Below are 72089 nucleotides of genomic sequence, written 5' to 3'. Positions count from 1 at the left end.
AATGGATGTCAAAACGACATTCCTTAATGGTGACCTCAATGAAGAGGGATTTAGTGGCTATATCATCTCGAGGGATGGGACTTAAACTCCCTAAAGAGATTCACGATTGATGGTAACCTATCTTAACACTAGTTATTTAACTAGTGTTAGATTCAATAGGTAACAACAAGTCAGTCAAGTGAATATTAGTTGTACTCAAAACAAGTCCCATCTGAGATGTCGAGTACTTGTGAATTAACCAGTCAAGGGTTAAAATCGAAAGGTTTTTTAATAGAATTCAGTCTTGTGAAGACAAGTATTTTTGGTAACAAAATTTGTAAGAATTCTACCTATATGGACCTAGGGGTGGTGCCGCCTCTCATGAGAATTGTGAGTAATCTCAAGAACGTCCATGAATGGAAAGTGCACATGGCCATTAACGGTGCAAAGTGAGACATAGAGGTCCCAAGTGAACATCGTAAATGTGTGTGTGTTATCACCGATTTGTTCTCATGAAAAGAGATTCAATGCCTAGTGCAACCAAATTTTCGACAAATTTTGTGATAATTACACTATAGTAAAGTTCAAGTTGAAAAATACTTTATTTTATGCACCAATGCAATGACTCCTATAAGAGAGAGTTCTTATTTAATCAAGTGGGGGATATGTTATATTTCAAATATAATGATTGATTAAATAAGTGTTACAATAGATAACTATTTAATCTAGTGGGGGAATGTTATATTATTTTATAATATAATGTTTTAGATTAAATAAATGTGACAAAAAGTGTCACATATTGTAACATATAATAGAGAGTTACAGTATTTAGATATATGTGAAATATCCAAATATGTAACATATTGTTAGGAGTGTGTCCTAAAAGCATGTAAAAGGCATTTATTATTTAGATGAATAAATAAATACAATGGTCTATTATTTTTATATTTAGATAATTAAATTATTGTTTGAATAATTTTGTAAATATCAGAAAAAATTCATATTCATTATTGAGGATGTGATCTTGTATTAGTACGAGAGAATTAAGATCACATGAATGAATAAAAATAGTCAACAACAATAAATTAAAGTTAAGGAATTCTTTAATTGGGGTTGTAAGTGCGGTTTGCTGAGTATCATGATGATACAAATAATCTAGATTCATATTATTGATGTGGTAAGACATCTCGGTAAATGTGCTTTATATAATATGATTATATATGACATGGATCGATATGAATAAAAATCTTTATCCAAAAACCACTTAACAATAAAGACTTGCAATTCATATCATAACTGATGATCACTTATAGATCAACCTAAATCCTGAGAACATTCGTTCTTTGTGTGCTGAGAACATTTTGGAAGATCTTGGTGTGAGATCTCAAGGATTTTTGCCATACAAAAAGATAGCAGCAAGGAAGGACCTGAGGTAATTTTCTATTCATATCTTTGATTCAATATATATATATATATATATATGCATGTGAAGAAGTCGATCTAGAAATCTTGTGGGATTAAATTAACAATTTTGATTGTTGTTCCGCTGCGTATAATCTCTGATTTGATCTATAAAAACCAACACATATTTGGTGTTACAAATTCAATCACAAATTTGTAACTTCCAAATATTCCCCTTTATTGTGTAGATTTGTTGTTACACAATATTGAGATGAATTTCTTAAAGCTATATGTGAAATGGCTATTAGAGATATGATTTTAACCTCAATAATGTGTTTTTGGGGTTACAAAATCAATTGGGAGGGTGTTGGAACCGTTTGGAAAAACAACACAAAAATATGTGCTGAAAATGGTCAGTGGCCGCGACCACAGGATGTTGGTGGCCATGGCCTGTGGAACAGAGAGCAGTGGCCGCGGCCACTGATGTTCCTGGTTGCGGCCACAGGTGCATTTTCTGACCAAATATTTTCAGTTTTTTCCAATCTTTTTGAACGACTCCAAAAACCCAAATAACCCCCAAATCTCATTTTAAATTCAATAAACATCAAATTAATCTTGGTAACAACCATGGGGGTTGGTGGAATTTGAAATTCAAAGGGTGTCTCTAAACCCGATAAATAGGAGCCTATTGCTCACTTGTAAGACACAATTTTTTATCTATTAGAGCACTTAGCTAGAAACACCTAGAGGCTTGATTAATCCAGAAAGCATTTCAAAAATCTGTGAGAGATCCCTTTTTTCTTGAGTTAGGGGAAAAAAAGCTTTTGGACAAAGGTTTCAAACCTTATTCAAGTTGATGATCTCCAACACTCTTCACTTTGGTAGTGTGTCTTTTGATTCTTGTTCTTACTTTTTCTTCTATTGCTTTTCTTCTCATCATTCTTGTTCTATTTACTTGTATCTTTGTTTAGAGTTGTAATCTTTATTTCTTTTATTTCAAACACTTTGCTTTATTTGTATCCTTTTGCTTAGAGTTGTATTTCTCTATTCTCTTCTTCTATTTCTTCTATTGTTTATTTGTATTTTCAGTCATAGAGTTGTAACACATTTTAATTAATCATTATTTATTTGTAATATTTTGTCTAGAATTGTATTTTCTTACCAATTTCCATTGAGGCAAATACATTTTTCCTAACATATATATGTATATGATTCTAGCTCGTATTAATATTTATTAAAATGGGTCCATATGCGCACCTTTGTTTTGATCATTTAATACCAAAAATTGGTATCAGAGCAGACTGTGCATATATATTAAATGAGTAATGATATGTGCACCCAAAATATGCACCCAAACATTACACACAGTGACGTGTCACTGCTTTTAAAATAGTGGGTCCTAGTTTTAATAATTGTGATTGGCTAGGCCAAACTGCCACATCACTGTGTGTAATATTTGAGTATATATTTTGGGTGCACATATCATTACTCATATTTAAATACTGTGTGTTTCTTGCATTTGTTATATGTATGTTGATATGTAAATTGAATGGATGAATATGTTTTTTGAATGTATGGTTGAATGATGGATCGTTAATTATATGGTGCTATTGGGTTGTGAATTTTAATTTTCTAGATCTTATGTAAGCCATAAAGTGTTGGAAAAACAATGAGAGTGCATAGAGAATTGGCATGGTGGGTTCAGTTTGTAAACAATAAAAAATTTCTCATATCTCATATAAACAGTTTATATATTCAAGAAAATATCCAGACAAGAACTATTAATATGCAATAACATTAATCATGTAACATGTATATAATTTTACACATACTTATATATATCATATGCACATGTATACAAATATTTAAGAACAGAAATATTTACCTCTTGAAGCCTATCAAGTGTCCTTGAGTCTTTTCGTATATATAACGATCTTCCTATCCAACGCTTTGAGTACTCAAACCACGATCTTCTGGAGAGTTCTCTACACCTCAAGATGTGTGTGAGCACATAGAGAACAAGAGTTTGTAATTTAGAAATCACAAGTTTATTTCAACACATGAGAACTTAGATTATGGCTTGAGAAATGTTAGAATAAAAGAAGAAGATGACAATTTTTGAAACTTTTTCTTAATTACCACTCTCTGTTTCTTTTTATCAGATAATATATATATATATTACCTTATTATTCATAATAATAATAGTAATATAATAATACAATCATAATTGTTTACCGAGTTTTTTAGAAACTAAAAATATGTTATGAAATAAGAGCAGGAAAGAAAGGATAAAAGATGGAAAATCACAGTTTTTACGTGGTTTGGGCGTTAATGACCCTTAGTCCACGAGTCACTAGTATTAGGCTTTAGAGAGTCTTGACAATGGAGTTTTTCTACAAGTTCAGCAGAGTTTTTGCTTACAAGAAAAATTCTGGGATCCCCGCTACCGTGCATAATTGACCCTATTTATAGGCGGTCAAGTAGCTTAGGCCGGACTAATCTAGGCCCAATAGGGATGTAATTACAATTTTTTTGCTAATGGAGTCATAATAGAAAGAATGTAGCGTAATTAGATGTTGTTAATCTCGGCCCATTGAGTCAGCTTAGGCGTGGTCGAGCCTTACAACTGTCCTTTGTTCGTTAGTACGGACTGATCCGCGTGGGCCACTAAAAGGATCCTGGGGACAGGATATGTCAGAGTATTGACAATATTGTTTCTTAAGAACAATGTACGTTTCGTGCATACCCCATTCGGCAGGTTAGTTAGGGAGACCAACCTCCAGATTTCTCAGTAACATGTCAGCATCAAGGAAGACAAGGCTTGCCCTATCCGGACGTATGGTCCGGGTACATTTACAAATACTCGGGATCGTTTACCTAAGGTCTTAGTTCGCTTACCAAGACCTAGGTTCATTTACCAAGGCGGATACCTTGCTGATGATGACATCTTCTCTTGGATCCCACTTGATGGGATTCGTCTCTTGGAGTGAGCCATCCACCATCACCATTTTCATCCTAGAGGATGTAGGTTGAGAGTGGTCAGGGAGACAATTTGGGTCTGCACCTTGGTTCTGGCCCCCTCACTATGTTTATGCTACTTGCCTGTGATCAGGTTTAGTATGGTCTAGGCCGTCGGGGTTTCCTGATACATTGTTCACTGGGCTCAGGTTGGGCCCGGACCTCTTCTGAGGACCCTGGATCCGTTTGGCCTTACAAAGGCTAAAAATATGAATAACAATAATGATGATAGGAATTGATTTAGGTAATATCTAACTTACCAAATTTGAAAAAATCTATTTTAAAATTATTAATTAATTAAATAAATAAAAAAAACAATACTCATACTTTATCAGTACTCTCTTACAGGCATGACATAGTCTCTGGACTGTGTCATGCGTGTGGCAGTATTTCCTTTCAGGAATACTGTATTTTTTCTTATTTTCTTTTATTTATTTAATTAAAATCAATAATTCCCACAAAATATGGTATCATCTTTTTAAGGAAAAAATCACAACCATATTTTAATATTTAAATTTAAAATTCAAAATTCAAATTGATGATCATCATTATCATCATCCTTTTAAAAATCAATAAATCAAAATCTATTTTGACTTATCAATTTTATTTTCTCCCACTTAAATAAAATAATTAATTTCAAAATTTTATTTATTTATATATATATTTCAATATTCTGTATTCAAATAAATAAATATATTTTTGAAAATTTAATAATTAATTCTAAATTAATTATTCAACCTCAATTATCATATAATAATTGTATATTTGACCCGAAGAATAAAATTATTCTCAAATTTCTAAATTATAGTTTTACCATTGTATTAACTCTTACATTGATATGGTGTTGATAGAGCCACCCTGTGAACATATGGACATATAATATCAAGCTTCAATAAATATTATATTATTAATAATTTATGATGCAAAAAACATGGTTCAAATAGTCAATTGCACTCATGCTTTTTTTTATATACATGTGCAACTAACCATTTTGAACTTTAGTTTTCGACATTGTAAAGTATTTAGAAGTTTTTTGAAAACTAGTGGGGTGACTACTATAACTACAATATACATCATCGTATAAAAGAAATTTGGTTATAATATTTTTGTACACACCGAAAACGTGAATGCACATACTCCTAGGGCTAAATTAGCACCCCTACTATAGAATTTCCCAATACTTTAATTTAAATTTGTTTTTTTAATCAACATTTTATTATAAAGTCGCTATTAGTAGCCGCATATCACTTCGCCCCCCTAATACTATAGTTTTTTTTTTTAAATACTACAAAATTGAGTATAGCTATGGCGACTCTCTCAATATCAAAGGCGACAAAGTCGCCCCTAATAGTCGACGTATTAGCGGGGACGTGATAGCGGCGACTTGTCGCTCCTAACACATATCAGCAGTGACTTTTGGGGTTATTTTGTCGCCCCTAAAAATATTATTTGTTGTAGTGTGTTGCACTGATATTCAAACCAACTATATAAAAATAGAATAATGATATGTGCACCAAAAAACATTACACAAATTGACCTGACGCTATTTTTTTAAATAGTTAGTTCTACTTGATAAAAAATTGATTAGTTAAATGAAACTGTTAAGTCCGTCGCTAATATTTTGGTAGATAATTTTGGTTATGATTTCATAATTCATACTAATAACTCAAGATTCTTTTTCTATTCGACTTGGAAGGGCATTTGTTGCGATGATTTTGTAGTACAAAGTTCCTTACGGTACTAAACCAATAAAAATGTACTAATTAACGTAACGTACTATATAATATTTTGGTAAAATTTGGTTTATGTGAGTAATACTACTAGTATATTTAATGTAATCCAACTATTTAATTTAAAATATTATATATTATTCTACTTTTCAAGGCAGTACAGCAGTAGTATGGTTAATTGGTTATAAATTTAATATTGTGTATAGTACTTAGCTCAGACTACTAGCTAGGTACAAATAAGCTTTGGATTCGTGTACGGTTCATTCTCCATTAATAATTTAAATTTAGGATTACAGTTAATGTACGATATTTAAATTTGTAATTTATAAAAGTATTTAAAATAATGACCATTGTATAGATATATTTTAATGGTCAGCAGAACCGTACTGTAATGTAATGGGTCAATCCAAGCCCCGTACAAATATAGTTTTGATAAAATTGTTAAAAAAATTCAAAATCGTTTTAAAAGACATAATTTTATTTTCTCTTTATTTTATCAAGAAAAAAGGCTAATTAAAAAAATTTAAAACTCGTAATTTTAATTTTCAATCATCAATATTTTTTAAATCATCCAAATTCAAACTAAAACTTGAAAAATAATGTTTTCAAATAAAAAACAATTAGTCTCATATCTTTAAACACCGTCTCGTTTCATCCTATTTCATTAGATTTGGGATGTGTTATATTATAGATATGAGTTTAATGAAAATTGTTGTTCTATGTTAGATTTAACACTTTTTTATTGTTTTTCAACATTGTTAGTTTTTTTTTTTTTGATCAAGAAGAAAAAACTTTATTAATCAACCAACAAATTACACCCTCACCTCACTAAGAGCCGAACCAAGAGGAACAACAAACTGAACCTCCAAAACCAAAAAAGAAAAACACTAATTACATGTTAATCTATGTATAAAGTCTCTTTCTTGTCTAGACATTTTTCTGTTTTTAACAACAAATAATCTGTAGATCACTATACTCTTTACATCAAAAGCAATTAAAGTTTCAGATTTGGAGAAGCCTTCAAAGACACATCTATTTCTGTTCAGCCAAAGACAATAGCAAGTTGCTGCACAAACTGCAATGCTAATGAGTCTTACCATACCAGAAGCTTTCAGCGAAATCCAAGATAACCAACCATCAAACTCTACCAGCCACCCTCTGAAACCCAGCCATTTGAACACTAACTCCACCACTCGTCTAGAAAGGAAGCATTTAAAAAATAAATGCTGATGAGATTCAGGCTGGTCACCACAAACAGGACAGAGCATGGAATCTAAGACTATATGAAATTTACTCAAGTTGTCCTTTGTTAATAAATGAGCATTCACAACCTGCCATAGCACAAATCGATGCTTTGGAAGATTGAGACTACTCCATATGGCTCTGTGATAGCTAATTTGGGAAGGAGGAAGAGAGCTGTTATACAGAACATATGAACAGAAACTACCCGAACAACCTGCCTTCAAAATCTCAGATAAGGAAATTTTTTGTCTCAGTCGACAAAGTTTGCGCCAATACCAGCTTGTGTCTAACTTTAACTCATAAGACCAAAAGGGAACCCCCTTGAGATAGACAGTGATCACCCACTTGACCCACAGAAGATCTCTCTTCTCAGTGATAGCCCAAACGTATTTAGCTAAGATAGCTTGATTCCATTTGGACCCTTCTTTAAACCCAAGATCACCAAAAGACTTGGGAAGACAAACTTTCTCCCAAGAGGCCACATGAATTCTGCTTCTATTCCCGTTTAATCCCCAAAGAAAGCCTCTACAAAGTTTCTCAATCTCTTTAGAAACACTCTAAGGAAGGATGAAAGTACTCATCCAATAATTTCGAAGACCAAGTAAAACTGAATGAATTAATTGAACTTTGCTAGCAAAAGACAGGTGTCTACTTCCCCAAGTGTGAAGTCTCATTTTGATTTTTTTAATGATAATCCCATAGTCCTCACCTTTCCATTTTGTTGGTCTTAAAGGCACCCCTAAATACTTTAGAGGGAAATCACCTTCAGCCAAACCAAGATCCCTAATGATCTCCCCTTTCTCCCTAGGATCTACCCCTCCAAAGAATACTTGAGATTTATTAACATTGATATGAAGCCCAGTAGTATTGCTGAAATCATCCAAGACCTCACTAAGAACTCTAATGGACTGCTTGGACCCTTTACTAAGAAGAATCAAGTCATCCGCAAAGCATAAGTTTATTAACTTCAAACTTTTGCAAAGCGGATGATATCTGAATTTAGAAACTTGAGCAGCGTGAAGAAGACTTCTCGTTAGATAATCCATAATCAAAACAAATATCAACGGAGATAAAGGATCACCTTGACGAAGACCCTTAGCCCCTTGAAAACCACCCTGAATTCTACCATTCATAAGGAGAGAATAGGTAGTGCTTCTAATACAAGTCATCACTAGCTGAACAAATCTACTGGGCATATTTAAAGCATTAAGAAGGTCTTCAATGAAATTCCAATCCACTGTGTCATAAGCCTTACTGATATCTATCTTGATAGTACAGCGAGGATAAGTGTTTTTCCTCCTATAGTTCTTCAAAATATCTTGGAGAATCATCACATTGTGAGCAATTGACCTCCCTTGGACAAAAGCACCTTGGTTTTGGCCAACCAGAGAAGGGAGAACTGAAGCAAGTCTAGAGCATAGCAATTTTGATATGCATTTGTATATTGTTGAACAACATGCAATCGGCCTGTAATCAACTGCTTTAGCTGGGTTCTCTTGTTTAGGAATGAGGGATATCAAAGTATTATGAAACTCAGGTGGCATGAGACCTGTTTCAAAAAAATTAGACACTGCGGCGCATATTTCTCCCCCTATAACAGACCACATTTTCTTGAAGAAACCAGACCCAAACCCATCAGGCCCTGGTGATTTTGTATTAGGGATACTAAAAATAGCTCTCTTTATTTCCTTATACGAAAAAGGTTTCAGCAAACCAAGCTGATCGTCTAAAGAAAGCTTATATCCCTACTCCAAACAAGTCAAATTTAATCTGGTTTTGACAGTACTACTACTGCCCATATAGCTGTGAAAATGATTGAGAAAATGCTGAACTACTTCAGGAAAATTCTCATTAATTTTACCTTGGTCTTTCATGAAGGATGTAATTCTGTTCTCCATTTTTCTCTTCTTCAGACATGCATGAAAATAAGAGGTATTGGAATCTCCTTTTTGTAGCCATGTAATTTTGCTCCTTTGTCTTAGAAACTTATGGTACATTTTTTCTTGAGCATCGAAATTAGCTGCTGCATTAGATTCTTGCTCCTGATAAAACTGGTCTCTCGGGTGATTTTGAGCCTGTAATTTAGCCTCACTGTATCTAGCCTTCGCTTCCTGATAATTCTTCCCAATGTCACCAATCACTTCATGATTAAACTTCTTGAGACAATGCTTCACTCTCATCAGTTTTAAGAAAATCCCTTTGAGACCTCTAATAGCCAACGATTTCTTCCAATTTTGCTCCACTAATCTCTTGAAATCAGGATGATTAGCCCAGAAGTTGAAAAACCGAAAAGGTTTAATGCCAATAGCCTCTGTTGTTGTAGCTGAAACAACACAAGAACAATGATCTGATATACTTTCCCAACTAAAACGAGCAGCAGTGTTAGGAAAGTGATCATGCCACTCCTCATTGACAAAAACATGATCTATCTTGGAATAGATTCGATTGGAACCAGCTTGATTGTTAGTCCAAGTGAAAACCGACCCATGACTTTTAAAAAACAAAACAGTAATAAAGTCACCCAAATAAGATAAACAAATTTTAAAAAAATAAAAACTAATAAATTAGTCATAATAATTTATCATCGCACATTTTGAAATTTTATATTAAAGTATTTAAATTACTATATTAATTATGTTTTCAAAATTATAATAGAAAAATATTTATATGTGCTTAAATTTATTATTATTTTTTTCTTTTATCAACTATTTATTTTTTTCATTTAACGTATTTTGTTTATCCAAACATATATGTAATAGTGAAACAAAACTATGTCCATATAGTTTTTTTTTTTAAATTGAGAAATTACTTATTTTCATTGCTCTAGCCATTAATTAAATAATATATTTATATATAACTTTTTGTTGGGTTTTAAAATTTTAAATTAAAACTAAAATGCACCATATAATTCTCTTCTATATAAAAAGTGTGTAGATAACATAAAGTTTTGATTTCAATGGTTAATTTTGTTATATTTAACTAAATATATTTTTAAAACCAATTAAAAAGAAATAATTATTAATTATATTAATATAAATTCAAATATTATAAAATATCATTAGATATTTATTAATTATATTAATATAAATTCAAATGTTATAAAATATTATTAGAATAATAATATATAATACAAGATTAGATATTTAATAATTATATTATGTTATAAAAAATTATTATTATTATTATTATTATAATATATAATCATAATTTTTATCAATTTTTTCTAGAATAAATATTTAGTAATTATATTAATAATTTAAATATTATTAATAATAATATTTAATACAAAACTAGATATTTAATAATTATATTAATATAAATTCACATGTTAAATATTATTTTTACAATAATATATAACATATAATAAATATATTATATATAAGTACCGTGTGTGTACAAATATTATAAGTATGTTAGATATTTATTAATTATATTAATATAAATTCAAATGTTATAAAATATCATTATAATAATATATAATACAAGAATAATTATTTAATAATTATATCAATATAAATTCAAATGTTATAAAATATTGTTATTATAATAATAATATATAATCTTAATTTTTATAAAGTTTGGCTAGAATAAATATTTAATAATTATATTAATATAAATTCAAATATTATAAATTATTTTTATTATTGTTTATAAAAAAAATGGACTACCTGATGACGTGGCAGGGTTGGTCTACACATGAGAGGCACGTGGCTGTTTTAAGTAAGTGTATCCTGTTCGGCCATCGACCAGAAGACTGTTGGTTTATCAGGCATCATACTTATGTGCGACTAGCCTGGTCGCATATATTCATTTATTTCCTTCAGATGTGCACTCTTGTAATTGTGCATTAATTGAAATTTCTTTTATTACCTAGATACCCAAGTCTTAATTGTAATTAAGGCTCATTGGTCCATGTAACCTTATTGAGCCTATAAATATGAATCAAAAGACTCAAGGGAGGGGACTTTTTGACTGAGAGAATTCAGAGAGAAAATTACAGTGTTATTATTCACCGAAATTGTAATCTTCCTAAAGCTTGTGAAACTCGTGAACCCTTAGTTAATTGATCACAGTGTTGGGATCCTACATCAATAAGAACACTAAGTGGACATAGGTCATTAACATCTGATTGGGGCCGAACCACTATAAATTGTTTGTGTCGTTTACTTTTTCGTCTTGATTTCTTCTTGTTTTCATCTCATTTTATATCGTTTATTTGACTCCGTGTCGTTGACCAATTTGAGGGTCAACAATTATAAAAATAATTAATACAAAACTAGATATTTAATAATTATATTAATATAAATTCATATGTTATAAAGTATTATTATTTGAATAAAATATAATACATAATAAATACATCATATATAAGTGTTGTGTGTGTACAAATGGCATGATTTCGTAACTAATTAAGAAATTAGAATAACATTTATCTTCTATCAAGAATAAAGAAGTTTCTTCTCCAATTATTAATGTGTGATTTGAATAATATCATGAATCTTTTATATCTTAAATATTGTAGTTCATGATCTAAAATGTTATCGTATTATTTAAAAAAAACCATAAACAATGTTTTGGTTTAATTTTTATTTTAATATGTTTATGTCATATTTTTATATGTAATATTATTTATTTATTTAAAATTTATATGACAATGATAAACACTACAACAAAAACCCATTTCCATAACACAAAAATTTAATACTTTTTAAAAAGTATTATAATAGGTAAATAGTAGGTGGGACTTAATTTTTGGCGCCTAATTTTTCACCACCCAAAAAAATTTCACACGGTCCATTAAATATATAAAAATTTGTTTTATCTGAATAAGTAAATAAAAAAATATAATCCCCAAATCTCTTTCTCTCTCCCTCCATAACTGATCTTCTCCCTTTCCCTTTCTCTTTCGTTTGCTCTCTGCCTACCATTGATTGTCGCCGTCGTTCAAGCACTGGACCAGGAAGACAGGAAGGCTCGACTCGTGGGTGCGACAGTGGGTCTACAGCGTGGCTCGACTCGTGGGTCTACCACAACTTCCCTCCCCATGTTTCCCGTCACCGACCGAAGAAGCTCGTGCCTTGAGCGGCTAAATCCCATGCCTCATCCAACAACGTAAGTGCTCATTTGAGTTGAGGATTTTTTCCAAGCTTCAATTTTTATGGGATTTTTACTTGTTTAAGCAAATCAGGTCGCCATTCTTGGAGGGTCGATGGAGTTTCGAATGGTTTGGGTCTGGAAGCCTAGGTTTATTGGCTTCCTAAAAATTTTACAATCAAAGTTTTCCTGTCATCAGGTAAAGTATTTACTTCATTAATGCTTGCTTGTTGAGCACATAATTTATGCTAAGCACAATAGTTATTTTGATCCATATTGCAGTAGCTTTTTCAGAAACCATTATCAGACAGTGTCAGAGATGCTTAAGAAAGGAGTTCATGTTTCAGCCATATTAGGATTGATATTTAGTTAAATATAATACTACTATATTTCAGTCACTACACATTGTATGTATGTATGTATGTATGTATGTATGTATGTATGTATGTATGTATGTATGTATGTATGTGCGTGTGTATATGGTTTGTCTCTGTTTTCTTTTGATTGATTTTTAGTCATTTTATTTAGCTCTCATTTTGCTCATATTTTGTGGAAAAGTTTGTAATTATTATGTATTAAGAATATTAGTATTAGTAATATTATTATTATTGTTATTACTTATTGCTATGACAGGAAAAAAGAGAGAGATAGTTTATAAAAGAAAATAATATACTTATGAACTAGTAGTTTTTATTTAGTGGTTTATTGTAATACTCAGAATCTCATACTTGACCTTAACAGGTATTTTGTGTTTGTCATTTGGCTAGCTTTGATGATCTTGAGTACTTTTTATATAGATATTTATTTTCTTTTGACAATTATGTAATTTGATTTTGGGGCCAAAGTAGAAGAAATCAAGGTGAATCTAGGCTATGTTCCGGTAAAGATGACCCAATTTTGAGTTATGAAACTGGTTTGTTTTTAGATATGTGCCACTTTTTGGTTCCAAATTCAATTATTAACAGCATCAGCTTTAAAGTCATTAGATTGTTTTTTATTCCTATAAAAAGAAGTAATGGGAGATCCTTATTTTTTTTTCACCAATGAAGCCCAGAGAAAAGTTAAATATTTAATTTTTCCCTACAAAGAAACCATATCATACTCTGTTCCTTAAAAAATTGACTCTGATTCTAGTAGTGTCATCATGCCAATGCATGATTTGATTTTGATTATAGCTTTATAGAACTAGTAGTAGCCATTTTCATGGCTCATATTCTGAGGGATATTTTTTAAGAGCTTTGCTTTCCTTTTAGTCATTATAGAGATAGCAAAACTAGGAAAGTTTAAAGATTGTTTGTTCTAAGATTGTTCCTGTGTATAATTTTCTATCGAAAGGAAGAGTCAAGAAATCAGTTTGATTAAAATATTGGTATACTGTTTCAAAAATAACTTTACTGTTTTTGAGTTTTTTTAGTCTTGGGATGGTACAGTTTACAATGTCATAAAGTTGAGGCAAATTACTAAGGAGTTGTTTTTAGACTTATTTATTTTGGCAAATCAGTTTGGATGATGATTTATTTTGGATGATGATTTATTTTGGTTTCATGGTTTATAGGAAGCAAGAGCTCTACTAGGAAGACTTGAGTATCAAAAGGGTAACATAGAAGCTGCACTTCATGTATTTGAAGGAATAGACATTGTTGCAGTGACTCCTAGGATGAAAGGATCCATTTCTAGAAGATGTGAACAAAATAGACGCCGTTCATAGAGTGATTCTGTCCCACCTATGTCCATGCACGCTGTTAGTCTGCTCCTTGAAGCTGTTCTTCTCAAAGCAAAATCATTGCAAGGCCTTGGACGATATGAAGGTATTTCCTTTACCTAACTGTAATTTCATTCTTAGTTCATAGCTTTGGAATTCTGTTTCACACTATTGCTGCTGCTGTCTAGTACTAGTCAAAGTAGTTTTTCTTTTCCTGTGACAACACTACTTCATGCTTCTCTTGCAGAAAAATTGTGATGTGTTAGACCTGAACTGCCAACCGAAGAGATCTAGCTATGGGTTACCTAAGGACAAATTTATATTTGCTTGTTTTAACCAGTTATACAAGATGGATCCTGCTATTTTCAATACATGGTTAGTTGAGTGTTTATATTTGCATAACTTTGAATTGATTGAATCACAACAATAACTATATTGATTCATGTGTTGATAAATGCAGGTGCAACATCCTTAAGCGAGTACCAAATAGTGCACTTTGGCTTCTCAGATTTCCTGCTGCTGGCGAGTCGAGACTCTGCAATTGTACTGCCATTTTACCATTTCTCAAGATAAATCATTTACATGCATAATATTTGACTTCTTCTTTGTTATTTATATTTCATAATGTAGTAACGGGTATTTATCTTTCCTTTATTTATCTTACAAAGGAAAGATAAATTAGTAACTGATAAACTATTGGTGTTCCAGATGCTGTTCAAAGAGGTGTACAACCAGATCAGATTATTTTCACAGATGTTGCCATGAAGGGTGAACATATCAAGCGCAGTGCTTTAGCAGATTTATTCTTGGACACGTAAGCATGCTTAATACTTTTTTTTCTATTTTTTATTATTCAAGTGTATTTATCTTAGTACAATACAATATGTAACTTTATTTTGACATTTGATGTTGCTATTGCTGATTGATTTTGCTATTGCTATTTTGTTTCTTTATTTTTTTTGGGTGGTGTGTGCTCTGTAGCATTGCATTTAGTTAGCTTAATATTTAGCTCATATTTTCTTGAGTCGTTGCACCAGAATTCCCTTAATCAAGAGCCATATTCTGTCCCAAGGACAATGCTCATCTTTTAGTTAATTCCACTTGTATCTTGATCAGGTTATGAAGTAATTTTTTTTATTATCTATATTGTGTTGAGACTTACTTATTACTCAAAGCCTATTGTGAAAATCGAAATTGTGAAGCTCCAAGAATATGAAGAGACTTTGATTGCATCTATAAATCTTTATCATTATTTTCATACAGCATTTATCATCTATTTTCCTTCAATCAATGACTTATTATTAAGAGAAGTCTATTACTCTGAATTAGATTATCTTCTTCTCCAATTCTTTGGACCTAGGGAAAAAAACTGTAGTCATTTTCCTCCTCTCCTTCTCTCCTTCTCTCCTCTGATTTCTCATTTTCCCTTTTTTGTAGAATTAATGATGCTTTTTTGGGCATATTTTATCTGCTTTAGTTTGTTTTGAAAATATTTGAGTGGCAATTGACTGTGTTAGTGTGGCAGAGTTAGGCATTTTATATTAGTAAGTTTGTGAGCTTCAACTTTAGGGAGGGAGGGTTCTAATTCTCTTGAACACTTGGAAACATTGTTTACTGATATCTATTAGTAAGTAAAATAATAGTCTACCATATTTCTCTCTCTTTAAAAAAAAATAAAACCAAAATTATAAAAGGGAACTGGGGTGAATGAATCTACATCTTTAGGTCGTGGAAGCACTCTTGTTACTCTACTTTTGATCTCAATGAGAACCTAATAGAAAAATTCTTTCATACAAAATTCATTTTTTCTGTTTCTAGTGTGTGTGGCACACTTTATCTTAATGTTATGTTTATGCATTTTTACAATCTCTACGTTGTCAAGATACCTATATCATTTCTAGAAATAGCAGCTTGTATGTTATTATCTTATTTCCCCACTGGTTTTATTCCAAATATAGGAGAGTGAACAAGTTAAAAGGATGTCTTCATTTAATCACTTTCTTATTATTTTTCCCCATATTTAATATTTTCCAATTATACATGCTTCTTATATTTCACCATATTTAATATGTTACAATTATACATGGTTCTTCTATTTCAAGCATCTCAAACGTGTGCACCAAAGAATGTGAATAATCTATGCTCTTTTTATACTCTGTTTGATTAGCTTAATGGTCCATTGATTGTGAAGAAAACATAAAAACTAAATTCTTCTTTTGCTCATTTTGGATATAGCATGCTCTCTTTTATGTTAGTAGACTTCCAAATCTTTGAAGTTAGAACCTTCTTTGTTTACTCTATGCAAGTAGGATATGATCTTCTGATCCAAACCAATAGTAATTCAATCTAGAAGTTAGTTGTACCAAACTAGTTTTTTAAGTTGTTGGTCTCGACAGAGTTGTTAATTAGTTGTGGTGCTTAAGTATAGATGACTGTTTGATCTTATATGTGTTCCTAGTTATGGTTGTGGTGGTGGTATTGTTTTTGTACCAGTGGCAGTAAGGAGTTATTTAAATATTTATAACTTGATTAGTGTGCATTAATATAATTAGGGGTGTGCATAACATGGTTCTCTTGTTCTGTTTTGATAAATGTTCCTTGCATATTAAACTACACATTGTGGAATGTGTCCAGTATATAATACCATCCACCTCCTGCATATGTGATGAACAACCTGGTGACTAAAACCAATATGTATCAACACCATCCACTCCATAAATTAATTGAAGAATATCCAGAACGACTTGGCCAATCCGAATATCTATTTTCTCTTTAATTCATTACTTCTTTAATATATTATTTTCTTTTTTAATTCATGCATGTGTGTTGTTGTTATATGTCCAATAGTATAATAGTATTGGCTATCATTTGGGTCATGTTTTTTTTTCTTCTGAGTTCAGGCATAGTTGCTCAAAGTTTGAGATCTTTAGGTTTTGCTTAGACTAACCACTATCATCAATAATTAGTTCTAGTAAAGAGTGTACTGATCAAAGAAAAGCATTAATCATAATATTGAAACATACATAACATATAAAAATATATTGGTCCACCGATCAAGCAAAAATGAAATGAGATTGATATGCTCTGTTATGTTTGGTTCTTGTGGGCTTCTTACGTAGGGATAGTTCAAAAGTGTTCTTCTTCTTTGTATTTTTTTGATCTGAAAGCATGCTGTATAAACTTTTTTGCATGGTCCTCTCTTGATGATGCCTTGTCTTATGTTTTTATAAGTATTTTTTCTTTGTAACAAAAGCTGTCTTTGTGTTGTTCCTTGAGTCACCGCCATGTGCATCTTGTTCAATACATTCAGAATTTGGAAATATCTTGTCTTGAAAAGAATTTGGATATGAGACTCGATGTAGTCACCAAAGAAACTAAACCTGGTCTAACTGTAAGTCTTCTATATATCATATTAACTGAAAATCTAGCTTTCTAGAGACTACATAGATATTGATTACTGCTAAATTATTCATGCTATACTATAGGAAGATGACATGCTATTTACTTTTTTACAGTAACCTTGCTATTATGAACACTTAGAATCTTGTGCAACTGGGATATCTAACTGAAACTAATCTAGATTTTTGATGTTTTGACAATACTAATTAACTAAAAGCTTCTGTAGCAATACCTGCTAGGCTGTGTGTTTTGCTTTAATGGGCATTGGCAGCTCATTTCATGCTCAAGAAACTACTGTGAGTGGGCAATTGGAGAGTCGAGTGTGGTAAATACTGTTCTTTTCTTGTGTACTGTGTTATGTTTGTTTCTTGCCACGTTAATGCTCTTGTCTCTTATCATTTGCCCAGGGTTGTTGAGATCATCTGCACTTTGGTCATGAAATTATCTCCTAATCCTAATAGTGCTGCTATAATGGCCATGGGTGTTAACATCTTGGCAAAGAGATTGAAATGGTAAGCTAATCCATATTGCATTTTTTTTTTATACTTTTGGGTATAAACTTATATATGGCTCTTTTCACCAGCACGTTTCTTATGAGAAGATTTTGTATTCTTCTCTGTATCAATTTGTATGCTGACTTGAAAAGTAAAATAAAAAAATTGTATAATTGTGTAATGACCTCTATCGTTATGCTTTTTTTTCTTTCTTTTTCAACTGTCCTTTGGTTATTGATATTTATTTTATTCTTCACTTTATGCCATCTGAAATTTGTACTTATTTTGTTAATTTAGTTGTGCATTGCTTACATTGATACCATTTTGGTATATATGCAGGAAGGATGCTTTCTCTTCAATCTTGTGATATTTGTGATTGTAGAGTTATTTTGACTGGATTTGGGTAGTATTCGGTGCTTTCCTTTTGTTGTGTTATTATTGTGATTGTTTCTTTTTTAAAGATCACATGAATGTTTTTGTTCATCCTGGTTTTTTCTTCACCCTGTTGAGGACATTTGTTTGTTTCCTTTTTGATTGCAGTTCCCATAGTATCTTTTATTTGATAATTTCTCTAGTCCAATAACCAATTTCATGAACCTTAATATTGCTGTCTTATTGGGTGTTCAGTGTATTATTATGCAGGATTCAATATTAATTTGTTACTGGATGTTCCTTGCCAGTTTTATTTTCATGTTATCTTATCCTGTCTTCATATCTATATGATCAATTTCTTGATGCATATGTCCAAACTTAATCTAATATGTTGAAAAAATAATTTCTTTAAGTTCTTACTTGATTATGAGATTGGATTCATAGTTGAGTTGCTCATTTTAGTTTGAAACTTTATGAAGTTAAGAATAAGTTTTATACAACAATGCTTATGGTTTAACACAATTAAAAAAAAAAAAACAGCACTCTATATGTTTTATATATTTCTCTAAAATGGTTGGATCCTTTTTTAGATTGGGGTTCTTGATTGAGTTTCTATCCCATGCTGCCATTGTTGGGTTCATGGGAGGAGCTGCCATTACAATTGCCTTTCAGCAGCTCAAAGGATTGCTTGGCATAAAAATGAATTTCACAAAGAAGACTGATATTGTCTCTGTTTTGCGCTCAGTGTTTAATTTAACCCACCATGTTGTAATATGATTTCTTAAGCCTAGACTAGTAGACTAAATATTGTAATTACATGTGAGTAATTAATAAAAATCTATTTATGTTACCTTATTTGGCTTCAACTTTCATATTTGTTTTCCTAGTTTTGTGTAAGTAAAAAAAGATTATGTTTCTCTAAGCTAATATAACACATGTGTTATACTAAAGTGTAGTATAACACAAATTGTAATGCCCCAAATTTCCTAATAAGGTTTAAGGACCTTGATTAGGAGGCCGGGAGGGCCATAATTGCTTTATTGTGTTATTAAATGATAATATGCATGTTTAGGTGTATTAAATATGCATGTAAACCCATTTGTGATTAATTGGGTGATTTTCATATTTTGGCCATTTCGGGCATTTTTGGCATATATGTGAAATGGGCGTGGTGCTTTGTTATTATTTGGTTATGCCAGAGTTACCCAGCACAAGACGATCCTAGGAGGTAAGCTAGTGGGAAAGTCACAATGGGATTTAAGCTTGACTTGGAGTAAGTCAAGGGGTATTTAGAGCATTACCGGGTTATTGGGTAATGAGAATAAATATTTGGTGATAAATTGGGAGTTAGTAAGATCAGGGGGAAACTCTGGAAGTTTTGACTATGATATCCCTGGGGGTGTTTTCGGGACCCCGAGCACTAGGTTTTATTGGAAGCTACTTAAGCTTGAGGTAACCTTTTTAAGAAATAAAAAGAACGTTCTGTACGTTCTCTCTCTCAAAAAGTTCCCTTTTCGTCTCCCGATCGCATTTTCGAATGTAACTTGAGTTCTAGGACTTGGATTCAAGCGAGGATCGAGGCATAGCGATCCTAGGAAAGATTAGAATCTTATTAGCCGGAGGATTTAGTTGGAAATAACTCAATTGGAGGTAATTCAAGTTTTAAGTTTTAAGTTTTTAAAGGTTTTTAAGCTTGAATTGGATTTTGTGTTTTGATGTGTTTTTGGGTGATTTGTGACTTGGGTTTTATGGGTTTTGGATCATGGGGATGTTTGGGAACTTTGATTTTGGGATTTGGTGATGTTTGGATAGGTCTTTGGAAGGTTTTAAAAGTGGAAAACGAAGAAAAAATGGCTGGTTCGAGGTTGGGCCGCGGCCCTGTTCTTGTGCGCCGTGGCCCTAGCTTGAAGAAGGTGGAGAAGGCTCTGCCAGGGGGGCGGGCCGCGGCATGGTCCATGTAGGGTCGCGGCCCTTAAGGGAAAAAAATACTAAATGGTGGTTTTTGTGATGGGAACTTATCTCTAAGGGCCTAGGATCGATCCTACTACCTAGTTGAGTGGGATTCGACGTCCCGGAGGCTTGGGTTGGGTTTGGAAGTATTTAATTACTCATTTTGATGAGGTTTTATATTTTGGTTGTGACTAGGTCATCACTAGAGGCTTGGAGTCGGGATCGTTCTTGTGGCTCGTTTGTTGGTAACCTGTGCTTGGACCCAAGGTAAGAACACTGCACCCCATATGTGACATGCATGGCTATGATTGATGCATGTTGGATGTTGAATGTGAACATTGTTAGCATAATGAATGCTTGGCAGTTTTTTCCATTTGCATATGAATATTATTGAGGCATGCTGGTTGGTTAAGTGTGATGCATGTGCGGCGTTTCCGTTGGTGCGTGCGGATCTTCGGAGAGACATCGTAGCAGAGTTCTAACAGTTGAAAGAAACATGTTAGAACTTTTCCTAATAGGCTCTAAGGCAAAAACTTATTCTAAAACAAACATAACTCGGACCTATATATTATGACTTCTTATGAAAAATTATATAGGTCTTTATTTATTATTAGAGCGGGTTTCTATACTTAGAAAAACAAGTCATCTTTATTTTCTAAGTGTGTTTCTAATCATCCTATATGACTTAATTCTCAGGCTCGAAACTTATCTTTGTTCCAAAGTTAACCATATTGAGGGAGGGCTGGGATCAGTAATATCGTTCCCACTACTAAGGCCCCCTAACTCTCAATAAGGAAACCAGGTTCATTGATTTGTATCCACCCTCACCGAACTTAGTCATTATTCATTTTATTTAGTATTTATTATGATTGCGAAAATAAAATCAAACTCACACATGATATTCAAATAGCATGTTTATTTATTTGGAAAACAATTTCACTTATTACAATCAAAAGTAAATAAAACAAATAAAAACTACTAATCTAAAAATCGGGATCTTCTACATCCGATCCGTCATCTAGCATATCATCATCTATTGCCTCATAGTCATCATTATCATGAGCATCAAAATGCCCTCTAGGAAGGTTGGTGAGAATCCTATTCTTTTGCTCATTGGTAAACTGAAACTCAATTTTTGAGGTGAACCTAAGAGGAAATAGTATCTCATTGCTAAGGGTAGTTCATCCTCCTCATGAATCTCTTCCCATATCTCTTCTAATGCTTCTATTACAGAATGAAAATCTTTAAACAACCTAATTACTAATACATATTGCTCGGTTGATCTTAGCATTATTTGTTTAGCCTCTTGAAGGCCACCTATCGCTTGGTGAAACAAAAGCAACCTTCGAGTAATCCTTTCTAGGGCTCCTACGGTGTTTCTTGGCTCCCTTATTCTTTTTAAGGCCTTAATGGCTCGGATATCTTGGTAGGTTAAAGCTCCGTTCATTCTTAACTGAAACATAAACACTAAAGTTGTTAGCTATACACATAAGTAAAGTAACTTGTAACTTAAACACTTACTTGGCGGTCCGATTCGGAGCTTTGAGCATGTGTATCAAGGAGAACTTCATGCGAAGGAACCGTTGCTCTGATACCAACTGTAATGACCCACTAATCTAGACTATTTGGACCATTAATGAAACTATACATAAAATCCTTAAAAGAACTTACATTTGCGAAAATACCATAATTTTATTAAGTAACTTATAAAAATAAGAGTTACTTACAAAGTAAATACCAAAACGGATATGGGATCCCATTGTCTTTAAAACAAAAACATAATTTAAAATAATAAGACATTACATAATTGGTGCGGAAAATACACATAAAAACCATAAAATCATAAAATGAGACTACATCCTCGAATCGAATAACGCTCGGACCCTTGACTCCATTCATCATCGATACACATCCTCCAAGCATCACGAATCTTACCGCCTCTAAGCTTATTTTCCTGCACATAAACAGAAAGGAGTGAGCCTAATGCCCAGCAAGGAAAATCTAACACAAAGTCATATACATAATTTCATAAAAACATAAGGACTTAACATAATACATATAACATACACTTATTATAATGACCATTATTACTTGGGGTCCCATAGAATAAACAAGCATATGCCCATGGGATTAGTGGGGTCCTACTAGCTAAGTAGGTCATATGCCCATAACCCTTTTGGGGTCTTGTTAGTCATATGGGTCATATGCCCAAGTCTACAAACATACACATATACATATCATAACACATTAATAACATAAAACATATAGATAACATAAGCACATAACATATTGATTCTAGCCTATTTTCCTTACCAAAGTTACCGGGATATAATGGACTGAGTTGGGACTTTTTAGAACACTCCTAAAACCATAAGAAAGAGTGAGTCTAAAGAAAGGAGATGAAATGAAAGAGATGGAAAGACTAAACCATAAAAACATACTTACCGACTTATATGCTTAAGAACTTGGATTCCCTAACCAAAATAAGAATGAGGTTAGGGGACTGAGTAGAAGGTTTTGAGAAAGGAAATAACATGAAATAAATGAAATAGAGTTTCGGGTTTACCTCAAAGATTTGCAAGATCAATCTAACCTCCACCGAAATACTATAGAACTCACTTCCCAAAGTGTTTGATAAGCTTATGATGTTTAAGCTTATGATTTTCCCAAACCAGGTGTTTACACTCTCACACTTACTTAGCACTAGCAGCTTCTGAACTTAGAGTAAAAGGTGAAGAAATGGCTGGGTACTAGGTCCTATTTATAGAGTTTGGGAATGAAAGTATCTTGATTTTACTTGAATAAAAATAATGGCTTTTTAGATGAAAATCATTTGAATAATCGTTCAGCAGAGGCTGAAGACTCGTTCAAAAGATGCTGGACTTATGGAGGAGTTTGAATGGCTGAAAGGAAAAGAATTCAAAAGTATTTGAATTTATGCTGGAGGAGGCGATATATCGCCCCCTATAGGCGATATATCGCCTGGACCATTGTTCCCGAGGCGACCGTACATTGATTCGTGTTTTCTGTATCTACGTGCTGCGATATATCGCCCCCTATAGCTGCGATATATCGGCACACGCTGAATATTTAAACACGAATTTACACATTTTTAGCTAAGTTTGAATGGAGTAAACAGCCTTGACTAAGCCTTTAACGTTTTCAAAGCTGCTGACTGACCCTATATCATTCAAACTTTACCCTTATTTAATTTAATCCTAAAAAATACTTAATCCTTAATTACTATTCATAACATGTGCTTAAAATTCTATTGGTTGATATCTAAACCTTATAATATAACAAATACTATCCTTAATATCAGTCATATAATCAAACCTTAGGTTATACTTAATATTCTTAAACTATAGGTTAAACTTAGAAAATCTATAAGTACTACTATGAGTGTCCAAATAATTCCCGGTCTGAACCAAAAATCCACAGTTACAAAGATAATACTAAACATACTATAATACTACTAAACAATTAGCTAAGTAAAGTTCTTTGACTCTACAGGTCTACATGTATATTTAACGAGCAGGGTAAAATCTCGAACCAAGTGGATAAAGTCCATATTTTCAATTAGTAACGAGAAAAGAAGATTAATATGATAAGTGAAAAAATAATATACATGTAAGCCAAAAAGATACAGAGAAATGTGTAAGATGATGAGCTAAAATAACACACTCTGTAAAATATAAAGAAAAAATTGTAAAATTTGAGATTCTAATAGGTGAGCTAAATTTTAGCTATTTTTTTTTAACTTTAATGAATAATACGACTACATATTTAGTGGTAACTATTCACGGAGATATAAATATATATATTTTTTTTCTCTCTTTTTTTAGTATTTAAATGAACAAAAAAAATATTAAAATAAAGTAGAGAAAATGATATATGATAATATAAATATTTAATGTAAAATAAAAATATATAATTTTGATGATATATTTTGAATAAAATATCTATTGTGAGTGTTTTAATAATAAAGATTTTTTTTTGAGATAGTGTAATAATTAAGATTCTGTACTAAAAAAAAGGACAATGATGTGGTTGGAGTTTCCCTAAGATTTTATGTTGTGATGTGCATGTTGATGTTGCTTTTATTTACATGGCAGTTCATTTATTATATTATTATTTTAAAAATCCTAATTTTTAATGGAGTGGACCCAGGAGTAGGACACAACTAGCTGCATAGTGATGACCTACCTTCTTCCAAAGAAAAAAGTGACCACATTAGCCTGATTTAAATAAATCCTTTTATTTTTTATTTTCTAAACTAGGATACATCCTTTTGTCACCTTGAACTTGAACATCATGTGGATTCAAATGTCTTTCGAATTTAAGAAGGTAAATAACATTGAGGTCCTTCATTTATACCAATAGTATCACAAGTCCTTAATTTAAATTTTGTAGCGTATAGGTCCTCATTTTCTTTTAAATGCTATAATTCAGTCTTATACCTTATTTACCATTTTAAAAACATTGAATTTAATCATAAATCTATAATTATAGTATTTTTATATTGATTAATATAGTGAATAGAAAAAAAAATGGTGAATGATAAGATGATCAATTTTTTTATAGATAAATTTCAATTCATTACACTTAATTAATGTTCAAACAATATATTTCATTGCAACAATTGTTTGAATCATGTTTTTTCAGCACAGTAATTTATTCATACTTTTTTTTTTTAATTTCGACATATAAAAAAATTTAAGTTTATAAATTTTTTATATGCTGAAAACAAAATTAAAGAGTAACATTTGAGAATTTTCCTAACTATTAAGGTTTGAGAAAAAAATATTACAGTAATAAATGACGAGAACAAAACAAACAATTGATATATTACACAAATAATAAAAAAGTACTACAATTATTATTTTTCCTTTAAATTTAATAATTTTTAAATGATATAAATAGGGTGTAGGGACTAAATTGTAGCATTTATTAGAAAATAGGGAGCTATGGGCTACAAAATTTAAAATGGAGACCTAAAAGATACTATTGGTATAAGGCCAACTCCAACGGGTAAGGGTGGCTTAAACTATCACATCAAAATTCAACCAATCAAATTAAAGAAAAAAAAAAAAAAAATTTGAAGGCAACATTGCCACTGCTGGGCAACGTTGCCCAACTTCAACTTCTCCACATCAGTTTTTTTTTTTCCTTCTTTGACCAATTCTGACAAGCACTAGTCAAGGCAACTCCCATTGGAGTTGGCCTAAAAGAGTGCTCTTTACCCAATTTAAAAATAGTTTTATATATGTGAAATTATGTCATTTTCTACAAATATATTGTAAAATGTAACATCGTATTCACACACAGAGTTGCTGGGACTTTAATTTTATGAATTTTATTGTTTTTCTTTTTTGAGGGCCCCTGACTTGTGGAGGCCGTACATATTCATATATAGCTAACATAATTTTATATAAATTATATGTGAAAAATGTTTAATAATATGTTACACATGGTAAATTTTTTAGTGAGAATATATTATTTAATTAGTAGTAGAAATAAGCTTAAAAGAAAACATGTAAAAAGAAAAAGGACAGTTGCCCCACTCGTCGATAAATACTTACTCTTATTTATAACTAAAAAAATAAATTTTTGTTTCGTACAGTTTTTTGTAATAAATAAAAAATATATATTTTAAATATTTTTTGGAAGATTATATGTCAGTGATTTTTTTTTGTCTTATCCGTACAACATGCTCCTTATATGAATACGTAAGAGTGTCTTGACCGTAATTTTTTCTTTCATGATGGTGTTCATTATATAGCGAGTCCCCTGCAGGTTTTCGAGAAATTCTTAATAATTAAAGTGCCAAAACTAAAGTTTAAACTGCTTGTTGTACGAGTGCTTTTGTTTAATATGATTATTATTTTATACACTTTGCGTTGTTTTTTTTATATAAAAAGTAAAATTATGTATAAGAAAATTTATGTTTTGTGGGTGTAAGAGTTATTTTAGTCGATTACTCGTTTGAACCCTTTATTTTTTAAAATTAACTTTTAAACCTCATATTTTTTCAAAAGATTAAAAATAGGAATTTATAAATCGATTATTAGAGTACTGTATTTTGGTCGATCACCCATTTTGATACTTTATTTTTAAAAATTAACCTTTGGACCATGTATTTATTCAAAAGATTAATAATTATTTATAAAAAATAAATTGTATATATTTATATAATTTATGTTTTATGTAAATGTTCAGACTATTTTGAACCTTGTATTTAGCTGATTTTCCGTTGGGACTTTTTATTTTTAAAATTAACTTGTGTACCTCAAGTTTTGCAAAAGGTTAAAAGTAAGAATAGATATGTCGGTTATTTGAACACTAAATCTTGGTCGATCACCCGTTTTGATTCTTTATTTTTAAATATTAACTTTTGGACCATGTATTTATTCAAAATGTTAAATTTATTTTATAAAAAATAAAATATATATTTATATAATTTATGTTTTCTATAAGGGTTCATACCATTTTGGACCTTGTATTTTAGCTGATTACCCATTCGGATCCTTTATTTTTAAAATTAACTTGTGGACCTTATGTTTTTCAAAATGTTAAAAATATGTTAAAAAATATGAAAATATAGATAGATTATTTTAACCACGTGTATTTTGGTCGATTATTTGTTTTTGAACCCTTTATTATTATTTTTTTTTAAAAAGATAAGAAAAATAGATAGATAGGTAGATTATATCATAATTAAATAGCATGAAAATAGTTCATTCACAAAAATAGTTACAAAATTAAAAGTGATAATATGTAAAATTATTATAGTAGATTTTAAAGCTATTAGTTATATACAATGCTTATCATCTTAGTTTTTATTATTAATGAATTATTTTTGTGGCTACATAATTATTAGAAAATTAATTCAATAGATATAAACTAGAAAAAAAATATAATAAAAAAATAGATAGAGTGGTTTCGAAAGATTTTAGAGTGTCACATCACTTCCTTAAGACTCTCATTTATATATATATAGGTATATAAATTGTAAAGTCCTTTATTGGCTAACTTTATTTTAGATAAAATATTTTAAAGTTATTAAGGAAAATCAGTAGCATATCCATATTGATTCTTGATTTAATGATTCAGCTGATTTTCTAGTGTGAAAATATCATTTAAGTGTGAATACATTTTTTACCTTATTTATCACATATCAACATTATTTGGTAAAAATATGTATTACAATTATCTTGATATTATTTTCAGGGATTATGTTTATTCTGGAATAAAGAAGGTGTCGAAAATGAACATGGTCAAAAGAAATGACCATGTTCGTTCTGTCAGATAAAACTGATTACATTGCTGACTCATCAGTTTCTTTTTCTGTCGAAACAAAATTCATCTGGCTAGCTGATTTCCTAAATTAAAGGAATTTGCAAATTGATTTCAAAGATATCAGAAAATGATGGCCTTGGACGATTTCCTTGCCTATAAATATCTTGCCAAGGCCTTTGGAATTTTCACCACTTCCATTTTGAATATTTGTAAGCATTATGTTATTTTGAAGAGTGTCTTTATTTGTAGAGATTAAGTTTGTTCACCTTAATCTTTGTGAGAGTGCTGAGTGTACTTGTGGATATCTATCTAGTCCATTGTAAACAGGTAGTGTCTATTGTGAACGTGTTCATAAGGATCTTCGGGAGAGGATTCTATCTAAGTCTCACTTCGGGAGGAAGTGAGCACTCGCTATTCTTTGAAGGGAGTTCAAGAGAATCAGTGTTTCATCAAAACCAGATTCGTAGAGAAGAGTACAACAAGATTGCGGCAATAGTTTAAAACGGAGTCTTACATTGTTTAAGTCAATGCTTTTTTACACATTGTTTCTTTACTAATTAGTTTATTCTCTGGGCGTGGCCCCGTGGATGTAGGTTATCTGAAAAGATTTCTGAACCACGTAAAAATTCTCGTGTGTTGAATTTTACTTGTTTTTCTTATTCTGTTTAAACAGTTGCATAAGTAGTGTGAAGAAAACTGAAATCTGTCTAAACAACTTAATCAGTATCCCGCATTTAATTATGTTGTTTATTTCAAATCACTTGGTAACATTAAAATACGGAATTTCAATTGGTATCAGAGTAGGTCACTAAACTCTTAGTGAGATTTTGTGGTTTTCCGTTTGTTTTGTTTCTTGTGAAATGTCTATCTTTGTAGAAGGAGGATCTATCACTCGCCCTCCATTACTGAATGATACAAACTATCCATACTGGAAAGTAAGGATGAAAGCTTTTATCAAATCCCTTGATGAAAAGGCTTGGAGATCAATATTATCTGGTTGGACACCACATGTCGAGATAAATTCGAAATCCGGTAAGACACAGGTAAAATCTGAACTTGAATGGTCTAATGAAGAAGATAAATTGTCAATTTATAATAATAAAGCTTTACATGCAGTTTTTAATGGAGTTGGTGAAACTTATATAAAATTGATTTCCTCTTGTGAGTCTGCTAAAGATGCTTGGGAAATCATTCAAACTCAATTTGAAGGAACCACTGATGTTAAGCGATCTAGGCTTGTAATGTTGACGACTAGATTTGAAAATCTTCGCATGTCAAAAAAAGAAAGCCTCACTGAGTTTTATGAAGAATTGTCTGACATTGCTAATGAATATTTTGCTTTAGGAGAAAAGTTGTCTGACTCTGTTTTGGTTAGGAAAATTGTTAGATCTCTTCCTGACAGGTTTCAATCCAAGATCACAGCCATTGAGGAGGTAAAAAACCTTGACACCTTGAAAGTTGAGGAATTGATGGGATCTCTTCGAACTTTTGAACTTAATCAAAAGATCCGCCAAAAGAAACCAATTACTGTGAAGGAGAAATTGATTGCCTTGAAATCTTCCAAAGAGAAAATGGAAAGCTCAGATGAGGAAGATGATGATGAAATGATCTGTTATCGAAAAATTTTAAGAAGTTTATGAAAAAGATTGGTAACAAGAAAAACATGTCTAAATCCTCCAAAGATAATAATTTTTCAAAACCTTTTGAATGAACTAATAAAAAAGGTATTCAATGCAGGGAGTGCGAAGGTTTTGGACATATTCAAGCTGAATGTGCCAATACCTTAAAGGAAAATAAGAAGGTCATGGCAGTCACTTAGAGTGACTAGGACTCTGAAAGTAGTGATGAGGAAGAAAATTATAATCTTGCCTTAGCTTCTGTTTTTTCTTGCTTACCTCTTTCTGTGCAGGTGAATGAGAACCTTGTTTGTTTAAATAATACTATTTCAACAGATGAGGGTTCCCATGGTGATTCGGATGAATCCGATTTGGATGATGATTCTTTGAAAGAATCATACAAAAACATGTATGATCAATGGTTGAAAGTATGTTCAGATAATCGTTTGATGGCAAACAACAACAAAGTTCTCAAGAAGATAAATGAAGAACTTGACTCTCTTGTTAAAAAATATGAAATTGAGATTGTTGCTAAAGATTCTGAAATCAATCATTTATCTAATGAAGTTGATAAAATTGTGAAATGTGTCAAATTGCTTAATCATAGATCTATGGTTTTGGATGATGTTCTGCTTGTAGGTCAAAAAGCTTGTGATTTTTCTAGGTTAGGATCAAATGGATCTAAACCTAAAGGAAGAACAATTTATATTTATGGAAATCTTCCTATTGTTTCGACAACTGATCCTTCTGCAGGAACAACTTAAACTCATGTGGCATCATCTTTTCAATCTGTCACAACACATGAGAAACAGACCAGAAATTTCGAGAATAAAAAAACTGGTCATTTTATTCCAATTTGCAATTTATGTGGAGTGAAAGGTCATATTCGACCTAAATGTTTTACCTTGATGAATTTTCTTTACAAAAATTTATTTAATCATCATGGTAATTTGTGACAAATGCCATTGAAGAAAAGGACTCCACCTAAGAAAGTTTGGGTGAAGAAAAATAAATTCAAATGTCTTGCTGCCTTTACTTGTCTTACAACATGTGCTTTTAACTCTTGGTTTTTTGATAGTGGTTGTTCTAGGCATATGACAGGTAACAAAAGCATACTCACTGACTTCAAGACTTTGAAAAATGGGGAAGTCACATTTGGAGATGGTAAGTCTTGTCAGGAACTTGGTAGTGGCACTCTAAATTCTGAAGGACTACCAAAGTTGCAAAATGTTCTTTTGGTTGATGGACTTAAAACTAATCTAATTAGTGTAAGTCAAATTTGTGACCAAGACTTGTTTGTAAATTTTTCTCTTGATAATTGTTTTGTGCTTGACCAAGATAGAACTTGTGTTTGAAGGGTTATAAATCTGTTGATAATTGTTACACATTATCTCAATCACACAATTTTCACACAATTATAAGGAGTGATACTAATTTGTGTCATGAAAAACATGATCATGTGGATTGTGAAAATTTGAGAAAAATTGGAAGTATGAGTCATGTTCATGATTTATCGATTTTAAGTAAATATTCTTTTGGTAAATGTGAATCAGGTCGATTGGAAAAACATTTGAAAATTTCTCATGAAAAATGTTTTTGTGTTGATGATGTGTCGCGACACACTAAGGATCTTGTTGAAAATAAAACTTTGGTCTTAGAATATATCGATTAGCGAGTCTAACACTATTTAAAATTCTCACCGCATTACAACTTGGTATCAGAGCGAGCCAAGGTTAAGGGTTCCTGAAGACAAGCTGGGCATGTACACTCGTCATTGAAGATAGCTTCACTCAGGGAATGGTAACTATTTCTGTAGTTATGTGCTTAACTGCTTAAATAGAATGTAAATGCTTTACCTGCACATTGTATTAGGGAGCATGAGATTCTGATAGAGTCTGGCTCTTAACTATATGATTACCTGCTCTATGAATATATGTAATTGTGATATTTGCATGCTAGAGTTGGAGGCATGGTGTGAATGTTGGAAGAGCAGGGATTATGATTGATGAATGAATGTCATAGGCATGTTTTTAGCACTGCAATGGGTTGTGAATGCAGGGTGGTAAGATTGTTCCCATGGGGAACGCTCTTGATATGCTCATCATGTTTAATGGGTCAAGTTATTAACTGCAGATTCAACTAGAAGGTATGTATCCAAGGCAGATAATGAGGCCTGATGGTGGTTATACTGGGGCTGGGAGTTTCAGCCAGGGGTTGAGTTCTTCATCTGCCCCTCAGAATTTTCAGCAAGTCCTTATAGATGTGCAATTAAGATTGTAGAGGCAAGAGGAACAGATTAGGTGTTTGAAGCAACATCGAAACCTGTTGGGAAACACTTATTCCTTTGTTATGCCAGGAATGGCACCAGTTTTGGCTCAGCCTAGGGTTGAGAACAGTTAGGAATTTCTCTGTGGAAGATTCCAAGAGTTTTACCCTCCAATCTTCGATGGAGGCCTAGATCCATTCAGAGTGGAGTAATGGATGGGCATGATCAGTTCCACTCTTGACAGTATGGGGCTGGTGGGTCACGATAGGGTGATCTGTGCTACTTATGTGTTGCAGGATGATGCCCGAACGTGGTGGGAACTAGTATCCCAAACCCGAGATACAGTTGTGATGGACTGGAAAGAATTTATGCAACTGTTCAATGAAATGTATTACTGTGATGTTGCCCAGACTGCTAAGATGAATGAGTTTATGAACCTGGTTTAGGGCAAAGCAACAGTAAGCGAGTATGTTAACAAATTTGATGGGTTGTCCAAGTTTGTTTCTGATATGGTACCCACGAATACAACTCGAAAGAAAAAGTTTATTCAGGGATTGAATCTCAGAATAGCTCGGGGCATTAGAGTTGCCCCAGTGCATGAAATCTTTACCTACGCTCTGGTGGTAGGGAAGGCTCTTGCTGTTGAGAGCGTAGGAAATCAGATTAGGCAGGAGACTACTGGAGAGCACGGAGCTCAAGCAATGATGCCTCCATTTATTGGAGCAAGCAAGAATAAGGAGTGGAAGACCCGTCCAGTATGTGCTCGGTGCACGAGACATCATTTGGGAGAATGTCGAGCAAATGCTTGTTACTTATGTGACATGGGTGGGCATTTCAAGAAGGATTGCCCAAGGCTAAGGAAGGATAAGCAAAAAGGGATGGACAGATCGACTGCAGCTCGAGTGTTCGTTCCGATGCAGTCAGAGACTGAGACTAGTTCCTCAGGGATGGCAGGTCAGCTTTTTAGTTTTGATTTTTGTATTGTGCTGACTGGTTTTGATGCCATGTTGTTTCTTTGTTTGATACTTCTAGAGAGGCATAGAGATGATATGCAGATTCCATGATTATGTTATAAAGATAATGTGATACTTTATTGGTGATTTTAAGAGAAGAGTTAGATTATTGTGGAGAAAGGACTCATCAGTTGGTTTGATAAGGTTGGTTATCACTGACTTCGAGATGATCCTGGATTTGGATTGATCAACCAAGTGTGAGGTAATGCTAAATTGTAAGAAAAAGATAGTAACTCTTGGGTTTGAGAGTGAGAGACCCTTGTGGTAGTTGGCACTGTGCATGGATTTTGTATGCTTATGACATCTGTATTCAGAGCTAGAGATCTAGTGCATGAGGTTGAATAGAACTCCTAGATAGTGTGGTGGATACCACTTAGGTTGTGCCAGTGGGATTAGGACAACTGTACTAGTCTGTGAGTTTCTAGATGGATTTCCAGGGGAAATTTTCAGGATTATGTTTACATAAAAAGATAAAATGGTGATTGGATTGGTGTCAGGGATGGAATCAGGCGTAGGGTACTATTTTGAACGACTTCAGCAAAGTTGTAAGAACTTAAGGCTCAGTTATTGAGTAAGATGATATTCTCCAAAGTGGATCTTTGATCTGGCTAGTACAAGCTAGAGATCAAGGGCACTGGGAGTGCTGAGTTATGTTTTGAGGAATTGGTTAACGCTAAGTTATGTTTGGATGGATTAGATGAGCAGAGTATCTTGAGATCATCTGAATTGGATGTGAGATTGTTTTGATCGATGGTATTGTGGTATCTTCTTTGCAGAGATTTTGCCAAGGTCAAGGAACTCCTTAGGGGCAGGAGTTTCCTTGGATGGGCAAGACATTACATGTGCTTGGTGGAAGTGTTCTGAGTCTTCTTACAAATCATAACCAGTTTGTAGGTTGTTATGACACCTCAGTGGCAGGGAAAAATGATTGCCTATGCATCATGTTGGTTAAAGGATATGACTAGAACTAGAGTAGAGTTTCTGGCGGGACAGGTGGCCAGCTGTATACTTGAGTTTACTCTTGTAGAGAGGATTAAAGGAAAGACAGTTAAGTGAACCACAGATGGGAAAATTGAGGGAAATGTCTTAGCTGGATTAGCTAAGGATGTTGCAGTGTCAGGAATGGTTTATTGAGATATAGAGATCGGATTTGGAATTCGATGGACACTGAGAATAAAAGGGAGATTCTGGATGAATCTCATACTATTCTCTTATTCTCTTCATCCAGGCATCATGGAAGATGTAACCGGGTATGAAAGCTTTATATTGGTGGCTTGGGATGGAGAGGGACATAATGGAAAACGTGATAAAGTTCTTAACATGTTAGCAGGTCAAGACATAGTATCAGAAACCAGTAAGGCCATTACAGCCTTTGAGTATTTTATAATAGAAATAAGGAAGCATCGCGATGGGTTTCGTGGTGGGGCTGCCCAGGATAGCGGGTTAGTGTGAACTGGATTGGGTCGTTGTGGACCAGTGTTTCAAATGAGTTCACTTCTATCAGTAAGGACAAGTAACACAACTGATCAGTTTTCAGACCTCTATGTGAAAGAGGTAGTGCGCCTTCATGGAATTTGAGGTCTATCTTATCAGATGATGATTCGGTTTTTACTTTCAAGTTTTGAGGAAGGTTGCAGAAGGCCATGCGTATATAGATGGAATTTAACCCAGTTTATTACTCTCAGACTGATGGTAACTCAGAGAGAGAGAGAGTTATCCAATTATTATTGGAAGGACATCTTATAAGATGAATGAGATATTATATCTGGATCCTGAGGTAGTTCAGGGGAGCATGGATGTTCTTGAAAAGGTTAGGGCTTGGATGCTCACTTCTCAGAATAAATGGAAAAGTTTTAGCGAATTAAAAAGCAGGAACGTGAAGTTCCAAGTAGAAGATTGTTTCTTCCCTCAAGTATCACCATGGTAATGGGTGAGAGGCTAAGGACAATTTGAACCCTAGATTGATATGACCATTTGAATCCTGGACATGATCGGTCAGGTTGCCTTTGGATGGGCCTTAATTTTGGCACTGTCAGCGGTATACAGTGTATGTTATATTTCCATGTTAAGGACATGGCTCGGAAGGAAAATCATGAGTTGAGTTGTGAGAATCTGGAGATTGAGGCTAAGTTATCCTGTAAAGAATAGCCAGTTCAGATATGAGATAGAAAGAATAAGGTTCTGAGGAAGAAAGTTATACCTTGAGTCAAGGTAAGGTTACGGAGACAGTGAGGTTGAGGGAATGACCTGGGAAATAGGAATCAATTGTGCGAAATTCATATTCTAGGCGGTTTAGATAAATTTTGAAGACGAAATTTCTGTAAGGAGGGGATAGTTGTAATGTCCCAAATTTCCTAATAAGGTTTAGGACCTTGATTAGGAGACCGGGAGAGCCATAATTGATTTATTATATTATTAAATGATTATATTCAGGTTTATGTGAATTATATTATTATATGATGATAAATGCATGCATATGGGTCCACATTTTATTATAAGTGCATTTTGGTAATTTCGCCTGTTGAGGGCGTGACTGTGTATTTTCATGCATGTGGGTGAATTACAAATAATACAACATTATATGTGGATTTGTTCGAGCCATTCGGCATGAGACGATCTTTGAATGCAAGTTTTCAGTCTAGTCATAACAGGGTTAATTTCGGGGCTTAGGGTGAGTCTCGGGGTGATTTGAGGATTAGATCATTATCAGGAATTAAAGGGTAATGGGATATGATTTATTAGCATTTGAGAGTATTGGGAATAACGGGAATTGGAGGACGTTAATTATAATTAACGGGATAGTCGGGAAAGGACGATTTTGCCGTTGGTGGCTGAAAAATGAAATAAATAGGCTTGGGGCATTATGGTCATTTTGACCAATGGATATGTATAAGTGAGGAAGGCTATGGAATTTGGCTAAGGCAGCAGCAAAGTAGAGGTTCCTCACATCTCTCACTCACGATCATCATCCTTATTCTTCTTCTTCCTTTGTTTTTTTTAAACTCCTTTTGAGGATCCAAGCTAGGAGAGCAAGGCTTGAGGGCTTAGGACCTCGGTTCAACCATTGAAGAGGATTTAATTCATGATTGAGGTAAGAAATTCAGCCATGAAAATCTTTGGTTTATACCCCGTTTTTCTTTTAGTTTTCAGCTGAGAATTTTGAAGTGATTAGTTGAGAATTCATGGAGGTTTTTGAGAAAGTTTGCTTGGGTTTTGATGAGGTTGAGGTATGGATGAAGTTTTGGGGTTAAATTATAGGTTTGGATGATGTTTGGGGTTAGTTTTGAAGCTTGGTTTTCAGGGGAAATCGCAGGGGAGAAGACCAGAGTTTTTCTGGTCTTTCAATGGTGCCCCAGCGTTAGGCAGAGCAGGAATTGGGGGTTCTCTCTGACCTGGGTAACGCCCCAGCGCTACCAAGCAGTGCCCCAGCGCTAGTTCACTTTCCAGCAAACCTATTTTTAGGGTTTGGGATGACTTTGGGGGCTCGGGGGATGGTTCCACTACCCTGTTTGGGTGGTTTGGGAGTCTCGAGAGCACGGGATTGGTCCCGGGAGTGAGGTTTTAGATTATAAACCTTTTTATGATTTATTTTATTGATGGGATTCCATATTTGGTTATGACTAGGTGACCGCTAAATAATCAAAAGGATCGATCGTTCTCCAGGATCATTCTTTTATTATTTCTCGCTCGAAAACTGCACCCCATATGTGACATGCATGGTTATTCATGAGGCATGTGGAATGTTTAAATGTGGACATTGATTGCATATTAAATGCTTAGGAAAGCTTGCTTACTTGTGAATGGCATTGACTTATTAGTCAGAATCGGCAATGGTGTCAGAACTGACTATGAAGCTATGACTTACTAGTCAAGTTCAACAGTAGTATTGAGCACTAGTCGTATGTTATTGACCTATGAGTCAAGAGCGGCATAAGCGTCATGAACGCAGAGCCGAAAATATTAGATCTAATCAATATCTGTATTGAATGACTCATCGTGAGCATTAATGCTGGACCGACCTCAAGTTCGATGAAAACTAAAAGCGCTTGTCTAGCCTATGGCTAGTTACTCAGAGTCAAGGCCAGAAGGCCCAGGTGACTGTATCGTCACATGGCTAAGGGTGCGGAACCCACATTACTGACTTCATGGTCACTCATTCAGCTTAAGATAGTGACTTACTTCTCAGTCACTCATCTAAGGGTGTAGATCCTATGTTAGTGACTTGCTCAAATGGTGCAGATCCCATGTTAGTGACTTGATCATTAGTCACTCATCTAAGGGTGCAGATCCCATGTTAGTGACTTGCTCATCTGTCACTCATCTAAAGGTGCAGATCCCATGTTAGTGACGTACTTCTCAGTCACTCATTTGAGGGTGCAGAACCCACGTTAGTGACTTACTCCTCTGTCACTCATCTGATTAGGGCTACAAGCCCCAACATTGTTATCAGAACCTCTAGTGTTAATCACTCATCTGTTTAGGATTGACTTGATAGTCATCCATACAGGAGGGCATGACCCACAACCATCATTATTTGGACTTATTTGCATGCATGAATAGAGCTACTATTGCTAGCCATGCACATTATGATTTAGCAACATGTTATTACTGTTCATGAGCATATTGAGTTTTCTTGCTGGGATTCGGCTCAGGGGTGCTATGTGGTGCAGGTAAAGGCAAAATAAAGCTGGACCATCCTTGAGTTGGAGACCTTAGGTGACGATGTGTACATATGCGACTACTCGACCGCCACGGCCGAGGGTTTAAAGAGGAACTAGGGTTAAACCCTATTTTGCCGCTTAGGTCGGTTGATTGTAAATGTTTTCTTGTAATTAACCTTTAAATTATATTTTTGGGATCCCAATGTATACAGTAAACGTTTTATCTTAACAAAAAAATTTACTCCTAAATCACTAATCACACTTAGTTACACGATTATGGCCAAATGACTCGATTAGCGAGTTTAACACTATTTAAAATGCTCACCGTAACGGTCCCTGGAGTTTAGAGCCTTACAAGAAACTTGATAGCCGGGCGACTTAACTAGAAAACAACTCATTCAGAGGTAATGCAAGCTTTAAGTCTTGAGTTTTCGAGATTTTAAGCTTTGACTGGATTTTATAGTTTTGACGAGTTTTTGATTGGGTTGTAACTTGGGTTTTGATGGTTTTGGGTTGCTGAGTTGTTTGGGAACTTTGTTTATGGGATTTGGCTATGTTTGGATAAGTTTATAGAGGGATTTGGCCTGTGAAAAACGAAGGAAAAAACTGAGTTTGTAGGTCGAGTCGCGGCCCTGTTCTTGGGGCGTCGAGGCTCGAATTGAGCGTAGGAGAAATAGATGCCAATGGGCTATTGGCGTTGCGGCGCCTGCTAGGGCACGACATGGTGCTAGTGCAGGCAGAGAAGAGGCTCGAGCCTCTGATATGAACGGGCTATGGCTCAAATTTTTGGGGGTCGCGACGCTTAAGGGATTTTTGGCCTTGGGGAGGTTTTGAGAGCGGGAACTTAAACCTAAGGGCTCGAGATCGATCCTACTACCCGGTTTGGTAGGATTCGACGTCCCGGAGGCTAGGACTCGGTCTGGAAGCCTTTATTTACTCATTTTTTTTATGGGATTTTATATTATGGTTGTGACTAGGTTATCGCTAGGGGCTCAAAATCAGGATCGTGCTCGAGGGTCGTTTATTGGTAACCTGTGCTTGGACTAAAGGTAAGAAAATTGCACCTAGTATGTGATACATGTGATTATGGCATGACCTAAATGTTGAATATATAATTGATCAGAGATTAAGTCTCTGTAAATGAGCATGATTATTATTATGCTTGTGACTCTTGAATTGTTGAACAGGAACATGAATAGGGCATGAGTGCCTGAGTATGTGCATGATTATGATTATGCTTGTGATTATTGATTAAGTATGTTGAATGCTTTATATATGGATATTTGACATATGATATATGTATGTTTGCATTATCTTATTGAGAAAGACTTGACTTATCAGTCAAGGACAACAATAGCACTAAACGCTAGTCGTAAAACATTGACTTATTAGTCAAGGTCGACAATAGCGTTGAGCGCTGGTCGAAAAGTGTTAATTCATCAGCCAAGGGTTGCAATAGCGCACTGAGTGTTGGTCGTTTTGATTAGGCTAACCAGAAGCGCCAGGTACGCTTAAATAGAGGATAGGACTAAGGGATCCGGGGTGACTTATTAGTCCCATATCCTAGCATTGACTTATTAGTCAAGAATGGCAGCACGTGGAGTGCTGGTCAGCGCCAACTACGCTTATACAGCGGATAGGGCTAAGGGACCTGGGGTGACTTATTAGTCTCATACCCTAGCATTGACTTATTAGTCAAGGATGACATTAGCATGGTGAGTGTTGGTCGTAAGGCATTGACTTATTAGTCAATGACAGCATTAGCACGGTGAGTGTATGTCGTAAGGCATTGACTTATTAGTCAATGACGGCATTATAGCACGGTGAGTGTTGGTCGTAAAGCATTGACTTATTAGTCAATGATGACATTAACAAACTGAGTGCTGGTCGTAAGGCATTGACATATTAGTAAAGCAGGAGGATAGCGCGCTAAGCGTTGGTCCATATGATTTAGCCTAACCAGGAGCGCATCATATTCTTGACCAATCTATTGGTCGAAGAAAACTTAGCACCGAGTACGCTAGATCATCTCTAAAGCTAGTTATACAGAGTATAGATCAAGGGACACCAGGTTGACTCTATGTTCATCTATTCAGGGCAGAGGACTCCAGGTTGAGTCTATGGTCATCTGATTAGGGCTGCAAGCCCTAGAATGATCCCACAATCATTTATTTGTACCTGTATGCATGCATCAGTATGGTTATTACTGCTAGGCAGGATTATTATGATTTGGTAACATGTTATTAATTGCTTATGAGCATGTTTAAGTTTTCTTGACGAGCCTCGGCTCACGGGTGTTATGTGGTGCAGGTAAAGGGAAAAGAAAGTTGGACCATCCTTGAGTTTAAGAGCTTAGGTGGCAATGTGTACATATGCAGCTGCTTGACCACCACAGCTGAGTGTTTAAAAAAGAACTAGGGTCAAACCCTATTTTGCCGCTTAGGTCGGCTGGTTGTAACTCTTTTATTATAACTAACCTTTTAAATGTATTTTGTGATCCCATGTGTACAGTAAACATTTTAGTGAAACATTTGTATCTTTGACAAATTTTTTAACCCTAAACCGTTAATCACATTTAGCTACACTATTATGGCCAAATAACTCGTTTATCGAATTTAGCACTATTTAAAATACATAGTGTAACGGCCCCTGGGTAGTAGGGTGTTATAGTAAGTACTTATCAACGAGTGGGGCAACTATCCTTTTTCTTTTTACATGTTTTCTTTTAAGCTTATTTCTACTATTAATTAAATAATATATTCTCACTAAAAATTTTACCATATGTAACATATTATTAAACATTTTCACATATAATTAATATAAAATTATGTTACCTATATATGAATATGTACGTCCTCCACAAGCCAGGGGCCCTCAAAAATGAAAAACAATAAAATTCATAAAATTAAAGTCCTAGCAACTCTGTGTGTGAATATGATGATACATTCTACAACACATTTGTATAAGATGACATTATTTTACATACATAAAACTATTTTTAAATTGCGTAAATAGCACTTGAGGTCCTTCTTTTATACCAATAGTATCACTTAGGTCTCCATTTTAAATTTTGTGCTCATTCACAAGTCACTTGTATTAGGATGAAGAATTTGTACTGTTTGAGTTATCTTAGGGTTTTCAGGCAACGTTTGTGCTCACTCTGAAAACTAGAATTTGGATCACTTACAATGTGTGCCCTTGACCTATTTATAGGCAGTTGAGACAATTAAGATCATTAATTGGAGATGATTACAATTATCCTTCTATAATGGAGGTTAGTTACAAAATAAATATACATTATGCTATTAAATAAGCTAGTGGGCCCCAACGTATCTCGTTGGGCCCAATACGAGGAATTTTAGCCCACTACTTTTTATTGAGGAAAACGCCGTGACAATGTCAGGGTGGTAGCTGCACATTTTTCCTTATCAGGCGGCGTCATGGAACGTATCATTTTTGCCGCTTGTACGGAGTCGACACTACGATCCATTATGTGCTAGTAGGTGTCAAACGTTGTCTGTGGTCCAGGATCGTTGTACTGAACATTTGGTAACTGTCCCCCTAGTCCGGAGAAGGGTTCTCGCATGATTGGAGGAGGAAATTATGGGGTAGATGATCTTTTAGTGAGACTTGGAGCATTATCTGTTGACAATGTCATCGGGAGTTAATGCTTTCCGGAAGACTTACTCCTCCGGTGGTGGTGAACCGTGATGAAGACTGGTCTTAACTTTCGTGGAGCTTTAAACAGGTTCCGAGGAACATTAACCAACTTCCGTGGAACCCTAATCACTCTTAGTCTATGCTATACATGTCACCTGGTGAAAATATGGACAACATATATCAATGTATATGTGAGGTCTTTCCATTTGATTTATCAAGACATTTTTTTTTTTTTTGGTGAATAAGAATCATTGTATTGCTCAAAAACAAGTCATGTACAATATAGATCTTCCCTACTTCTATAGTACTTACAATCCACAACTAACTTTACAAATTTTGGTACCATTCCTTATCCCTATTTGGTTTCTCTTTATACATTACAGAAAATCTCAGCTTTAATTCTCTCCTAATGACTTCCATTGTATGATTAACATGCCACAACTTTGAGGACCATAGAACCTGATTCCTGACTCTCTAAATATGATACACTAAAGCTGATACAACAGCTATATAGCAACCTCTCCTAAATTTGGTGATGTGTTTGGCTTTGGATATCCAACTCAGTAATGCAATAAAATCCCCTGTTTGAGCTCTGCAACCGATCCATTCTTTTAGTTTCACTAGACAGATTTTGCTGTAATCACATTGGAAAAATAAATGTGAGATCTCTTCATTATGCATTCCACACAGTAGGCATAGTTTATCCACTACCTGACCATGACTACTAAGAAAAGTTCTGGTTTTCAACTTCTGATGCATCGCCAACCATAAGATGAACCTGTGTTTTGGTATATTGCATCTCTCCCAAACAAATTTACTCCATTGAACCTTAGCTTGTTGATCATACAGCAATGTATGCCCCGAGTGTATTCCATACTTCACTGCTCTGAACACTGCTTCAGCCAATCTAGCTCGAAAAAGTTCTTTAATTTCCACTATTTTTTATCAAGACATTAAATTAAATATAAATTTGTAAAATTATATTTAAAAGAAAAAACATATTTTCTCTTATCAAGACATTAATTCTTAATCTTATCTATATATAAGATATAAGTGGAAGACAAGGCCACACCCATATACCAAGCTCAAATTAGTTCTTGGTGAGAATTATGATGAGCTATCATCATAAAGGCATCGATCGATCACACTAGCTATGAAAGACAAATGTAGGGCTTTTTTATAATTAGCGTGTGCAAGACATTGACCTTCTCTACTAATAGTCATCAAATTCTCATGTTGTGCAGAAAAGGCACCATTAAATGTCTTGCAAAGAAACCATACCACCAAATTTGTCGAATTTCTAATCTCAGCAACAAAAGCTAATAAAATATAATTCACTCACAACTTTATTATATACATTCGAAACTCGCATTATTCATAAACTCTTCCAAATTTGATGGGACCCTGTACACTCTTGATAGGACTAGAGATAGAGACTGAATGATGATATATATTAGCTGAAAATTAAGGATTGGAGATGTAATTAAATATACTTAATGAACGCTGAGAATAATCATAATAATACTATATGGAATTAAAAATATTATATTGACAGTACGCCAATATCATATTTAATAAATTGGTTGCATGTAATTAATTGCACACCTCTAAATTGATTTCAACTTTCAAGTTCGAATTCTCTATCTTCCAATTAAGAAGAGAGATCGATATTGATGTGATTGTCAATGATCATAATAAATAAAACGGTCCCTATTGTTCTTATTATTGGATACAGTGGGTATATATATATGTGGATGAAATCAATATAAACTATAGGTGACACTTAAAGGAAAGAATGTCATTACACAAATGCTTAATATACATCGTTTTATGTTGTTTTTTATTGCTAAAATAATAAAATATTGGAGTATACACATTAGCCTTTCGTTAGGAAGAAATTTAAAACATAAGGGACGTGAGGGTATATGAGATTCCTCTCTCGCTCTCTCTGGCTCAGCATTTATTACTTCTTTCCTCTCTTCATAAATACTATTGCACCATCTCAATACGCCTGCATGCAATATTAACTCCTCTTCGCCTGCCACATCCACTCCATCTGTTCTCTCTCTCTCTCTCTCTCTCCATTACTTAGCAACTTCCCCATCTCGTTGTCCGTTTCTTTCTTTCTCTTCTTCATCACCACATTCATCTCTCTCGACCTTTTTATTCCGAAACCCTGCAGCTCAGATTTACTGTATAATTAATCCATAACCACTACTAGGTATAATATACTCTCCTCGACCTAGCTAGCTCTCCAAAACCCTAGTTCTCTGGTGATTAATAATAACTGGAGAACGGATCTAGCTACAGCTGTTCCCAAATATTATATACTACTAATAACACTGCTATATAGCTTGAAAGCATCGATCTTCGAGTTTATCCATTTATCTTGTGATAGAGTTTTTCTGATAGTCATCTCTTTATCCTCATAGATTAGAGACAGATAGTACTACAAGAGAGAGAGAGAGAAAGAGGGGTTTTTTCATGTGTGTCCCGAAGTCTTTTTAGGCGTTATAAACTTAGTTTAGCAATTTTGAAAGTGGGGTATTAGTCAAAGATCCTCTACCCAGTGTGTCAAAGTCTTTTTCGCAATATTATTGTATTTTTTTTTTGTGTGTAGTGTAGGTTAAATTAATCGAGTTTTGTTTGGCACGTAATGGAGAGGAGGAGTACTTTTTGAAAAGCCACAAATTATAGTCATTTCTACCATCTGTCACATGTTGTAACAATGTTATTAGCCTAATAGCACCAGAGAATCTATTAACAGCTAACGCCACAAAGAGTCAACTGCGAAAGAAAACCAAACCCAAAACGACTGAGCTAGAGATGAATATATCGTTTAGGGTTTTGTAGAAGACTGTTTCTATACATATGTATGTAGTCGCTTCCACCAAGGAAAATGCTTCCGGTGCGATTCATCAGAAACTTAATCCGATCATTTGTCGGAAGACAGTAGTGTTTGGCGTATTTTCCAGTCAACTTCGCGGCTACTTGCATTGATCAGGTTTGATTTTTCTCTTTTCCTTCCTTTTCTGTATATATGTATATTAATTTCCATGGATAAATGTTGATGGTTGTGGCGGTGGGATTTCCTTGGGAATCCATGTCGGTTAATTCTATGTAATTTATTTTTTTTTGTTCATAAATATATCATTATTATATAATTCTTATAAATATCAATAATCTAACATAGCACAGTCAATTACATTATAATGAGTTTTATTGTATGTTTTGAGTACATATATTATATTCAAGTAGTAAACCCTTCTCGATAGCTGCGCAGACCAGAAGAATGAATGTGAGTAGGGTGGGGTTGGAGAAGACTTTCATACATGTTATTAATTACAACTTTTTCGTATATGAAAACATTTATATCTTGTTCCACAGTGGAATACAGATAATCATATCATTTATAATGCAACTCAATATTTTATATTTGGTCTCTCCTGTACCTCTTTATTAAGTTCTTCAATTCCATCATCTTTCAGATCCAAAAAATTAATTAGGGGTTGAAGATTAAGACTTGGTGCTATCCTTCCAACTGAGATAAACTAGGACACTATATATAACAAGTACTCTAACTAGCTGTAGCAGATATACTTTATTGATTAACAAAAATGTATATCACTCGCGTGGCTTTTTCTTGGCAGAGATTGAAAGAATCATAACAAAAAAAAAATCGGTACTCCGGACTACTTTAAGGATTTCAAGCAATGTTTCAGCCAAATATGTTCGAAACCGTGCACCATCACTTAGCGGATATTAGCCACAAAAGTACTTCCGAAAGTGACCAGTTGGGAAAGATGAGAGACGATGATCTTGAGCTTGACACTAAATCGGGCACCGAAATTATGGAAGCTCCGTCAGGAGATGAACTAGATCCAACTCAACGCTCCAAGAGGAAACGTTATCATCGTCACACCCAACGTCAAATCCAGGAAATGGAAGCGTAAGCTTTTCACCTCTAAATTATAGATTAGATTGATATATGTTTTAAGGGATTTTTTTTTATTTGATCTATATATTTTTAAAAATTTAGTTACAGATTAAGTACTGTATGTTTCAGATTCTTCAAGGAGTGCCCCCACCCAGATGACAAGCAAAGAAAGGAGCTTAGCCGTGAGTTAGGGTTAGAGCCTCTACAAGTCAAATTTTGGTTCCAAAATAAGCGAACTCAAATGAAGGTATACTTGTGAAAAATGACATTTATATACTTGTAGAAATAATCTTCATTACTTCGATCGCTTGAAACAATCTATTTAAGCTCCGTACCCTATAGTCTTATATTTTTTTGTGCATGCACTAGTGCATAATTATATATAATGTAGAAAAAATCATGCGAGTTCCATTTTTTTTTAGGCCCAACACGAACGCCATGAGAACTCAATTCTGAAAGCTGAGAACGACAAACTTCGTGCCGAGAACAATAGGTACAAGGAAGCCCTGAGTAACGCCACATGCCCTAACTGCGGAGGACCAGCAGCTCTTGGCGAAATGTCGTTTGATGAACAACATTTAAGGATAGAGAATGCTCGTCTAAGAGAAGAGGTAACCACTGGAATAAAAAAACTTGTGTATTTGCGAGTTAAATTTTTGTTACTCTAGCTATAAGAAAGAACGATTAATAAGCTCTTCTTCCACTCAGATTGATAGGATATCTGGGATTGCGGCCAAATACGCGGGCAAGCCTTTGTCTTCATTTTCTCACCTTTCATCTCACGCTTCCCGTTCCCTGGACATTTCGGGTGTTGGAAATTTTGGATCACAGTCGGGTTTCGTCGGAGAAATGTTTGGAGCAACTGGTGATCTACTGAGATCAGTTTCAGTCCCTACTGAGGCTGATAAGCCAATAATAGTTGAGCTTGCTGTGGCAGCTATGGAGGAACTTATTAGAATGGCCCAGGCCGGAGACCCTTTATGGGTTCCTGCTGATAATTCCAATGCTACTAGTACTGCTACCACTGAAATTTTAAATGAAGATGAATACTTGAGAACTTTCCCTAGGGGAATTGGACCTAAGCCACTTGGCATGAAATCCGAAGCCTCAAGAGAAACAACCGTGGTCATTATGAATCATACTAACCTTGTTGAGATTCTTATGGATGTGGTGAGTTTGCATAATCAAACTTACTATTTTAATGTATCTTTTATTTAAATCATGAACTTATATTATTTAATGATATCCCTATGTTTTTAAATATAACAGAGCCAATGGTCAACTATATTTTGCGGAATTGTTTCAAGAGCTTTGACCCTCGATATCCTCTCCACTGGAGTAGCAGGGAACTACAATGGAGCACTACAAGTGGTAATGAAGAAAATAAGTTAAAAAACATTTTAACCAAACCATATTCATAGAACTACTCTACTTACTATTTTCTTTTTATTTTTGCTGCTTTTGACCTTTAGATGACAGCTGAGTTCCAAGTACCCTCACCACTGGTTCCAACCCGAGAGAATTACTTCGTTAGGTACTGTAAACAACATGGTGACGGAACTTGGGCAGTGGTTGATGTTTCCTTGGACAATTTACGTCCAAGTCCCATTTCGAGGAGCCGAAGAAGGCCATCTGGTTGCCTAATCCAAGAATTGCCAAATGGATATTCAAAGGCAATAACTCTTTTTCTTTACTTAACTTTAGATATATATATATCTTTCATTACTATGCTTTCATGACATTTAATATATGATTCTTGCAATGATAATTAGGTTATCTGGGTGGAACATGTTGAAGTGGATGACAGAGCTGTTCACAACATCTACAAACCGCTAGTTAACTCGGGTATTGCCTTTGGAGCAAAGCGTTGGGTCGCTACACTGGATCGACAATGTGAACGGCTTGCAAGCTCAATGGCCAGTAACATTCCGGCTGGAGATCTCTGTGGTATACATGCATTAATTATTAATTAGTTGTCATTTATAAAAGAAAAAAAAAACCTCTTGCTCGATCTTGGGATAAATTCATGATGAGTTATGGTTTGACAGTGATAACAAGCCCGGATGGGAGGAAAAGTATGTTGAAGCTAGCAGAGAGAATGGTGATGAGCTTTTGTGTGGGCGTTGGTGCTTCAACTGCTCATGCTTGGACGACATTGTCGGCAACGGGCTCTGATGATGTAAGGGTCATGACCAGAAAGAGCATGGATGACCCTGGTAGACCTCCCGGCATTGTACTAAGTGCTGCAACTTCATTCTGGCTTCCTGTTCCACCGAAGCGGGTATTCGATTTTCTAAGGGATGAAAACTCTCGAAGTGAGGTAACTAATTAATTTCTCTCATTTCTTTTCATGTTCTAAAAATTATGTCATAGTTATCTGCTCTAACCACACAATTTTTGCTATTGGCTTATACAGTGGGATATTCTCTCAAATGGTGGCCTTGTTCAAGAGATGGCCCATATAGCTAATGGGCGTGATCCGGGCAACTGTGTTTCCTTACTTCGCGTGAATGTAAGTAGTAAACATTCACTATTTCAATCCAATCCAATTTGAAACTATAATATATATAATGATTCACTTGGGTAATATTTAGATATGTTCACTTATTGATGTTGTTGTTCAATGTGTAGAGTGCAAATTCTAGCCAGAGCAACATGCTGATACTTCAAGAGAGTTGTACCGACTCAACGGGGTCTTATGTGATTTATGCACCAGTTGATATAGTTGCAATGAATGTGGTATTAAGTGGAGGAGACCCCGATTACGTGGCGCTCTTGCCATCTGGATTTGCTATCCTTCCTGACGGAGCTGCTAATAATTCTGGTCACATTAATACTACTGGACCAACTGGAGGAATCGTTGACGTTGGTTCGGGTGGCTCATTACTCACTGTGGCTTTTCAAATCTTAGTGGATTCGGTTCCTACCGCCAAACTTTCTCTCGGATCAGTCGCAACGGTTAACAATTTGATTAAGTGCACTGTTGAAAGGATCAGAGCTGCAGTCACCTCTGAAAATGCTCAATGATTGTTTGGTAAAGGCTTCTTGTGATGTGATGATGATGATCAAGCATCTGGGTAAGTTTCATTTATTAGCAAAACCTAAGATATACTATACTATGTATACGTATATTTCTTTTTTTAATGGCTCTTTTCTTTGTGTCCTTTTGCAGTGACAACGTCAGAAAATTATGAAACATGCTAAGAGAATTAATAAGTTATTAGCCAATGACGCAAGTTTTATTAGGATATTATTAGTCGATCATTAATACGTACGAGCTAATTGAAGGAAGTCAAGAACGCACCTTACAATATCCTGGTGTTGAGGACAAAAATGTATTATTAAATCGAAGCTGAAGACTATTGGTGCGCAAGGATAATGGGTTCGGGTATTGACTTCACCTAACAAAAGTGGATCAAAGTAGACTCAGACGGCCTTTAATTGTTTATAATAAATTTAAGTTAGAATAACTTTTGGTTAATTTAGGCCCTTTTTGCCTCTCTTTTGATTTTGGTTTAGTTAAATTGAAGATGTACTAATATTATGCATATGTGACTGTGGTGCAACTCACATTATTTATTAGCATTTCAATTAATGTCTTTTTTCAATTATATATATTACTTAATTCCTGATTCAATTAAATAATATTAGATAATCAGTTGGAAACAATATTTCATGATTGTATAGCTCGATCGAAAGTATTCATCCATGGTAGAGCTATACTAAACAGTTGAAGTAGCCGTTGTTAATTTATAAAAAAAAAACTTGTGATGTTATGAGATTAGAGGAGTGCTAACCACTATCTTTTGCACTTTAATGTGTGAAGGGAGTGAGATTTTAAAATCGTAATAAGAAACACCAATATATATACACTCATCCTAATTATGTTAGCCACGTCAGTACATAATTTTGTTGGTTAAAAATTTGTGTAGTTTATAATAGCATGATAAACTATTTATAATGCATGTATAACGTTGCATATATAGTTTTATCGCTTCTCTAGGCGATGAGAGGTGTAGAATAGAAGTAGTACTACTTATATAACTGCAAAATACTGACAATACTTAACCATATGCTCGATCAGTTTAGACTTCCCTTTAAAGATACTTGCTTTCAGGTAAAATTAGCTAGGTTGCTTGGGGACCACATTTGTATAAATTAACCATTCGGACAAATGATTCAGAAAAAGCAAAATGCTGAAATACATAACTGATACAAAGCAAAAATTAAATTTTTTTTTTTACAATATATATACAGAAAGATGTGAATGTGATAGTTCAATTACAACATCAACATGTAGATATAATTCGTAGTTGGTACCTTTACTTCGCCTAGCATATATGTAGGGTCGTTTGTTATGTAAAAAGCAATAGGCAGCAGCACAGTTCATAATTTATAAACGTATATACTATCTTCTTCTTCTTTTTTAACAAAAAAAAAATATATAAACGTGTATAATTTATTAAATTTTCGATGCCCAAGAGAGAATTTATGAATTGAATCAAGGGTTGTTGGGACCATTTAATATAAATTTATGGATCAAATAATAATATTTCATGAGAGGGTCCATTAATAGGTGGTGGTAAGTATTGCTAGGGTGCAGAAATCTTTACTTTTTCAAATAGAGATATTATTATTTCTGATCGAGTGAATATGTCACGAAGTTATTGCATCTATAGTGAAGAATTATTACCTTTGCTGCTGCACAAAAAATAAATGAGTCGTGCAAGTAGTGTGTTAATTATATGAATATGAGCTCATTTTTAATTACTTTCATTTCTCATTATTAGTCATTATTAATGTCTTTTTTTTTACATCAAAAGTGGAAATTCAGAAATAGAATAGACACGAGACTATGGTTATAACTTTATATTTTTTTATATAAATGTATATCATTAAGTTCATATATATTTGTTAAACTTTAATGAACTTAAGAATAAAAACAAATAGTAGATTATCATTGTTTCTACATCATGCTTATCCATTTAAATATACTAGGTAGAAGTAACGTAAAATGCACGTTTGCTTAGTTTTAAAGTTGTAAATATTGTCAATAATTTTAATAAAAGTTGGTTATTATTTTTAAAAAAATATATATATATAATAGAATGAATTATAGTTCTATAGTATATATAAATATTCATATCAATAATCTCTACATATATGACATCTAAACAAAATGTTGACATAGATATATATTTACATGGTTACATGACATATATATATAATTCAATAATATTTAAAAAATAATAATAAAAGAAATAAAATAAGAACAGAAAAAATCATAGCGCAGACAGTTTTATACATGCATCAACTATTTTTAGTTTCTAACATCTCACAATGTCCTTTAGTGAATTTGATGAAGAAAAAGAGATTCAATCACTTGAGAAAAAACAAACTATCACAAAAAATTTATAAGATAAAAAAACAATATGTATGCATTTATTATTTTTAAATAAATATGATTTAATTATTTAAATTATCATAAAATATCTTAAAAATATCGTATTTTAATTATTATTTTTTTGTTTAAGTTTATGTTTGTTCTAGTTTTTGAATTTGGTAGTGACAACAAAAGATTATATATTATATGTTTAATATAATATTAAGTTTAAGTTTAATTAAATTTTATTTAAGTTATAAAATATATGGTTTTATTATTTTTAAATAATTATTATTGTAAAATATCTCATTTTAATTTATTTAATTATTCATTTATTTAATTTTATATTAAGTTTAAATCGTTATAATTTACCGTTAAATATAAGAATATTTTGTTAAAAATTAACAGAAAAAAAATAAAATACTGTTAAAATCAATAATTTTCGTTACACAATTTTAAATAGAATAAATATGTATAAAAAATGCTTAATTAGTTAATTGTTAAGGGATACATACTCAATATATTGTTGATATTCTTTATCATTGGTGAGATCTTCATCATTTTCCCGGAATGGGGTTAAATAGTGACCTTTTTTTTACTACTAAATATTGTACAAGTACAATACTCTAACCGTGGTACAAATCAATTAAGTAAGAAAAGCGACAGTTGCACATATAATAAAAAGGAATAGTAATTAGTCAGTACAAAAGCTGGCCCTAGTTAATTAATTAAAACAACAAACCATGTGAAACATGGAACTACTACTAATTAATAGAGAAAAAATAAACAAAAAAGTGGAAAGTTATTTATTTATCAATAAGTTATATATAAATTAGCAAGTTTAAGATAAAATTATAAAAATCACATAAATATATAGAAAATTAGATATGATAAAATGATCCTAATTAAGTTCTCATATCTTCTCGTAGTAAGTATAATTTTGTTTTCAATATATCTTCACTAATTATTATGTTATCATCAATGATAACATGTTATAGATAAAAATCTTGACGTAGGCACACGTGTCAATTAAGTGTGGTGACATGTATCGAATCTTGGCCAACGTACCTGGTATTTCAAATTGAAATACTAATAAAAAGTGTCCCGTAAAAGTAGATTAATTACTCAAATCAACCAAGTAAACAATATTTAAAAAATATCTATATCTTTGTTTTTCCCTTCGTTCATTTATTCTTTCATAATTCTTGTCGCATTCATTCATATAGTTCTACCGTTTTATTCATAAAATTATATAACATTAAAAATATTACTAACACTATGATTTCCGCAAATTTTCTATGGAAATGTTGCTTATTTCATGAGTGTTGCTATTTGGTACTTAAGTTGTCAAACACCAAATGAAATAATACCCTATGAGTTATGATTATTTAGCAATACTCAACATTAATTATTAAATTAAAATGTGCGAGACTCGATACTGGATTGCGCTAATAACAATATGTCATTTTATGTAGTATTGGACAATTTATGATATTCTTTAGTATTAATCTTATTTTATTGGGTCTATTCCATATCTCAATTTTTGAGAAACTCATAAATTAGATGAGTGAGTTTAGCATTGCCTACATTATTGGAAAGTACTTTAATATAGCTTCATAGAAAAGATCGTTACGATGAAGTTATTTTAACTTCAGGGTTTTTTTTTTCTTAAAGAAAACGACCAAAATAAGATTTCCAAAATTGTTGTCTAAGAGCAACTCCAACCACACTAATTATGTAATGAAATTAGCCATTTTAGCTAAAGATTTGATATTTTAAAAACTTTTTCATACTCCAACCACAACCCCATTAGACTAGATACAATAACAATTTGCTATCACCATGCTAGCCAAATATAACTGGTGAGAAATGGTTAGTTAAATTAATGACATATTATTTAAATAATAATTAAAGTAATGTTGGTACATAAAAACAAACCAATCAACCTTTTAAATTAATATATGTTGAAAACTAAATTTGTACAAATTATTAAAATGATCAACTTTAGCCATAATAGAGAGCATGGAGTAAATTTAAAAAAGTGACTAGGTTAAGAGTTTTTTTAGCTAACATAACTAAAATTTAGCTACAAATTAGCTAGTGTGATTGGAGATGCTCTTATAAGAAACCCAACTTTGAAATATTCTAATGTTATTTATAAGTGTTAAAAAAGAATTCCATGCTTTATATTGCTAAGAAATTGTCAGAACAAAATCATAAATACTTGATGAGAGTTCAAAATTTTCAAGTATCGTACCATATTGCAAAAAAATAAAAAAACCACACAAAAATTATGTTTAGAAAACTATTTATAAAATTACAATATTTTCCATTGTATTTCAGCAACAGTTGGACGATTTTCAACGGAAGATCGACAATTTTTTCTATCGGCCAAATAGTTAGAATAGTTTAAACAATATTAACAACTATCATTTTACACCAATTATATTGAATTGTAATCAATTTTTATTTATTTTTTTTGTTAACTGGACTATTTAGTGGTAAAAATTAGTACTATATTTCCAAGCCCCAATATAGTTGATTTAGGCCTACTAGTTTAGAAAGAAAAATAATCCATTATTTAGGCCCAATATAACTTATATAGGAGAATTGCACATAATACTTTAAATTAAAAAAAAATTGAAAAATATGAAATTTTACAAAAATTTCAAAAATATGGATAGTAATTTTGTAACTGTCTGTTATAATTTTCTCTTTAGTCTGTACAAAATTATAATATATGGTTACAAAAAAAATTGCATTGTTGTAAATTTGTAAACTTTATTAAAAATTGCATTATAGTGAGGCCCATTTTGTTGATTGGATTTTTACTCAATGAACTCATAGGACAATACATGCAAGGCGTGTTTCATTCTGCTTGAACTTAGAGTGAACTATCCAATTGGCATCCAACTCGTTCACAAGTATTTACTTGCTGTAAACTGCAAAAATATATTTAGCGATTTTTCTCAGAAATTTTGCAAAAGTTACAAAGGAGGAGTAAACAATACAACTAACTTGTAACTAATACATCGATACATCTAACAGAGTCTTAACTGTCTTGGTTTTCGACTTTCTCTACAACTCTTTTCACTACTTTCTTTGATTTTTATTTTATTCATTGAACAACTTTAGTGTTGGCCCAACTCGAGATAAGATATTTATGATCACTCTATCTCTCAGTGCCCACCTTCGATAAAGCCTACAATTATTTATGATCAATCATTTTCATTTAATAAAAAAACATTGTTTTAAATGGTTTACACGATATTTACATATATTTTTTAAATATCAAATTTTCAAGTCTAGTCAGTTCAAGATTATCCAATCAATATTAATCACTTGATATCTTTTTGAAAATCTATTTTGAAAAAGGTGAAGAAAAAAACAATACAAGAAAACAATATTATAAATAATTCTGAAAAAGTGCTATTAAAAACAGTTTTTGAAAATAATAAAGAGAAAAACACTACAAAAAAAAAAAATAGGGTTGGTAATCATTTGGTATCCTATATTTTTGCAAAATATCATTTTGGTACCCTCTGTTTTCAATAATGCTCATATGGTACCCTGTATTTTAAAATAGTATATTTTATCTATCAAATCTGAGTATAGGGTATCAAATATGTATAATTTTAAAATACAGGGTACCATATGAGCATTATTGAAAACAGAGGGTACCAAAATGATACTTTGCAAAAACATATGGTACCAAATGAGTAAATTCCCAAAAAAATACTATGGATAACTCTGAAAAAGTGTTATATAATAATTTTAAAGTATTATCAATAGTGTTACAATTAACTATTTCATAACAATTTTTTTTTTGTTATTAAATAGATACTATATCTATTTATCAAGCTTATAAATATGTTTTCAAGAGTCAAACATTATGCTTATTTCATAATACTATTTAAGTGCTATAAAAAATGTTATCATAGATTCTTTTATAATATTTTGCGCATGTTATATTATATTAATGATAACTTTTTGTTATAGTTGTTATTTTTAAAAAAATATATATTTTAAAAAAATTTATTTTTAGTGCCTTGATAACAATATAATAAAAAAGAATATTAGATTTACAAAAATGTTAATATCGTATCAGTCTAAATATATGTTTCACTTAAGGAGTGAATAACTTTCAAAAAGTAGTGTTTAGAGAATCAAAGTCATCAAAATAAAATTCTAGCTAAAAAGTTTTGCTAAAATATAAAAAAACTTCCATATTTCACTTAAAAAGCGAGCATCGAACCAATGACACCAATAGCCATGGATGATGTTTGTCTTTTCTCTTCATCTCCTATGACTTCGGCGAAATCGATATGGTATGTTATAGTATTGGAGTCGCTCTAGTGGTCGTCCTTAGGAGTCGATCAGATACACTTGGTCATCCACGAAATCCTTAGACCTTAAGACTCTAATGCGGCATCAACCAAGAATAGCTTTGCAGGTACCCGTGATGGTCGTGAAGTGAGAGCCATTGAATCAAATCCCTGTACCACTGAAATCAACAATACAAATCAATTTACCCAAACAAAATCGAAAGAACGGGAGAGAGAGAATGAGTTCACACAAGCAATGTGGTGGAATATTTGAGAAAGCTTTGGACATTCCTGTCAATAAAACTGCCATTAGAACTACGAAGAGCCCTAGCAAAGCGAGACATCAAGGAGAAGAGAGCAATTCTAGGGCCAAGAGAGAATGTGCGAAAATGAAAGGCATCTCATGGGCCCAAAATTCAACATAAATAAAACCAATATCAGAGTAGCTCTAATTTTATTCACCATATATAATATGCAATAAAATCTGAAGATAAGAAGCAAGCAACTCAAGTTTCAGAGCAACGGGATAACTAGTTCTGAAGGGACCAAGCAGTCGGTTAGTCTCAAATATTATCTAAACAAGTTACAGCAAAAATAATAAAAAATCAAAATCCAATAATAACTACTAGAGTCTAATAAGAGTAAATAAAATATATCATGAATTCCACAATGCAACTTGATCTAATATGGTATATTATATACGGAAATATAAAATGTACTTTTAACGAATTGAGTATTAAAACTTATTACACTTAGTCATCCTCTCATACTGCAAAACAAAAGGTTAGTCAAAGTCCATTACTGGGAACATATCCAAAGTCCATTACACCACTCCATTATAATTATCCAATAACTTAACAATGCCAATCTATAGTAGTGTTTTAGTAGTAGACAGATTATTACAATTTTATTCCAATATAATAATTAGTCAACAACATAGAATGCTTCTTTATTCTCATAGTACTTAAACAAATAATGTTACAAACTAAAATGTATCAGAATCCTACCAAGAAGATACAGGTAACTATTTTTTATTTCTAAAGAAAAGAAAAAGTGAAGACAAGGAGAGATAAACTTACAATTATTAGTTCTTATCCTATCTACAAGGCTTGTGACATACAGAGTAAGCACAACTTTTATGCTTTTTCCCTCTTGCATGATGATCATATAACAAAACAATACGTAGCCCATATTATATTATCATATGAATTAAATGATATACAACTAATAAATTGTGGAGAACCCAAATGTAGAAAGAAAATAATATATCATAACAATTATACCTTGGATTGGGGAACTCGTTTATGATTTTCCTCTTCTTTTCCATTGAATTCATTTTCTAAGTGACTTGCTCACCACTTTCCATCTTATGCACAACAGTGGATGACTCTGTGCTCTGTTTTTTTTTTATGCTCTGTTTTTTGGTCAACCGAAACAAAGCAAAACATGTTATCCTTGTGTCATTCAATAAGTAATTTTTTCAAACACCTTGAGTGCAATACAAATGTAAAATACTGAGCAGAATAGGTGAGGTGAAACCAAATGAATCTTCTCACAATTTTTTAGAAGAAAGAAAGTAGAAACTAAGCAAGATATAAACTACTAAATTTATTAAACTCTAGGAGAGTTTCTAAATCTGAGATTAATAAAATTTATTTGTGTGTGCATTTTTATGTGAGAAATTTAATCTCAAGTAAAATAAATCCAATGGAGACTAAGAATAAGATTAATATCCAATGAACACTCACCTTCACCAAGAGACATAGTTAGTTACCACGAACTACAGAACAAATGATCTCACAGCAATATCAAGCGAAAGAGATGTAGAGACCACTATGCATTTGGAAACAAAAACAACAAACAGAGATAGAGATGTATAAGTTATAGAGCAACATGATTCTCAAAATCTACCATCTGTATGATTCTCAAACTATATATATGTTCTGCTTGTGTACAATCAAAGATTGTTGCCAATACTGGAAAGTTCAAAAAACTAACATTCAATCCTGAATTAGAAATACTAAAATATAAATTTTGGAGAAATCTAAAAACTATAACATTCAATCAATAGAAGACATAAACAGAACCAAATCAAAAGTCGAAAAATATTCAGGACTCACTTCTATAGGAGAGACTTCGCGAGAGAGTTGACTGGGGCAGAAAGAACGTCGGGCTAGGTTGCTTGTGCCAAAGCTTCTCATCAAGAATTTATGAGAGTCATTGAGAAAGAATGATAAACGATTAAATCAAATCACTGGGGAGATGAAGAGAAATCGAAGGAAGGAAGAGATCGAGGGTTTGGGAGATACCGAAAGAGTGATTGAAGAGAGAGAAAGAAATGATGTAAAATGAGCCCAATATGTGCAGTATATGTTTTATTTGGGCCCTAATACTCAACATTCCATTGTAAGCCCAATGTACAGTATTAGTTTAATGATGTAAAAACAGCCAATATGTCGTATGAGATATTTATCAATAACACTTCTTGAAAATGTCATTTTTCAATGTAATATAAAGTATAAAATGTTGTGGTGAAAAATCATAATTAATTGCAGCCACCTTAACATTAAAAAAAATGTTGTTATTTTGTACATTAAGTTGTCCAACATTACACGTGGTGGCACGTTATAATTCACTACACCAAACACCCATTACCATAACACATGATTATAATAAATTTTAAAAAGAGTTATGGTAAATGAAAAAAATTTCAGGCGGCAACTTAAAATAAGGTACCGCCAAAATAACTTAGCTTTTTTTACTTAACTTTTTTTGACTGAACTTTTTTCAACCCGTGTACCCATTTCCTCAACCTTTCTTCGGTCTTCCCCTTCCTCTCAGTCCCTTCAATCTTCAATGTTCTCTTCACGAAGGCTAGTAGCTCTCTCGGTCTCTCTCGGTCTATCTCTCTCGGTCATTCCCGTAGGCTAGTAGCTCTCTCGGTCTCTCCCTTGAGCCACTGGATCACACCACGACTTGTACGAGTCGCGCTGCTCTTTCTCCCTCACGCGATTCTTGCTGCTCTATGTCCTCCATGCCGACATCTCTTCTGCTGGAAGCAAGAACCCAGGCAAGAGTACTCTGACCTCCATTTGTCTATGTGAGGTATTTTATTAATTCAGATTTCAATTTAATATCAGATAATCAATGTGTATATATATATGTATATTTGTTTTACATCGTATGAGAGTTATTCTGCTTGCTAGCTATACATATCATAGGGTCTCATTCAACACATTTTCAGTAGAGGGATTTTTTGAGAAATACCTTTCGGATACTGAGAAAGAGCAGAGGGTTTTCTGTTCTTTAGTTTCATTTTATTTATTTTACTTTTTTTTGTTTTTGCATATAGTACACGTGTGTGTTTATTCATTTTGTTATATTTATTTGTTGTCACAACAAAGTAGCAATTATGAAAAATCAAAATGGTTGGATGTGTTTTCTCTATACTCTTTTCTCTATATAAATTAAATAATTCAAGGCTTGGTTGTATAAATAAATAAATCAGATTGAGCATGATAATAATTATCTGGCATACCACATGTTCGATAAAAGTCCAAAGTAAAACACATATGTTAATCCCTGAAACTCATGAATTCTTCTTCTTCAGAATCTGAATTGCAGTCACGGAGTAGTGTTCCTTCTTCCAGGTTTGCTTCTCATCTTTCATTTTCTCATATCTTAAATAATTTTAGTAATTTTTAATTTTTCTTCTGAGATTTTAATATATTTCCAAACACTAAATCATGTTTATGTATTCTCATGTTGATATTTAGATGATATAAATCTATACTAAAATTTCTTTGGTTGTGTTTCCACTTGATTATGATCTGGGTTTTGAATTTTTTTAATATATGTATAGACCGAATATATGCCCTTTCAGCTTGTTGACTTTGCATTTGATATAAACTGTGATATGGTGTTTTGTTCTTCCTTTGGATGCCGTGTTTGCTTTGCTTTGGTTTTTTTTTTTTTTTTGTGATATTTCAGAGTTTTGCTTTGTATGTTAGATTTTACTATCAGGGACCGAATATGGCTATTGTCTTTTTAAACTTTAATTTTTATCTTTCTTTTGTTTTGTAGTTTCCAAAGACTATGTAGATTGTAGTGACTTTGTTATCTGATTCAGTTTCTTTAATAGAGTATGAGTTCCCTTGTGTTTTATCTTTTTTTTGTTTGTTTGCTGGAAGAGTTCCTCTGTATTTGCCTGGGCTCATTTCAGCGTTAAATGGATATTGATTCAGTGTTAGCTGTTTCACTCATTCTCAGGTACACAAATTAGGCACCTTTACTGTATTTTTTAACATTCTGTTTTCATGAAGCTTGATACTAGTGCTTCAGCAACAAACAATTTTTATTAGCTTGTTACTAGGGTGCTCTTTTTCCATTCGATAAAACATATATAGTTTTGTTTTTGAAAAAGTTGATTGTTGGTGTTTAAAGAACACAAAACATAATAACCTAGCTAATGAGTACTTGTAAATAACAGTATACTATTGAGGAAATATATAGTGTGAATGAAAAAATTGAAGTGTGTTACTTTTATTTCCTTGTTACGATTTTAATTTATTTCTCTTCTCTCCAATGAAGACATTATTTATATTTGTTTACTGACTTTATATATATGTAGCTGAAGCAAAAGATACATCTAAGCCTACGGATTAGTCTCAATTCTTACAATTAATGACCTTATTTGTTTTATGTTTCCGCTTAATGTAAAATCTATCTTTTTTTTTCTTATAGATTTATATTACTTATATATTGGAGTGTTTTTGGTAAATGGTCAAGAATGATTTGTGAGCATCCCCTGAGCAAAAGGCCTATGATAGTGTTTAAACCTTCGATCGTTTATCTCAATTTTTTCATCTTTATTTCTATTCATGTTGATTTGGAGAAATTTTTAGGTGGGTCTTGCTTCTGTATATTTCTTCAGAAAGTAGTAGCAACGTGGTGATATTTTTTTTTTCGTTGTCTCTCTTTCACTTTCAATTTTATACCCATTTGATTTTGGTATATTACCTATTGCAGTTTCTGGAATCAGTTGAATGTTCAGAACGTAAGAATAAAATAAAAGGAAAAGACACTTTGAAGGAGTAGTAAGTTTACTATCCATATAGCAAGAAATATACATATATTTATTTTAATATATGTACCTATACAAATCATTTTTGGGTGTTTTAAGGGCTTTTTCAATTAATAACATTGAAACTTGAAAGAGCTCGGTTACATATAGTAATTAGAATATTAATTAGTTATACCATTAAGATAAAATAGAAAAACATAAATTTTGGTTGAGCATGATCCTATACATACATTCTAATCTAATTCAAACAAATGAGTTGCACACCACCCATTTGATAGAACGCCCCTTGAGACTTAGTTAGTTTCTTTTGTATTAATTGTGTTTTGGATGCAATAAGTTAAAATGGTTGGTCTTGCCATTTTATTTGGCAGGCTATAGTTGTGACATAAAACTTAAATTAGTTATTAGTTTCGTTAGTGCTGAATTTATTATTCAATGTATTTGTGAGCTTATATATCTGAAGTTGTGCATTATGGAGGCTGCTCATTCTCAGTTTTTTTGGACAATGTGTATTATTTTCTTCACGTCCTAACAAAATTTATGCTATTGGGTTAATGCCTTGTTATAATTATTATTGTTGAGGTGAATTGGGAGAGTCAATAATATCACAGTAAAGTCGATTTATTTTATTGACAACGATAGTGTGGTTCAGAAGACTTTTTTTTTTTACCTTCGCACACATAAATCAATATAAGAGCGGGGGAGAATTATATTTAAAAGTTGATTTTACAAGTATCATCCCTTTTTTTTTTGTTGGCTAGTAAAATTGTTGATAGTTGGTTTATTAATTTGATGTATGATTTGTAGTTGACAATGAAAATGGTTTTTCAGTGGTAATTTGTTTTCTAGATTAGTTAATCATGTCAAAAGATAGAAATGAACTTATTAAATAGTGTAAATACTTGTCAAACCTCTTACTCTGATTATGGATTATATGCTTACTTTTTTGTTCGTTTCATTTTCATCATATATGATTATTAATCGGTTACATTGCTCTTCCTCAGACATAGGTGAATAACTTTGAAAATTGCTACCCTTGGGCATGAAGAGATCTATATGCATTGATAGTAATAAGGAATATATGACTTAAGAGTAGCAACTATTTTAATGTTTTATCTATGTTTGTTTCAATGTAGAAGCTTCTAATAGTAATTGTGTCATTTATTCTTTTACTTAATCATTCTTATTCCACGCCAAAAGCTTATCCTCAAATAGTAAGGGCTTTCAACACTAGTTCTTACAAAAATGTCACTAATGGGGTACTCAAAGTTATTTGTGCTATCCATATATTGAGTTACTTTGTGTTGTATGGATATGTTTATAATGTCTTTGATTTAAATTATATAAATATTTTTTTTTCATAGAACGACTTTTACTGAAACTATTTATGTTGTAGAGTTTAAATTTCACAACTTTGTTACACTTTCACTTGCATAGTTATACTTGAATCTGTTGCTCCTTATGCCCATTTCATTGAAATTTTATTAGCAAACAATTACAGTAGGAAACCTCTGCATCTGCATTTAGTATACTGTTTTACTTTTATGTTCTACAACAGCTATTAAAGAGCATTTTTTCTGTTAATGAAATGATAGGAGTGCAAGACATTTAGACATAAAAAATGATAAATTTAATGCATGTTTCCTTAGAGATTTCTATCCCCAATTTTTCTAATAAGTATTACCAATCATCATGTACTTTGATGTTGTGATACCTATTACGTTATTTTGTACAATTTTCTCTTGGGGAGGGGGTTCTCTAGGTAATAATAATAATGACTTCTATGAAACTTCCTGAGCAATATTCTTTGCAAGAGCTCCTGCTTTTTCAAAGTAACTGTTTTATAACTCTACCAAACATATTCCATGGCTCTAGCAGAACAATTGTTCACACAGAGGGCCTCCTAAAACCAGCAATCTTACCAAATAGAGTTGATAGGCTGAGGAAGTGGTAAAGGTCATGAAAAGTTAATACAAAATAATATGTACCTTTAATCTTAATTTATAGGAATGCTGATCTAGACTAAACCCAACTTTGGGTCTTTCTTTTTCTTTTTTTTAAGGGGAACCCAACTTTGGGTCTGCTTTACACTAAACACGTATAGAAAGCATCCACTGAACAGCTTAAACAGTAAGAAAAATAGTAAGAAAAATCTCTTCAGATTCTGAAAACAGTAAGAAAAATAGAAAGCCCAATATTTCAATGCAATATCACTCTTGTAAAGTTTAAACCCATCCACTGAACAGTTAAGCCTTATTCTGATTGGTCATATTCCAACTTTTATTTTTGGTTGTTTGAGCTTGCTTGCCATGTTGTTTAGTTTGTTAGTTTATCATACATGCTTGTTTAATATCTATTGACAAATTTTAATTTTGTATTAATCTTTTAAGTATTGATTATATTCTTCAGGTTGGGGATCGAATTGGCAAGGAGCATTGCAAAGGTAATTTGCAAGAGGTACGGAATTTGTTCTTTTAACTCTTATTATTAATATATTTCAAATGTTAGAGGAGTTTGAATATCTTAAATATTCATCCATAGAGAAGTAGGTTCTGAGATTAAAATTGTGTGCTGCGGTGATAACGGAAGGTTGAAAACTTGTGTGTATTAGAGAAGTAGGTTCTGGAAAATTTGTTTGTGTGCTGCGGTGATTTAAGGAAGAAAACTTATTGTGTGTTGTTTGAATTTTTTGACTTGGTATTGATAGATGGTTAGGTAAGCTTTTATATGTATAGATTAGATTTTTCATTATATGTATAGATTAAATTTTTCATTTAGTCATATTGTTTTCATTATTTCCATATGTATAGATTAGATTTAATTGCCACAACCCAAGCTAAAATCTTGTCTTTGATCCAAACCCAATTAGTTAGTGGCTACCATTTTAGAATCTGATTATTAAATTAAAAACAACACTAGAATCTCTTGAAAGCTTAATGAAACTAAAGTACTAGAAATTAGTAATAGATTTAGACCAATAAATCTTTAGTGGGACTAAGAATCATGGTACTAGAAAATCAAGTAACTGCTATAACATACAATTAAAAATCTCAGCACTAGAACAATCAAAACCATTTGAGCAATAAGGAATACAGAGTTTATGGATCACAACAAAAGCTTATGCAAGCGAAATTTGGTCGCTTATCTGCCTCGCCACTGAGTTAGGGTTCAACATTTCTTCAGTAACATTAAGACCTTCCACGATTCTGTCATGCCTGAAAGATCTCTGCATAAGAATACAAGCATATACTGTATTATATTCCAAAGAAAACAAATTTTAGAACAACCAACTCCTGTTTATTTCCCAAAAAAAAATAGAAAGAAAGAGAATATATGACGTCCTGCCAAAACAGCAGTGCCTTACCAACCATAACAAATATGCAAATAATTATGTTGTTCATTATCAAAAATCATATAAACTGTAATAACTAATAATCGCAGTACAGTCAATCAAACACACACCAGCCAATGTATTCTCAAACAAGTTTAAAGGGAATATTTAAATAGTGTCATCACCAATTGACAGAGCAAGAATATATGTCAAACACACTAGATTGCCTTGTTTTTTTGTTTGGAATGGCATGCAACGGTTAAGGTCTGAAGCTTGATTAGACAAGTGGAATACAATACCATAGACATTTCTTCACAAATAATTTGATTCAACCAGCAATTTAGCCTACAAAAACTCTGTATTGTTACTCAAACTGAAACCTTTTACATGCTTAAAAGATCATTAAAGGGTCCATAAGATCCATAAAAAAATCGTTAGAAACAAATCAATCATCTTAAGTTAATAACTGAAGCTAACAAATATACCAATGGCAACCATTCTTCATGAAAATAACTGAAGCTAAAAAAATAACCTACTATTATTATTCTTCATGAAAGTGAACCTTTTAAACAGTAGGGGGCGCTAAAATGTATTCGATAAACAACCAGCCAAGAAGAAACAAAGAGAGAGACTATGAACCATACTTGAAACTCGTTTAATCATAACTTGCAAGCTAGCTTCTCAAGTCCCATCCTTAATTTTCTGAAATTAGAAAGATTATACAGAAACAATTAGAAGAAAATAACTATACTTAACTTTCTTTGATAATATTTTCTCTAATTAATCCACTAGACAACTACATACAACTATATTAAACCATTAGATCATATATAAATCTTTATGATTACAGTTATTATATTAAAACTACATAATCATGCTATTTTAGATCAACATTTCTTCAGTAACATTAAGACCTTCCACGATTCTGTCATGCCTGAAAGATCTCTGCATAAGAATACAAGCATATACTGTATTATATTCCAAAGAAAACAAATTTTAGAACAACCAACTCCTGTTTATTTCCCAAAAAAAAATAGAAAGAAAGAGAATATATGACGTCCTGCCAAAACAGCAGTGCCTTACCAACCATAACAAATATGCAAATAATTATGTTGTTCATTATCAAAAATCATATAAACTGTAATAACTAATAATCGCAGTACAGTCAATCAAACACACACCAGCCAATGTATTCTCAAACAAGTTTTAAGGGAATATTTAATTAAATAATTATTTTATCATTTTAGTTCATTAATTACAAATTTTGTAGTTGATTTAGCGTGGGGAGCTAGGGGTGGAATAGAGCTTGTATTTTTTGTTAGGATTTTTGTATAAATCGCAATCAAAATTAAAATAAATCAGCACAAAAATATAATTAGGATAGGGGTATTACATCAATCCTTATTATGACTTTCCCTTTGTTTTTAAAAAAAAATGTTTTTAGCTATGTTTAATAATGTTATGTTAAATTAGGAATATAATAATAAAAAAAAATTCTAAATATTGAAGGCTCCCCACAATTGACTGGTTGAAAGTTAAGAAATAGGAATAGCTAAAATTTAAGGGAATGTTTATTAATGGGTTTAAATTTGGTGGGAATGAAAATTTTAAAATTAAATGTAAGATAAATTTATTTTTAATAATTTGAGATTTGTGTTTCCAAATAAGTTTTATTTTTAATTTAACTTTATATAATCTTAATTCTTATAAATATTTGAGTTTAACATTCTCTTAATCTAAATTTTTTACTACCATAATACACAACTCCTATACCAAACACCTCTTTTAACTATTTTTGAACACTTGCACTTATGGCAAAGGAGTTGCCATCAGCTCGTTGGATTGGTTATTACGATAGCTCATATGGTCACAGCACAGGTCACTACTCTACTCAGTACAGTAGCATACAAATTAAGTTGCTTTATTCGAAAGATGTTATTTTAGGAGAGCTTGATGTGATGGGAGCACATGCACTATGAATGGACTACATTCATAGCAGTAGCAGTAGCCCTCAGTGTCATCTCAAATTTTGAGACTTTATAAAATCTATTTGGTTTATTAATCTGGTCCAAATTTTTTTAGGACCATAATAGGTTGTGTAAAAAACACTCACACCAAAAATAAAATCATTTTAGGCATTTTTACTTGGTAAAACGGATACTCAAAGTTGGCTATCCAGAAACTATGGTAAATTCTCATAAATTTTTATCAAATTTTGAAAATTCATAACTCACAGCTCTTTTAAAATTCTCCTATTGTTTGATATCAATTTGAGCCTATCATACTTGTTGCTAAAATTAAAATCAGTCTCCAGAAAAATTGAACACATCTATTGAATATGAATCTAATAATTTGGATACAAGCTAGAGTAGAATGAAATGAAGCCTAGTCTAAAAATGCTTAGGACAGTACCAAACAATAGTTTTTTTCCTGTGTAATCATACACACATCAAAGATCTATTTCTTTTTCCAGTAGTAAAGCAAACCTAGTCAAGTGCATCAAATTTGAAGTTGTCCACTTCACACGCACCCTAGATAAGAATTAGATAACAAATATTCACTTGAAACCATCAAATTAATGGAAAAAAAATCAGTGTTTTTATCTGTACCCAAAAAGAAATAAATTATAAGTTAATCATTTTGGTTCCAATATCCTCCAACCTCCTAACAGAAACTTTGGAGAGCTAAGTAAACATTAGTGATAAAAATATTTCTCATCACATTTTTGTTAAAAAAAAATTAGTAATTAGCAAAGCTTACCTAAGAAAAGTCAAAACGACTAGACCTGCTGGGCTTTGTTAAAATAGTATCCACAGTCTTCTTGACACTGTTTTTGACACTAGTAAGAAATGAATGAATTGCTGAATTCTTCCTCTCTTGATTCTCTTTAAATGTTCACCTTCTCTGTTATTATTCTATTTCTCTCTAAAGTTCTATTTTATTTTCTGTCTTAATTCTCTCTCTAAATCTAAAATAACCCTGTTCTTCTAGAAATGTTTACCACTTATTCTGAACACAACTCACCATACACGGTTATATAATCAAACTGAGAACTAATAATGATCTATAAACCACAAATCTGGAATCAATTATAATATGAAGCTCAAAATGACTGAAATGATGAATCTACTTAAAGAACACTTGGTGGTATTTCTATCTTGCACTTATAAATCTTAGTTTTCTTTTCTTCCAATAAAACTTATCTTGGTTTTATATTTAGGTTGGTGGTAAAGTGACACCAAGCGAAGGACAGTCTCGCAATGTACCGTAGTCAAACAATGTTCAGTCCCCTAAGGTAAATTATAAAAGTTGTTATTGTTTTAAATTTTCATTTTAGAAGAACAATTACAGAAACTAATATATTGTCTTTGAAATAAATTTGGTAGAGTGTTGCACTAGAAAAAAGACATAACTTTACAGAAGGGAAAAATGCTTGCTACTTGCTTGACTGGGCAGATGCAATTATTGCTGAAGGTCATTGGGATTCTAGTGATCCAAATATAACTGTACATGGAAAGCCTCTTGGACCAGACTTTATGCGAGTATGGGTTGATGTTGCTATTGTACCAGAGTCTTACTTATTTTGTCCTAATCATGCAATGCTTACAATACAAGAAGCAGTTGGTTCCACAATTGCATGACCTTCTAAAAAAGTTGTTCCAAGAGGTACATTTTTATACTAAAAAAATAACTAATGTCTTATAATTTAGTGTTTGGTTTCTTTGTTTGCTTTGTTGTAGTTTTGAATCTATTATTTTGTATGTGGTGTCCTTTCTTGGATATAATTTCCATAGCATTTTTCTAGAAGTAATTTGTGATGCTAGATAATAACAATAAAATATTTCTTTGTTTATTTTGCAGATATGACAAGCGAAGTATAAAATGATACTTAAGACTCCTTGAAAGTAGTAACTTTTAGACTCTTTGAATACTTAAAGAATATTTTGTTGTTAATGACAGTGTTGTATGTTTTAAACTAAATTGTGGATTGTTAATTCAATGTAGAATGTTCTTACTTTTTGTTATTTGAAAGTCAAGTTCATTTGATGATGCTAGTATATATTAGAAAGTTAATTTTAATTATATAAAAAAAATTAAAATATAATAGAATAAATTAGTGTAATATAAATAAAATATATAATGAGAATTTAAATATATCTAAATATAACAATAATACGAAAATTGAGTTATAATATATATTACAATAACACTTTTTATGCAAAGAATTATGTTATGGAAACTTCATTATATAACACAAATAATGTGTTATACTAAAGTGTAGTATAACACAAAAAAAGTGTTATAGTAAAGTGTAGTATAACACAAAAAAAGTGTTATAGTAAAGTGTAGTATAACACAAAAAAGGTGTTATACTAAAGTGTAGTATAACACAAAAAAAGTGTTATAGTAAAGTGTAGTATAACACAAAAAAGGTGTTATACTAAAGTGTAGTATAACACAAAAAAAGTGTTATAGTATCGACTATAAATAACATAATTCAACACTTATCTATATATTAAAATAACACAGAAATTGTGTTATCGTTGACAGTACAATAACACACCTGTATAACACTGATAAAGCGTTATGGTAAGTACCCTGACCTATGATAACACAGTCTGTCTTAACACATCAGAAAGTGTTATCGTAGGTTTTGATAACACATTTTTGGTGTTATTAAAAGCATTTTTTCTTGTAGTGATTGGTTAGCGATATGCCATAATATTTATTAAATTTAAATATGTGAGACCCGATATTAAATTTCACCAACAGCAATACACCACCAATAAAAAAAATATTTTAATATCTTTCATCCGCTTTTTTTTTTGCCAATAAATATAATATATTCATAGGATTTAAAAGATTCATAGTATAGCTCACTTGATCCAAAATTTGGTAAATATTGCTATAAACAAAGTTTATTATTTTTTACTACTCTCTTGATTATGTTTTTTTGTTCTATGTCTCACTCATATAGCTTTTCTTACATCTTTAACTATTTACATATCAAATTCTAATTTATTGTCCAAATATTAATAATAAAATAATTAAACATATTTATTATGTTGATCTTTAATTCTAATTTATTTCTTATTATAAAATAAGTATATAAATGTGTATGTCTCTGCATGTGCATTTTTTTAAGATAATGAGTAAAATAACCTACAATAATTCATTAAATTCCAATAGTTAGTAAAATATAAAAAAGGAAATAATTACTTAAGACATGGAAAGAAAGGTTAGTTGAAGATTTTATATATGTAATATAAATAAGTGATATTATGAATGTGAGAAGAAAAAAAAACCCGATTGTCAAGAAAAAAAAGAAAAAGAAGTGATAGGGCCATGGAAATTCAGTTAAATTGTCTTATTATAACTTATAAAATCATAATAAGATAAAACTGTTGATGGAAACCACCAAATATCCACACTTCTATATATTAGGTTCAATTTATTACAGTTATGTTGGGGAGAAAAACAACTACAGCAGTGTTGTGGAGAAAAATTGCGTGTTTGGTAAATAATAGATATTAAAGTGTTGTGAGTTAGAAAAGTTGTAGTTGAATGTCTGGTAAACTATATGATTGAATTACTGTTAAATATTAAAAGACCAAAATAAATGTTATATTTTTTTTATTTTAAAAAAATTATGAATAATTTACAGTGTCGAAAACAGATTTGTATTTTTTCGAATACACGTGGTAAACCAGAATATCAAGAAATATGAGGAATTCTGTTTTCGGCACTGTAAACTATTCATAATTTTTTTAAAATTTGTAAGAATGATGTTGTAACTACAACCAACACCGCCATTAAAAAAATTGGAAAAAAAAATACTTCGGCATATATTTTTAGAGGCGGAGATTAACTTAAATGTTAAAATAGGAGATTAACCATAACACTCCTCATATAATTAAATAAATAAATAAATAAATCGATAACTCAAGAGTAGTGTGAATGTGAATGAAGTTGAATGTAGCACTATAAATATCAACTTTATGTAGCACCATCCTATTTTGAATTATTCTTCCTCTATTTCTTTAGAATTAAAATTAATCCCTAATGATTTGATTAAAATTAAAATTATAAGAGAACAATTATCCTTAATGATTTTATTATCAATAATAACATAAATACAATAAAATATTTATAAAGTGTTAATCTATATTGGAATAACGTACTCTAATAGAGTCATAAAAGGTTTTAGCCTTAATTTGGTATTAGTGTGACATAAGAAAAACTTAACATTGTAATTAGTTATAATATTTTTTGATTCCACCTTTATAAAATATGCATTCACATAGTAATAATTGTCTTAATATTAAATATATTTATATATATATGTTATTTTATACAATAAAAATGTATGATAAAATAATTTTGCATATTTTCAACATCATATAGATATGTACATTGTAGCTATATTTTTATGTCATTTTTGTTTATCAATATTTATACATTGAATTTCCATCAACAAGGATACCAAACTAGTAGGAGCATCAGCCCCACTAAAAACACGATCAGCATCAGAACAACAAGCTCTTGCAAGGGAGTGAACAACTTTGTGTTAGACTGTTTTACAAAACATAATGACACATTACACAACTTAGAAAATAATAACTTGCAGTCACTTAAAATACACTCATAAGGAGAAACCAGATGTCTTGAACTTTTTATAGCATTGACCACATTGAGACAATATGTTTCAATATCAAAATTTACCCATCCTCTCATTTTAATCCAACTCAACGCCTCTTTTATTCCCAAGGCTTCAACCATCTCAGGAGAGTACTTACCTGAGTTTCTATGTTGGAAAGCTTCCACCAATGACCCATTCGAGTCTCTTGCCACAGCCCCAAAACCATGCCTAGCTTCATTGTCAACAGTAGCACCGTCAACATTAATTTTGATTCTCATCCATTGAGGTTTAGACCACCTTTGGTTACTATCAACAGAGTTATTCACACTTCCTGAAGACAAAACCCCTTTCTCCTGAGCGATGGTCCACTGCACAAAGTTGAGCTTAGCCAATGTCACTACTTCTTATATCACTGGAGCTTTCTGGTTCTAATACCAAAATTTTATTTCATTCAACAAGTTGGAAAATCCCATTGTTTACAAGAAAACTATTTATACTCTTATTGCCATTATCCTTACCCCTAACCGATTCGGTTACACCTCTCTCTCTCTCTCTCTCCTCTCAACGCTCCAAGAACATCATGTAATCCTTCATCCACCTTGGCTTCACGCGTGCTCTTCTCTTGCTGCCTTCAGCCTCCTTCTTTCCTTCTTCAATGCCAATGACCTCTTGTTTGGGCTGCTCTTCTAACACTCCTTGGGTTGTGGCCCAGTCATGCTTCGGGTCCAGAGCAATTGGGCTCTCTAGTTGGGCTGGTGTATCACTGCCTCCCTCTCCGAAAACAACCTTGTCCTCAAGGTTGACTAAATCATACAGCTCAATGAATTTGGAGAAGTCTTCCCACGTGGCGTCCTCTAGGGAGCTCAAAGTCCACTGCACCAAGACCTGCCGAACCTCCTTGTTATGCATTCTTATAGTTCTAGTAGCCAAGATTGCCGAGGGAGTCATAAGGGGATGGTTTGCCACGCTCAATTCCGGTAACAGAAAATATCTCAGAGGTGTGTCTCCAATGTACGGTTTGAGCAGCGAAACGTGGAAAGTTGGATGAATGCGGCTACCTGGTGGTAGTTTGAGCGTGTACGCTACGGGACCTGCCTTGCCGATTACTTCAAAGGGACCAAAGTACCTGCGACACAGTTTCGAATTCAGGCGGTTAGCAACTGTAGTCTATCGATATGGCTGCAACTTGACGAGCACCAAGTCACCCATGTTAAACTCGATATCCTTTCTTTTTTTATCAGCTTGCTACTTCATGCGATGTTGGGCTTGCTGTAAGTTAATTCGCAGCTGATGGAGGATGTCATCGCGTGAAAGGAGGTCCTCTTCTACCGCTTGAATGGACGTAGCTCCTCGCGTATAGGCAGGAATTGTTGGGGGCAGGCGACCATACACAGCTTGGAAGGGTGTCATGCCAATTGATGAGTGAAAGCTAGTGTTGTAATGATATTTCGCCCAAGACAGAAATCGGCTCCACTTCTTGGGGTTCTCCGCTGTGAATGCTCGGAGATACTGTTCTAAGTAACGATTAGTGACCTCCGTTTGTCCATCCGTTTGCGGGTGATATGCGAAACTCATCTTGAGTTTAGTGCCCATCAACTCAAATAACTTCTTCCAGAATGTACTTGTGAAGATTGGATCCCGGTCTGAAACATTTGTGCGAGGTAACCCGTGCAAGCGAATCACCATATTCGTGAAGAGTTCCACAATTTTCGTGGCTGTATAGTGGTTAGGAAGAGCTCCAAAGTGAGCGTAGTTCGTGAAGCGATCAATGACAACCAGGATGTTTGTGACCCCGTTGGAATTTGGCAAGCCAACAATGAAATCCATTGCCAAATCCTCCTAAACATGCTCGGGCAGCTCTAGTGGTTGTAGTAGTCCGTACGGGGCTGTTGGTGAATACTTCACCGTTTGGCATACGAAGCAAGCCTGAACAAATTGGCACACCTCCTTGCGCATGCCCAACCAGTAAAAATTGGCTCCCAATCGCCGATAGGTTCTTTCAACACCTGCATGTCCCCCACTAAGAGACGCATGAAATTCCTGTAATAGTTGATGCTTCAAACCAGAATACTCGCTTATGAATAATTTGTGTCTGTAGTACAGTATTCCTTCTCGTACGGTATACGGTCCTGTCTCTAATTCACCCTTGTCCCACTGGCCGTGTAGCTTCCTCAAATCCGGGCACGTAATATTTTCCTGTCACAATGTGTCCAAAAATTCGAAACAGCCAGAACTAACTGCCATGTGTACAGCCGACTGTGCCCCTTCATGTCTTCGAGATAAAGCATCCACCACTGAATTCATTTTACCTACCTTATACTCAATAGTGAATTGAAAACCCAGTAATTTACAAACGAATTGCTGCTGCTCGGGGGTCTAAATTACTTGTGTAAGCATCTCCCTCAGGCTCTTATGATCAGTGCGAATGATGAAATGGCGACCCAACAAATATTGCCTCCATTTGGTCACAGCCTCAACAATGGCTCGCATTTCG

General features: G+C 32.8%; 3 protein-coding genes and 2 long non-coding RNA genes across 10 annotated transcripts; 2 read left to right on the top strand and 3 right to left on the bottom strand.

Moving 5' to 3' along the window:
• Window positions 1-6940: 6940 nt before the first annotated feature.
• Window positions 6941-12765, bottom strand: LOC133795108 (uncharacterized). Its single transcript, XM_062232558.1, has 5 exons — window positions 12677-12765; window positions 9206-9860; window positions 8080-9115; window positions 7112-7914; window positions 6941-6991 (listed from the first exon to the last, which is right to left on the bottom strand). Exons 1-5 carry the CDS (start codon window positions 12763-12765, stop codon window positions 6941-6943), a joined length of 2634 nt encoding a protein of 877 aa, XP_062088542.1.
• Window positions 12766-14022: 1257 nt separating this feature from the next.
• LOC133795546 (probable UDP-N-acetylglucosamine--peptide N-acetylglucosaminyltransferase SEC) lies at window positions 14023-19286 on the top strand. 4 transcript variants are annotated; one of them, XR_009875375.1, is made up of 7 exons: window positions 14023-14272; window positions 14414-14541; window positions 14627-14709; window positions 14875-17557; window positions 17792-17890; window positions 17973-18077; window positions 19022-19286. XR_009875375.1 is itself a non-coding variant. In XM_062232996.1 (7 exons), the coding sequence occupies exons 1-5, from the start codon at window positions 14267-14269 to the stop codon at window positions 17802-17804; spliced, it is 336 nt and encodes a 111-aa protein (XP_062088980.1). In that variant the 5' UTR covers window positions 14023-14266; the 3' UTR covers window positions 17805-17890; window positions 17973-18077; window positions 19022-19286. The 4 variants fall into 4 exon arrangements, 2 of the variants coding, with proteins under 2 accessions (XP_062088980.1, XP_062088981.1); XR_009875376.1 differs by adding an exon at window positions 18399-18462 and having other exon boundaries at window positions 14875-17890; XM_062232996.1 differs by having other exon boundaries at window positions 14875-14980.
• A 23681-nt stretch (window positions 19287-42967) lies between these two features.
• Window positions 42968-48444, top strand: LOC133795535 (homeobox-leucine zipper protein MERISTEM L1-like). The gene is made up of 12 exons (XM_062232986.1): window positions 42968-43900; window positions 44547-44845; window positions 44963-45080; window positions 45256-45444; window positions 45542-46003; window positions 46103-46204; window positions 46306-46506; window positions 46606-46780; window positions 46882-47153; window positions 47250-47345; window positions 47465-47910; window positions 48006-48444. The coding sequence occupies exons 2-11, from the start codon at window positions 44610-44612 to the stop codon at window positions 47858-47860; spliced, it is 2247 nt and encodes a 748-aa protein (XP_062088970.1). The 5' UTR covers window positions 42968-43900; window positions 44547-44609; the 3' UTR covers window positions 47861-47910; window positions 48006-48444.
• Window positions 48445-54277: 5833 nt separating this feature from the next.
• On the bottom strand, window positions 54278-56888 carry LOC133795532 (uncharacterized). 3 transcript variants are annotated; one of them, XR_009875372.1, is made up of 4 exons: window positions 56662-56888; window positions 56290-56374; window positions 55825-55955; window positions 54278-55692 (listed from the first exon to the last, which is right to left on the bottom strand). It is a non-coding gene; the product is annotated as an uncharacterized LOC133795532 (long non-coding RNA). The 3 variants fall into 3 exon arrangements; XR_009875370.1 differs by having other exon boundaries at window positions 54278-54720; XR_009875371.1 differs by lacking the exon at window positions 56290-56374 and having other exon boundaries at window positions 54278-54720; window positions 56662-56885.
• Window positions 56889-62561: 5673 nt separating this feature from the next.
• On the bottom strand, window positions 62562-64143 carry LOC133793543 (uncharacterized). The gene is made up of 2 exons (XR_009874869.1): window positions 63600-64143; window positions 62562-62850 (listed from the first exon to the last, which is right to left on the bottom strand). It is a non-coding gene; the product is annotated as an uncharacterized LOC133793543 (long non-coding RNA).
• Window positions 64144-72089: the final 7946 nt, after the last annotated feature.

The sequence above is a fragment of the Humulus lupulus genome, chromosome 8, assembly GCF_963169125.1.
Source record: "Humulus lupulus chromosome 8, drHumLupu1.1, whole genome shotgun sequence".
NCBI lineage: Eukaryota > Viridiplantae > Streptophyta > Magnoliopsida > Rosales > Cannabaceae > Humulus > Humulus lupulus.
Note: the sequence above shows the minus strand (reverse complement) of the source record. Positions and strands in the feature narration are given on the sequence as shown.

Excerpts from the sequence above, each read along its gene's own strand:
- LOC133795108 (XM_062232558.1), bottom strand. The coding sequence starts at position 12,765 with ATGGTTTCTGAAAAAGCTACTGCAATATGGATCAAAATAACTATTGTG. Across the intron at positions 9,861-12,676 it reads AACAAGCAAGCATTAATGAA|TCATGGGTCGGTTTTCACTT; the intron begins GTAAATACTTTA and ends GTTTTTTAAAAG. Across the intron at positions 7,915-8,079 it reads AAGACCAACAAAATGGAAAG|AGATTGAGAAACTTTGTAGA; the intron begins GTGAGGACTATG and ends GTGTTTCTAAAG.
- LOC133795546 (XM_062232996.1), top strand. Across the intron at positions 14,542-14,626 it reads CCTGCTATTTTCAATACATG|GTGCAACATCCTTAAGCGAG; the intron begins GTTAGTTGAGTG and ends TGATAAATGCAG. Across the intron at positions 14,710-14,874 it reads CGAGTCGAGACTCTGCAATT|ATGCTGTTCAAAGAGGTGTA; the intron begins GTACTGCCATTT and ends TTGGTGTTCCAG.
- LOC133795535 (XM_062232986.1), top strand. The coding sequence starts at position 44,610 with ATGTTTCAGCCAAATATGTTCGAAACCGTGCACCATCACTTAGCGGAT. Across the intron at positions 45,081-45,255 it reads ATAAGCGAACTCAAATGAAG|GCCCAACACGAACGCCATGA; the intron begins GTATACTTGTGA and ends ATTTTTTTTTAG. Across the intron at positions 47,346-47,464 it reads TTTCCTTACTTCGCGTGAAT|AGTGCAAATTCTAGCCAGAG; the intron begins GTAAGTAGTAAA and ends TTCAATGTGTAG.